The sequence below is a fragment of the Vulpes lagopus genome, chromosome 21, assembly GCF_018345385.1.
Source record: "Vulpes lagopus strain Blue_001 chromosome 21, ASM1834538v1, whole genome shotgun sequence".
Taxonomy (NCBI): Eukaryota; Metazoa; Chordata; class Mammalia; order Carnivora; family Canidae; genus Vulpes; species Vulpes lagopus.
Window position 1 is genome coordinate 6,064,334 of NC_054844.1, and position 72,089 is coordinate 6,136,422.

The 72,089-nt window shown below is 39.5% G+C and overlaps 1 protein-coding gene across 2 annotated transcripts; it reads left to right on the forward strand.

The window, feature by feature from the left end:
- The first annotated feature begins 27,141 nt into the window (after nt 1–27,141).
- Nucleotides 27,142–46,882, forward strand: KCNA1 (potassium voltage-gated channel subfamily A member 1). Of its 2 annotated transcripts, XM_041736860.1 has the most exons (3): nt 27,142–27,339; nt 37,853–38,995; nt 39,361–46,882. In XM_041736860.1, the coding sequence occupies exon 3, from the start codon at nt 39,894–39,896 to the stop codon at nt 41,379–41,381; it is 1,488 nt and encodes a 495-aa protein (XP_041592794.1). In that variant the 5' UTR covers nt 27,142–27,339; nt 37,853–38,995; nt 39,361–39,893; the 3' UTR covers nt 41,382–46,882. The 2 variants fall into 2 exon arrangements, with proteins under 2 accessions (XP_041592794.1, XP_041592795.1); XM_041736861.1 differs by lacking the exon at nt 27,142–27,339 and having other exon boundaries at nt 37,840–38,995.
- The last annotated feature ends 25,207 nt before the right edge of the window (nt 46,883–72,089 follow it).

A 72,089-nucleotide genomic window follows, 5' to 3' on the forward strand; every position in this document is an offset into this window, starting at 1 on the left:
CTCTGTATTTTGACAAATGAAGCTTCAATAGAACAAGTTTTCACCAGAACATATATGAGCCCCATTTAGTTTGGTGAAAGATCTGATGAAGAATACTTCAGGAAAACCTGGAAAAGTAAAAGCTATCCTCAAAACAAATTCCTTGATGATTTCTATGGGAGAGAGGATGCTGCTCTGCTCTCTTGCAATGTACAAGATGCTTTAGCAACTGGCAAAAGAATTCTTAATGTGGATCAATGATTTGCAAAATATCTTTTCCCTTGTGCATCATCTCATGCTATTTCACAAGTAATTAGAGGAACAATGCTATATTTTATTTCCTCTCCTGAAAGAAAAAAAAATGTGTGTATAACAAGTGTAAAAATCCATGGTTTCCATCTCAAGGTGAAAGCTTTATGTTTCAAAGATATGAGTATTTCTTCCTAATTTGTAGTTATCCTTCAAATTCCTTAAGGAAAGTTCTATGGAAAGACAAGGGCTGGGATTATGACAAGACTTTTCTTGAGCAAATACTCATCTTCATAACTCTGAGGATGCAAAGCCACCAGGCACCCCTTGCCTCTTGTTCACAGAGCAACTGGCCACAGCTCCTTCTTCCCGGTTCCACTGACGAAAACTACCCAGAGAAAATCCAAAGAACTTTCTCTTCCTCTCTTTTCCAAGCGTCTGGGGAAATGTGTTCATTCATTTTATAGAAGTACCACATTTTATGGACTAAGTACAAGGATAAAGAATTAAAAATATGATCATAAGGAATGGTCTTTGCTTTCAAAGACAGCATAATTGTGTGTGTGTGTGTGTGTGTGTGTGTGTGTGTGTGTGTATGTGTACACATATGCAGGGGTAGGTGAGTGAGACAGAGAAGTAAACAGATAATTATAACTCAGTGTAAGAACTTTTTTTTTGTTTCATGAGAAAAATCTTTATTTCTCCTTCATAGGCATTCTTTTTCAAAATTTAGATATATCTATACATATTCTTAAATGTTTCACTCCATTCTCTTCTTTCTTCCAAGATTTTTTTTAAAGATTTTATTTATTTATTCATGACAGATGCACAGAGAGAGAGAGAGAGAGAGAGAGAGAGAGAGGCAGAGACACAGGCAGAGGGAGAAGCAGGCTCCATGCAGGGAGCCTGACGTTGGACTTGATCCCGGGTCTCCAGGACCACGCCCTGGGCTGAATGCAGGCGCTAAACCGCTGAGCCACCCGGGGATCCCGATTTCTTTTTTTTTATAAATTTATTTTTTATTGGTGTTCAATTTGCCAACATATAGAATAACACCCAGTGCTCATCCCATCAAGTGCCCCCCTCAGTGCCCGTCACCCAGTCACCCCCACCCCCCACCCACCTCCCCTTCCACCACCCCTAGTTCGTTTCCCAGAGTTAGGAGTCTCTCATGTTCTGTCTCCCTTTCTGATATTTCTCACTCATTTTTCCTCTTTCCCCTTTATTCCCTTTCACTATTTTTTATATTCCCAAAATGAATGAGACCATATAATGTTTGTCCTTCTCCGATTGACTTATGATCATTTGACAAAATACAGCATCCATTCCTGATCAAAACTCTTCAGAGTGTAGGGATAGAGGGAACATTCCTCAACATCTTAAAAGCCATCTATGAAAAGCCCACAGCAAATATAATTCTCAGTGTAAGAACTTTTGACTTAAAAGAGTGAACAAGAACCTTGAAGAACATACTGAAGGGACACTGAGCCCGTATTGTGAATACTGGTCAGAAAGTTTTCTTGGAGGAGGAGAATTGTTAGCCAGGTGAAAATAGAGGGAGAGGTAATTTCACGCAGCTGCTGGGAATGCAGATTGCATGTACACTTGCAGAAGTGAAAGGTAAGAAAGAATAAGCTAATTTCTTCAAGATTTGCTATTATTTTGAAAAACATTTTCAAGTTAAAATATTAAAAAGTCTGTTTCATTAATATCTTAAGTGCTGCTTCAACATCTTAAATTTAAAAAATTATACATGTTTGAATATATTCTCTAATAAGAAAGTAAAAATTCACAAGCTCTGTACCAGTCCTGTTTATGTACCTCCAGCCTCTAATGAACTCCTTGTATCCCTGGACTCTGGCTACTGGCCCTGCTTGCCAGCCAGAAAGACCAGAGTGATGGCTCCCAGCACTCCTGGAGCCATTAAATTCTGATGCAGTCACTTCATCTTCTGACACCACTGGTTGTCTTCATCCCTTCTTCTTCAAAGCCTCTATTGCACTTACCAAAGTGACAGTCATCACCACTCTAGCTACCCAACTGAACTCACAGAGTTTCTACTTCTCTAGAACTTGCTTGGAAAAGCTAGATAACATAATCTGAAGGTTTGGGGAGTTAATGCCTCATAGGATAAGCTTTGACCAGTGAGAGAGAGAGTGAATGGAGCCTGTACACATGTCATTTATCCTTCCTTTCCCCAATAGACACAGTGGTTTCAAATCATTTCTCTGGAGATATTCTGCTTTACTGTGAAATAAAGTGTGCGTGTGAGTGTGAGTGTGTGTGTGTGTGTGTATGTGTGTGTGTGTCTGGCCTGCTTGGTATTATACCACCTTGTGTATTATACCCCTCTATACCCTCCTCTCTTCCCCATTCCCTCCCTTGCGCTTTCCTGGGCTTGCACCCTATCATTAAACATTAGCATGTAAACTACCTCAGACTCTGTTTTTAGGGAATCCCAGGCTATCCAAGTACATAAAGTAAAAAAGTGAAAATTTCTCCTTCACCACTTCCTATCGCACCACTCTTCCCAGAGACAACTCTTGTGAATAGGGTGGTAAGCAAACAGTTCTTTGATCTTTTACTATATGCATTTACTATATGTATTTACACAAAAACACCCTTTTAAAAACATCCTTATAGAGTTTACCTTCACAAGTAACAAAATCTCAGGCTCTTGTCCCTTTTTCTCCTTTCCTGCCTGTATCCATGTCCCACATTGAACCATTTTCAAGGGCTCATAACTGCCACTTGGGAGAACGTTTTGTCCATCACTAATTTCACCATACAGTCAAGGGTGTACATGAATATTTCCTGCTAGAAAACTGGAGGTATGGATGTTGGACTCAGCAATTCTTTTGATAGAGAACTTAGCAGCAGGTTCTGAGTGGACACTTGATTGATTTTTAAAATCATAATACTCAGGAATTCACTGGGATGTAGAGGGTATCTCTCTCCCATCTCTGGCACATTCTATCTCACCTTTGATCAATTTCAATCTCAACTCTATCACTTATGAATTATAAACATTGCACAGGTTACTTAACTCTTTTTTAAAATTGTTTGTTTGTTTTTTTTTTTTTTAAGTAGGCTCCCTGCCCAACATGGGGCTGGAACTCATGAACTCAAGATCAAGAGTCATGTGCTTTGCAAACTGAGTCAGCCAGGTGTCTCATTACTCAACTTTTTGAACTTGAGTTTACTCCTTTGTGAAGCAGAGATAATACCTAAGCATCAAACTAGATAGCACACGTGCGTGGCACATGGATATTTTTCAATGTGTCATAGTTTTCTTCTGATCTCATTCCCTGATTCTTTCTCTTTTTCCTTCTGGGGAAATAGTTTATTGCATATGAAGGAATTTTGTGAATAAATACCACAGAAATGTTACTGATCCTGTTATGTGACATTTATGGTATAATTTCTCCCTTTAACATATGCTTTCTAATATAATATTACATAGAATGATTGTCAAGCTTCCTGAGTCTTAGTTTGCCTGTTTTTAAGATGGGAATCGAGGGGCACCTGGGTGGCTCAGTGGTTGAGCATTTGTCTTTGGCTCAGGTCATGATCCCAGGATCCTGGGATCGAGTCCCACATCGGGCTCCCCATAGGGAGCTTGCTTCTCTCTCTGCTTATGTCTCTGCCTCTCTCTCTGTGTCTCTCATGAATAAATAAATAAAATCTTTAAAAAAGATGACAATAGAAATACATATTAAATGTTATAAACATTCAATAAAGTCACATTTGTTAAACATCACCAGAGTACTTGACACATAGTAGGGACTCAATAAATTATAGCTATTTTTGTTATTTTATAACCAATTATATAATTATGTGCCCTTCACTAGTCATTACTCTCTCTACTTCTTAGTTACCTGTACTCCCTATCCTCCCCACTCCAGTCAAAAATGTGATCAGTAGATGACAAAACCCAGAATATTGTGATGCACTGAAGATAGTTTGGAGTCTTCCTACTGGATTATAACAAAAGGGATGAGAAATTTTCTACAGTTTTATGGTTCAGTACACAAAGTAGACTGTTTATGTAACCACCCACTGATGAGTGGTTCTAATGTTCATAGATGCTGTGCCTTTTCCCCAGTACAACAAAGATGCAAACAAGAAACTGTTGTTCTGTGTCTGCTCCTATTCTGTGAGGCTTATAGCTAAGCCATTAATTTCCTGCCAGTGGAATGCTCTAACATTCATGATCTCGTGTGAATTTATATGAAAACTGGGCAATTTTTATCATTTCCATCTTACAATGAGTCAGCAGGCCTTGTTATCAAAGAATAGGAAAGCTCAGCATTCCCATGCTCAGATGTCAATCAGGGTTCCAGGCTCCGTATGCCAATGATTGGAACACCTGCTCAAAGCACTGCCAGATGTTCTTTCCAGCAGCTGTCTCTACCATCTCTATTTGTAAGTGCGTGTGAAGCTACAAGTGTCAAATCTGAGCACAAAGTGGAAGGAAGAAATGTGCCCACCAACCCTCAGCTTAGAGGTGCTTGGTTTCTTCCCCCCAGTCCTTTGCAGACACCTTGCACAGCAACTGGGCTTCAGTGGATAAACACTGGAACTGGAACTCAGCCATCTGCCAGATAGGATCAACAGCTTCCCATCACATGTCATGGTGAGCACTTTGAGTCTGTGAGATATTAGAGGGAAAGGAGACCCACTAACAAGATATTATTATAGCTTAATTGGAATAAATGACTATTACTACTACACTTTATAACTTGCACCTATTTAGCATCCTTTCTAGGCCATCTTTTGCTTTGCTGCCAGAAGAATCTCCCACAAGTACTTCCTTGTATTTGAGCACATCTGTACTCAAATAGCTTCAGTTGTTCACATGGCTTCTCAAAAAAGCCTAAACTCTGAAACCCAGCATTTAACCATCTGTTGCAAATCCACACATTTAGACGTATCTTGGCTCCTCTTCTTTATGCACTCTTGCACTTCAGCCATACTAAACCACATGCTACTCAGGGTCTTGCATGATAATTTCTCCACCAGCCCAACCATTTGCTTGTGATGTTCCTGTTGCCAACGTTGTCTTTCCACCTCTCCCCAGGGCCCTACATATCTAAGTCATACTCATATGTCACTGTCCAGCCCAGGGGTCACCTATTTCATGAAACCATCCCTGAGCTTCCCAATCAGTGTTTATTCCTCCCTCCTCTAAGCTTCCATAGCATCCCTCATGGCCTGTGTTGGTGTTTTCTCCCAAACTATATGGTAAGCCTTTATTTAAAGAAATTATTTATTTATTTGAGACAGACAGACAGACAGACATGAGTGGGGTGTAGAGGGAGAAGGAGAAGCACACTCCCCACTGAGTGGGGAGCCCAACTCAGGGCTTGATCCCAGGATCCCAAGATCATGACCTAAGCTGACGGTAGACACTTAGCTGACTGAGCCACCCAGGCACCTTACTGTAAGCCTGTGACAGCATAGTTTTATATTCTATCTAGTGCCTAGATTAGTGGTTTACATGGAAACACTATAAATATTAAACCAATGAGTGGGTACTTCCTCTCTATTTTCCATTGGCATCAATATCCACAAGTTTGTATATAAATCAGGCAGTTGTTTTAATCATCTCCACTTTACTATGGGGTGAAACTGAGACTCAGAAGGTTTAAGAGACTTGCCTAACGCTACACAGATGGATAATGATGGAATTAAGAAGACAACCTGAAAAAACTCGTTGGCTGAGTTCTTTTACTCAGCATCAAAATGAAAATTGTGCCACCTGTAATCAAAAATGATAGAGGTCTGCTGGGAATGCAGTGGCCTGAATTGGTAGGAGAAGTAAGCAGGAAAGAGCTTCATAGAAAAGGCTGCTTTTGAGCAATGTTGTAATAGGATGAAAGGAATGGATTAACACAAAGTAAGGAAGTGGGCATTTCAGTCAGGAAACAGTGACAAATGAGCATATTGTAGTACCCAGATGGAAAGTAGAGTTCATTATTGTATCCTTGTGTCCTGGCCCAGGGCTGGCACAAAGTAGGTAGTTAATGTATGTTAACTGGGAGAGGGAAGGGAGGAAGGAAAGTTTGGAGCAGGAAAATTGCATCTAACTGAATGAGAAAGCACAGTGATTGCCAGCTCAGTAGTAGAAATATACCTGGCTGTCATTACATCTTTGCTGCATTGAAGAGTTGTCACTTTTATTTGCAGAAAGGGAGGCATGTGCTCCACTCAGCACTGCAACAGGGGGCACAGTAATCTAGGTTTATTACTATCACTGTTCACATATTCATTCTGTAGTAGGTTAGTAGTGGTAAATGTTGCCTTGAATTTTGTCAGATAAGAGTTCCAGTGAGCAAGCCTAATAGAAATGTACTTTGTTTACTTCTAGGCCACTGTCCTCATCATTTCTTTGATGATTCTGATGGCTTTAAGCATAACACTGTTAATTTTGGTGTGAGAGGAAAAGCATGGCATAGAGGGCAAGAAATTTGAGTTCTTATTCTAGCTGCACCACTGAGACTGTGTGATCTTGCATGAATCATGTTGTTTCCATGTCACTTAGCCTAGCATCCTGGTTGTCAGATAGGGATGATAGCACCATTTCCTTTGACGTGGATAGAACTGGAGAGTATTATGCTAGTGAAATAAGTCAATCGGGGAAGGACAAACATTATATGGTTTAATTCACTCAGGGAATATAAAAAATAGTGAAAAGGATTAAAGGGGAAAGGAGAGAAAATGAGAGGGAAATATCAGAGAGGGAGACAGAACATGAGAGACTCAACTCTGGGAAATGAACGATGGGTAGTGGAAGGGGAGGTGGGTAGGGGGATGGGGAGACTGGATGACAGGCACTGAGGGAGCACTTGATGGGATGAGCACTGGGTGTTATACTATATGTTGGCAAATCAAACTCCAATACAAAAAATACGAAAAATTAATTAATTAATTAATTAAAAGAAAAGATAGTACCTCCTTACTTTATGGAATCTGAAGCTCAAATGAGAGAGGAGATTTGAAGTACTTTAAAATATGAAATGACACATGATGTTGGAAGCAAGGGTGGATCCTTGTCTCAGAAAAAAATAATGAAAAAGCCTCTTCTCCAAGTCTTGCCTTTTGAAAACATCATTATAGAATGAGGAAAACTGGGATTTCATGTTGGTACTTGGAAAGTAAACCACAGCCAATGAGAAGAGTTATGTCCCCAACACACCCCATAAATTTATGATGCCACAGGAAACACCCACAGACTCCCAAAAGCCTATTGGTGAAGTGCTGCCTGGAAGCCACCCACTGAAATCTCTGATTTAGCTCTCCACATAGACCTGGTCTGACTTACCTTGCTTCTCTCTTTAGTTTGTTGGTTTCTCAGGAAGTCACCAAGACTGGGATAACTCAGCTCTTTATCTTTCTACTTCAATTAAACTGCAGTCTGATATATATTTAACTTAGAGTCCATATTGTGACAAGGACCAGAGTAAATAAACTCCACTTGTGCTTGTTCTTTGCTTTTTCTCCTCCACTTACGCCAGCTTCCCAATAAAATGCAGCCCATAAAATTGCTTATTTGCATCAGTTTTCCCATTAATAATCAGTAATATTAGTATACCATTTACCCTAGTGGCTCTCCATCCCTCAGGAACACTCTGGCTGCAGATATAAAAGCATGCACTGCAGTCTGTGAAATTCTTACTCGGCTGTAATTTTGGAGCTCTTGGAAGCAGCGTGCTCAGATGGCTGACAGCGTCAGAATGGGAAATACCTGCTCCAGAGGGGGCCAGCCAAACAATCTTGGTTGGTTTTATTGCTGCCATATCCAGGAATCAGGTGCTTGAAAAAAATATGCTTACGGGATCAGACTGAGGAAGCTGTGATGCCATCTGGGGTCAGGAAGAGATTTTTGTCCAAATGCCAACTGCGGGGGCTGAGGCAGTGTGGTGCTGTGCTGGCATGAGTCTGGAATAACCCAGGAAGTACTGGGGAAAGCAAGGAGAAGAGCCACCCAGAATGTCCTTGGGGGAGAATTAGGAGCTTTGTTGAAGATGAGGAAAACACTGAGGCTTGAACTTTCGGCATTGACATTTTGGAAAATGTTTTATTTTGGAAATTTTCAGACACAAACAAAAGTAGTGACTGACAGTATAATGAATCCCCATATACTCATCACTCAGATTCAATAATTATCAACTCAGATCAATCTGGTTTCATCCATACCTCTATACATGCTTGTCCTCCAACCCCCCAATTCACTGGGTTTTATTGAGCAAATCCTATATACATCATATCACTGCATCCACAAACACTTCAAAAGTATCTTTAAAAAGGGGAGATTCTTTTTTAAAAACTCTACTTTGGAATAATTATTATACCTAAAAATCAGGATCATTCTATTATACCAATAAATATCCAGTATTCAAATTTTTCCCAATTGTCCCCGAATAGCCCTTGATATTTTGATCAGTTTAGACAGAATCAAAGAAAATGAAGAAAAAGAGGGAGTAAGATAAAGAAGAAAAAGAAAGAGGGGAAAATGAATCAACATATATTTGCTGAATATCAGTACACCATGCCCTGTGTTGAGTTCTAGGGCATTGCAACCATATGTTAGGAGATGAAAAATCAAGGGACAGAAGGGTTGTAATTCCAACTCCGGGTCTGCATAATCCAAAGCCTGTCTCTTTGTTTTATACTACATTGTATCTTAAAGAACTAATTTATATACTAGGCACTCTTGGAAAGAAGGAAAAGAAAAGGGGTAGAGAGGAGTAAGATTCTCCTCTCATCAAAAAGTTTTAAAGTGTAGTTGCTTTGGAGTCAGACATTTCTGGATTTGAATCTCAACTCCATAGCTGAGTGAGTGACTGAGAAGAAATTAACTCCTCTGAATTTTGTTTTCTTCATCAGTAAAATGAGATGCGGCAAGAATGAAAGGAAACAATTCAAATACTTAATAGTTTCTGTCATTATTATATCTGAGGAATGGGGATGGGAAAGAGAAGGCGGGAGATGGTAAATATTCACCACATTCTTTTGCAGGCTAGTATTTTTAAGACACTGCTCAGGATGATAACCAAGAATCAGAGATGGCAATTCTGGTTCTGATGAGAGCAGCATTGGGGGTCAGTGCAGGAGGTAAAAAGGAGAGATGGACATGGAAAGGAGGGAGGGATCAGGGAAGTCCTGAATCAGTGCTCATCCCTTTCTAAGAGCAAAGGTGGAAATGAAGGTGAATGTGGTGTGAACAGGGAGAGTGGAAAAACTGACCTGAATGAGTGGTGGGTGAGGAGCCAAGCAGCAGAAGTGGGGAATAAGATTGGATGAATGGAACCTCAAAAAGTTAGAAATAGCCAAGAGATTTTCTTAATTATGCCCAAAAAGACTTTGGGCATCTTGGTGGTTCAGCAGGTTAAGCATCTGTTTTTGGGTCACGTCATGATCTCAGGATCCTCGGATTGAGCCCAGTTGGGTTTCCTGCTCAGTGCGAAGTCTGCTTTTCCCTCTCCTTTTGCCCCTCTTCCCTTCACCTGCTCCTTCTCTCTCTCTCTCTCTCTCTCTCAAATAAATAAATAAATAAAATCTTTAAAATGAAAAGAAAACGACTTGCTCAGAACTTCTTCAGGAATATGAATCTGACAGTGATATGTCAGATTGGATGAAAGAGAATGGGTGGTAGGGACAACAGCATAGCAGATGTTACCAATCCCAAAGAAGATCTCAAGGTCTCAAAGGTGTACATAGATTTCACAGGTTTGTGCAAAATCTTTCAGGCCCAGAGACTTTCCAAGTCTATTTGTAACATTGAAACTGTAACATGTTGGTAGTAAAGCCTTCTGGTCTCCAGGGAAAAGATGTTCCAGGTGTCCAAGAAAACTTTTGCCCTTTTACAACAAGAACCCATTGATCAAAGCCAAAACCCTTCCCACCAACAATAGCAGACCCAAGAAGTGATGGATGAAGAAGACGTTGCCAAAATGAAATGCCAGCAAAAATATGCAAAAGAGACACTATGTTATTATAATAAAATAAACTCAAAGACCCAAGGAGCTCAGAAAATCTCAGAATGTAGGCTGATTTTTACTAATTTTTCAAATAGGCACTTATTTTAAGACTCTTTAAAATGCCATTTTGGTGCAGCAGCTTTAGTGACAATGAAATTTGAGCTTAAGACAATGTCAGGGGTTTCCTCCATTACCAGGAGCTATTAAAAACAACCTCATAGCCTCTTAGGAAGATTTCCTTTTGACCCAAATTGAGGTTTAGCCTTTGATTTCCAAAGAGTTAGATTACTAGAATCATTAAATTGTAATGAAATTCCAGGGGCATTTTGCCCATTCCCATTCTTCCTGCAGGAGAACACTGATTGTGATATACATATTACAATCAGTATATATATATATATATATATATATATATATATATATATATATACTGTACATAGTATATATATATGTATATATATACATATATATGTATAGTATATATACATGTATAGCATATATATATGTATAGTATATAGTATATATACAGTGTATATAATATATATATATATATATATATATATATATATATATATATATATATACTGGGACTCAGTGCTCAATCCCAGCTCCATCAGTTACTAGTTGTGTGACCTTGGACAAACTACCTAACCTTTCTGAGCCTCATATTCCTCATGGGACAAAAATGAGGACAATACCTACCTCACAGGGTTGGTGTGAGGATTAAGTGGAATGTTGTAGGTGAAAACTCCTTGCACAAGGCCAGATAAACACAATGGGCACTCAATAAATGTTAGTTTCCCTTAAAAAATTATATATATATATATATATATATATATATATATATATATATATATTCTCAGGGAGAGAATTATAGAATCATGGAAAAGCTTAACTTCCATCTGTGAAGGAGATTCCACCAAATGTTTGTGTTTTCTGGTTTAAGAATACTCACTTCCAGGAAATTCTTCCATCTATCTTGCCTACAATCCATTGTAATTTAAGTCAATATCTTAGATTTGCAAGGGCATTTAATAAACTTTACAAATATTTAATCAGAGTAACAGGATAGAATCATGATACGATATGGTCCGTTTATTGAGACATGCTGATTCACTTTTGGCATGAAATAATGGTGTAAGGCCACTGGTAATTTTGGTTTTCTATCAGACTTTAAAGTGGGTGATGGGTATCTATTTGTACCTATTTTTTCTTTTTCCTTTGTTCTTTCCTCCCTTTGTTCTTTCCTTTCTGTTCTTCCAGTGACACTTATTAACCACACATATTATAAGGACACATTTAAAATCAGAGACTTTTTCATTTATCTCCTATTCATTTGTTTCCCTTCTCTTTTGAGAGATATCTTCTCTACAACATTGATTTTCAGGAGTAATAATAACCTTTCTGAAGGGACTTTTAAACATTCATTTATTCTGTTCTTTGGACAATAGTGAGAGAAGAGATGGTGATTAATTCCAATTCCTACAGCATGTTAAGTTGTTTGAACCAATTCTTCCATTAAGCAGGATAAAAAAAAATTGGCTACAATTTTAAAAAGTGTCCTTAAAAACCAAAATTGCTGAGAAGATAAATAATCAACACCAGAAAACATCTAAGACAAATTGAGAAACAGAGAGATAAGATGAGCTCGAAAGTTGCTTTGACAGTGTTCTTGATCCTGAGCTTCAGTTTTGGCAGACATAAGGGATAAAGGGGAAATGAGTCAAGAATTTTGTCTTACTCCAGGTGGAATGTCTGTCTAACAGGGAATCCTTCTCTCTTTTTAGCTAAGATCCAATCCAAATGGATACGATGCCAGAGTAAGAGAAACTAGAAGTAAGCTTAATCATAAGTCCAGCTCCAGGGAGAGTGCACAGATGTTAAAGTGGGAAGAGGAACAGAGGTGAGGGAAATAAACATGTCTTTATCTTGTGGGTACAGGATGACTTGGCCAGGTATTTGAGGCTGGTATTGGTGCCATTAATGTGGTCCAGGGAACCAAAGCAGTGAACTTGGTTGAAGTGGATCTAAGATGGTAATGCTTCCATATCCTGGAAAAACAGACAAAAATACTTTTTGCGTGAAGATACTCTTTATCCTAGGCCTCAAAGAATCCCCCCACCCCAACTGCCTTTTGTAAGAATAGTGAGCAATACACAGTAAAACACAGTAAAGCACAAAAAAGGTACAGGGTAATATGAATGAGAATTAGAAGAAAAATGACAGACAACAGGAACTGGCCCATGAAGATTTTAGATATTAGAATTATTAGACACAAATTGTAAAAGAACTATGCCTTATTTTGGCCAAAAAATATAAAAGTATGCAATTGCCTTCCAGTAGCAAAAATCACTTAAAAAGTAATTTAGCAGATTGTAAAGAACTAATAAAATTCCTGGAATCAAAAAACATAATAACTAGAAATAAAACTATTTAGTTTTTATTTAGGTGGGATTCACAGTAGAGGTGTAGGATGTGGGATTTACTCAGGTAAAGGGAGAAAGAGTAAGATACTAATTACTAAGTTACTAAAGTAAGTAACTAAGTACCAAGTTACTAAAATAAAGGGAGAAAATGGATTAAAAATGATTTAAAATGTAACAGAAAGACAAAAAGGTGGAAAATATGGAAAAGAGATTAAGAAATTTAGAGAATAGAGTTCCAGAAGGAGCAGGTGGTGAAAGAGGTAGTAATAGCATCTGAAGAGAAAAAGGCTGATGAAGGACATTAGTCCACATATTCAAAATACCTAATAACTTATATAAAATGAATAAACAAAAATAAATCCACATGTGAGGGAAACTTAAGAAAACTAAAGACAAAATTGTAAATGTACCAAGAGAAAAAAAGACATATTACCTTTACTATTTTCTAGATTTTGTTTATTTCAAATTTTTATTTAAATTCTAGTTAGTTAACATATAGTGTAATATTGGTTTCAGGAGTAGAATTTAGTGATTCACAACTTATGATGAACTCAATGGGTGGTGGGTATTAAGGAGAGCACTTGTTATTATGAAGACATATTACCTTTAAAGGAACAACAATAAGACCAACATAGGATTTCTCAATAAACACAATATATATATATATATATATATATATATATATATATATATATATATATTACAATGGAAAGCCAAAAGAAAATAACTGTTAACCCCAAATACATTCAAGAGTAGGGGTAAAGACATTTTCAAACAAAAACAGTAAGTTCAATGCCAAAAGACCTGTACTAAAGAATGTACTTCAGTAAGAAAAATCACTCTAATGGAAAGTACAAGATGCAAAAAGGAATGAAAAAAAATTAATGAAAGGGAAAAGATACATACATAGAGTGGATTAACAAATGTAAAATTGATTCTTTGAAAAGTCTAACAAACAGACTGACAAATCTGATGGGCAATTGATCAAAAGAGAGAAGGTGATAATATTTAGAATAAAAAAATAGGTGTAATTACAAATTCTGCATAATTAAAAACATGAAGAAGATACCATACACAAATTTGGTTCAACAAATTTGAAAATCTAGATTTCTTAGGGTATATATAGATATTGTGAAACCAATTTAAAAGAAAAAGTCACCTTGATTAATCCTATTACCTTATAATGGTTATCAAATTAATAGTTAATAGTTTAGTTTCCCCTACAGAAAACATCAGGCTTAGTTGATTTTATCAATGCACCACCAAAATTTAATAAAAAATTTCAATATTACAGAAGTATTCATAATATACCCACACAACAGACTAAAGACTCCCTAACTCATCTTATGAGGCTGGCATAACCTTGATACCAAAGACAAGTATGGGAAAGGAAAACTATAAGCCAATCTCATTTATAAAGATAGATTAAAAATTCTAACTAAAATAATAGCACAGCAAAATAAGCATACTTGGATTTATCTGAAGAATGCCAGGGATGTTTAAAGATAATTAGATTCATCAAGTTAATAGATTCAAAGAGGAAAATATTATAATTATCTCAAAAGATGCAAAAATTGATAAATAAAATCCAACCTCCACTCATTGTAGAAATTATTAAGAAAATAATGTTAGAAAACAAGTATGAAGAGTTTCTGCAACCTGAGAAGGAGTAATATACATTTAAAGAGTAATGCATATATGTAACAAAGTATAATCTTTATTTTTATATATATTTATATATACATATACAGATTATATATATAAACATAAATATATAATAAATATACCCTAAAAGATTATAAAATTTTGTACATATATAATCATACATGTATGGGTATTATGCTTTATGAACTAATGTTAAAATAAATCCCAGTCACTACTTCTAGTCAATATACTGGAAACCTACATAGCATGATAAAGCAAGAGAAAGAAATGCTGATGTAAAGATACCACAGAAAGAAACAAAACTTTTTTTTTTAAGATTTTATTTATTTACTCATGAAAGACACAGACAGAGAAAGGCAGAGACGTAGGCAGAAGGAGAAGCAGGCTCCAGGCAAGGAGCCTGATGTGGGACTCGATCCTGAGACCGCGGGTCCGTCCTGAGCCAGGGGCAGGTGCTCAACCTCTGAGCCACCCAGGTGTCCCCAAAACTGTTCTTATTTGCAAATTATGTATTTCCAACCTTGAAAACTTAAATGAGGTATTAGCAAGTTTGCCCAGTACAAATCAACATAAAAAATCAATTGCTTTTCTCTACTCCAGCAAGAGTTAGAAATTGTTTATTTAAAAATTATATTATTTGCAATAACATAAAAATATAAGTGCTAACAAATGAATCTAATAATGTTATTGAGGACTTTTTTTTCTTGTAGTTTTATGGTTTTATCAACACAAATATGACACGCACATAAGCTGTCTATTCATTTTCTTCGCTATGCAGCCTGGCATTGGGATTGGGGACTCTGATGGCCAGCTGGGCTGCTCTTTCCACAAAGGCTTTGCGGTTCTTGGAGGACACCCTGTGAGCAATCTCTGCACAATAAGATTTGCTGCACATCAGCAGCACTTCCAGCGCCTTGAGTTGTGGACTAGGAACTTCCGGAAGCCACTGGGCAGCATGTGCTTTGTTTCCTTGTTGCTCCCGTAACCAATGTTGGGCATCAAGATCTGGCCCTTGAATCTTCTGCTACCCTATTGTCAATGCCTCTGGGTTTCCACCAGTTGCGCTTAATTTTGACATATCGGTCTGACTGGTGCCGGATGAACTTCTTGGGGAAAGGAGAAAAAATGAGTGGGAAATATCAGAAAGGGGGACAGAATATGAGAGACTCCTAACTCTGGGAAACGAACTAGGGATGGTGGAAGGGGAGGTGGGTGGGGGGTGGGGGTGACTGGGTGGCAGGCACTGAGGTGGGCACTTGGTGGGATGAGCACTGGGTGTTATTCTGTATGTTGACAAATTGAACACCAATAAAAAATAAATTTATTAAAAATAATAATAAAATAAAATAAGAATCTGAAAAAATAAACAAATCTATAGTAATTAAATAATATTGGAGAGTTGGCCCAAATATAGAAAAAATAAACCATTAACTGGCACTACAGAAGAAGGAGGCCATAAACCCACATGTATATTTACATTTGGTGCATAACAGAATTTCAAAGTAGAAAATAAGGTCTTTTCAATAAAGATTGCTTGGACAATACAATATCTTTATGCATAAAAATGAGATCGAATCTCTTTCACATCATAAACAAAGTTCATTACAAATAAATCAAAGATTCTGGTATGAAATTTAAAAGTATAAAACTTTTAAGGACAATTTAAGACACTTTAAGACTTCTTGGTTTTTTGAGTCTTGGATAGGAAAGTTTTTTTTTTTTTTAAGATTTTATTTATTTATTCATGAGAGACACAGAGAGAGGCAGAGACATAGGCAGAGAGAGAAGCAGGCTCCATGCAGGAGCCCATGCAGGACTCACTCTCAGAGCTCCAGGATCACTTCCTGAGCTGAAGGCAGATGCTCAGCTGCTGAGCCACCCAGGAAAGTTTTTCTAAACAATTCAGACCTGCAATTTAGTAGTAAGGAAAAATATTCATTAAATCGTATATTTTAGGGATGCCTGGGCAGCTCAGTCAGTTAAGCATCTGCCTTACTCTCAGGTCATGATCCCAGAGTCCCAGGATAGAGTGCCATGTCAGGCTTCCTGCTCCACAGCGAGTCTGCTTCTCCTCCCTCTGCTCCTCCGCTTACTCCTTCTCTCTCTCTCTCTCGCTCACTCTCTCTCTCAAATAAATAAATAAAATCTCTAAAAAGTATATTTAAAATTAAGAATTTCTATTTCTAAAAAATGTAGTATAGAGAAAGTGAAATTAAGCTACAAACTGAGAGATGAAATTTATAGCAATAGGACAGGATTAATATCCAACATATAAAAAGAACTGCAAATCTATATGCATGGTACAGCTGAAACTAAAAATGGGAATAAACTTGCGAGTGTTCACTAAAAGAATGGTAAATGTGAAAAGATTTTCGACTTTATTAAAAGATAAGGAAATAAAAATTAAAATGCAATGAGATATCTCACCTCAAATCCAAAAAATATCTACTATAAAAACAAAACAAAAGAAAACAAAAACAGAAAATAACTGATGTTAGTAAGACTGTGGAAAAATTAGAACCCTTATGTGTTGTTGGTGGGAATGTAAAATGATACAGCCAAATAGTATGTGGTTTATTTAAAAATTAAAAATGGAATTATCATATGATCCAGCAATTCAACTTCTGGGTGTATCCTCAAAAGAATTGAAAACAGGATTCCAAAGAGATATTTATATAGCTATTTGTATTTTTCCTGATTTATTTATTTATTTATTTTAAAATTTAAGCTCAATTAATTAACATGTAGTGTATTATTAGTTTCAGAGGTAGAGTTGAGTGATTCATCAGTTGTATATGATATCCAATGCTCATTACACCCCAGGCCCTCCTTAATACCCATCACCTGGTTACTCTATCCCCCACCTCCCTTCCCTCCAGCAACGTTCAGTTTGTTTCCTATGATTAAGAATCTCTTATGGTTTGTCTCATTCTATGATTTCATTTTGTTTCATTTTTCTTACCCTTCCCTTATGATCCTCTGATTTGTTTCTTACATTCCACATATGGGTGAGATCATATAATAATTGCCTTTCTCTGATTTATTTTGCTTAGCATAATGTCCTCATGTTATAACAGCATTATTCACAATGGCCAAAGAGTGAAAGCAATCCAAGTATCCATCAACAGAAGACTATTAAATAAGCAAGATGTTGTATATACATATGATTGAATTTTATTGAGCCCTTAAAAAGTACATTCTGCATATGCTTCAACATGAATGAACTTTGAGGACATTAAGAAAAGTTAAATCAGCCAGACAAAGAAAGACAAATACTATATAATCTCATTTATATGTGGAATCTAAACAAAACAAACTCATAGAAACAGGAAATCTAAAAAACAAACAAAAGAAAAACCCCACAAAAAACCCCAAACTCATATAAGGATGGTTACCAGGGGTTGGTTTGGGTTAGGGGATTGTTATAAATGAGTAAGTTCTGGGGATGTAATGTACAGCATGGCGACTCTAGTTCACAATATTGTATACTTGATAATTGCTAAGAGAAAAAGTCTTAAAAGTTCTCACCACACACATACACAGGAAGGTAACTGTGTGAGGTGATGCATGTGGTAACTAATCTTACTGTGATGATCATTTTGCAATATATATCAAACTATCACATTGCACACTTTATTTTTAATTTTTTTCTTGTAAATATTCTTTATTAGATTGACGAAGCTCCTATTTATTCCTGTCTTACTATGAGTTTTCTTTATATACATATATATTTTTAACTTAAACAGTGTTATATGTCAATTATATTTCAATAAATCTGGAAAAAGGAGGAAAAAAGACTGAAAACTTTCATATTTTGTGTATCTTGTTCTCTGGTCTTCCTACCCTCTCTTTCCCATGTTGTTGCCCAATTACCTTTTTCTTGCTTCCAAATTTTTAATTACTTCTGACGTGACCTTCTATCCAATCCCTCACCATTGTCTTTTACTTTACAGAGAAAAAAGAATTTACTGGAGAGAAACTCTCACACCTTGCTAATATCCAACAAATAGCTATACCCAGCTACATCTGTGCCTTAAAAAAAAAAAATCTGAGTCCAATGCCTCCATGTGGTCTTTGGGTCCTCTACCCCTTACCTTCTCAGGAAACCAACATGGGTTATGACAAATGACAAGATCTCTTCCTTTTTTATGGCTACATAATATTCTATTGTATGTATCATACATTTTATATATATACGTATATATGTGCATGTATATATATGTGTGTGTATATATATATTTTTTTTTTCTTTATTGATTCATTCATTGATGGATGCTTAGATTATTTCCATGTCTTGTAAGCATGGGGATGCAGATACCTCCTTGAGATAGTGATTTTATTTCCTTTGGATAGATACCAGAAGTGGAATTGCTGGATCATTTGGTAGTTGTATTTTTAATTTTTTGAGGAACTTCCACACTGTTTCCTACAGTGTTTGCATCAATTTACATTCCCACCAACAGTGCACCAGGGCTCTCACCCACATCTTTGCCAGCACTTGCTATGTCTTTGCGCGCGCGCGTGTGTGTGTGTGTTTGTTTGTTAACAGCCATTCTAACAGGTGTGATGTGATGTGATATCTCATTGTGATTTGGATTTGCATCTCTCTGATGATTAGTGATATTGAGCAACTTTTTATACGTACTTGTTGACTATTTGTATATATTCTTTGGAAAAATGTCCATTCATGTCCTTTGCCCATTTAAAAACTGGATTATTTATTTTTCTTGCTATTGACTTGTATGAGTTACTTATGTATTTTGGATTTAACCCCTTATCAGATATATGATTTATAGATCTTTTCTCCCATTCCATAAGCTACCTTTTCATTTTGTTAATTGTTTTCTTTTGCTTTTGTAGCTTTTTAGTTTGACATAGTCCCACTTGTTTATTTTTACTATCATTGGTGCTTTTGGTGCCATATCCATGAAATTATTACCAAGAACAAAGTCAAGGGGCTTTTCCCCTAAGTTTTCTCCTAGGAATTTTATGCTGTTGGGTCTTACATTTAAGTCTTCAATATATTTTGATTTTTTGTGAGTGATGTCAAGTAGAGGTCTCATTTCATTCTTTTCCATGTGGTTATCCAGTTTTTCCAGCACTATTAATAGTAGAGACTGTCTTTTCCCCATTGAATATTTTTCACTCCCTTGTCAAATATTAGTTGACTGTATATGTGTGGCTTTATATCTGGACTCTTGCTTCTGTTCCACTGGTTTGTTTGTCTGTTTTTATGTCAGTATAAAACTGTTTTAATTACTCTAACTCTGTAGTGTAGTTTGAAATCAGAAAATGATTTCAAGCCTCCAAATTTGTTCTTTCTCAAGATTGTTTTAGCAGTTTGGGGTATTTTGTGATTCCATATTAATTTTAGAATTTTTTTCTATTCCTGTAAAAATGCCACTGGAATTGCATTGAACCTATAAGTGGTTTTAGGTATTATGGAAATTTCAACTATATTAATTCTTCCAAATTCATTAATACAGGATATATTTCCAATTGTTTGTGTCCCTTCAGGTGTTTTTTAAATCAATATGTAACTGTTTTCAATATACAAATCTTTCATCTCCTTGGCTTAATTTATTCCTAAGCATTTTATTGTTTTTGATGCTATTATACAAGAGATTATTTTCTTTATTTTTTTTAGATAGTTTGTTGATAATTTGTTTGATAGTATTGTATAGTTTGTTGATAGTACAGAAATACAACAGATTTAGTTCTGTGAAAAAATGGCTAAAATTAAAAAACACAAGAAACAACAAACGTAGGTGAGGATATGGAGAGAAAGGAACCCTCTTGCACTGCTGATGGAAATGTAAATTGGTGAAGCCACTGTAGAAGTCAGTATGGAGGTTTCTCAAAAAGTTAAAAATAGCACTACCCTCTGATTCAGTAATCATACTACTGGGTATTTACCCCCAAAATACAAAAACACTAATTCAAAGGGGTACAGGTCCTCTATGTTTATCACAGCATTATTTACAATAGCCAAGTTATGGAAGAAGCCCAAGTGTCCATTGATAGGCAAGTGGATAAAGAAGATGTGGTATATATGTATAATAGAATATTATCAGCCATAAAAATGAAATCTTGTCATTTGCAATGACATGGATGGAGCTAGAGAGTATAATGATAAGTGAAATAACTCATCAGGGAAAGACAAATACTATATGATTTTGCTCATATGTGCAATACATAAACAAACATAAAACATAATAATACAAAACATAAATGTTTTAATACATAAAACAAACTAGCAAAGGAGAATAAAGAGGAAAAGAGAGAGAGAGAAACCAAGAAACAAACTCTTAACTCTAGAGAACTGATGGTTACCAGAGGAGAGGCTGATAGGGGGATGGGTGAAACAGGTGATAGGGATTAAGGAGCACACTTGTCACAATGAGTAGTGGGTGGTGTATGGAACTGTTGAATCACAATATTATGCCCTGAAAACCAATATAATACTGTATGTAACTATACTGGAATTAAAATTAAAAAATAAATTTTAATTACAAAAAAAAGAAATACAACTGATTTTTGAATGTTGATTTTTACACTGCAAATGTGCTGAATTTGTTTAATAGTTCTAATTTTTTATGTTACTGTCAGGGTTTTTTACGTGTGAGATCATGACATCTGCAAACAGAGATATTTTTACTTCTCCCTTTCTGATTTGGATGCCTTTTATTTCTTTTCCTTGCCTGATTGCTCTAACTTAAGACTTCCAGTGATATGTTGAATAGGAGTGAGAATAGATATAAGGTGGACTGCCTTAACTTTCTGGTAGTTATTCCTGGTCTCTAAAAGTTATCCCCACCTCGCTTTTGGCAGGGCAACTGGGTGGCTCAGTGGTTGAGTGTCTGCCTTTGGCTCAAGTTGTGATCTCAGGGTCCTGGAATCGAGTCCTGCATTGGACTCCTCACAGGGAGCCTGCTTCTCCCTCTGCCTATGTGTCTGCCTCTTTCTAAGTCTCTCACAAAAAAATAAATAATATCCTTAAAAAACAATAAAAAACAACACTTCTGGCATCTGAGTCTGACAGTATCATGGGTCAAAGTATGCAGTGAGGGCTAGAAAATGAACTCTAAAGGATGATGGTATTGGTCAATAAGAATACCTTTGGGATTCTCAACAAGATACTAGCCAATAGGATCCAACAGCACATTAAGAAAATTATTCACCATGACCAAGTAGGATTTATCCCTGGGACACAAGGCTGGTTCAACACTCGTAAAACCATCAATGTGATTCATCATATCAGCAAGAGAAAAACCAAGAACCATATGATACTCTCATTAGATGCAGAGAAAGCATTTGACAAAATACAGCATCCATTCCTGATCAAAACCCTTCAGAGTGTTGGGATAGAGGGAACTTTCCTCGACATCTTAAAAGCCATCTACGAAAAGCCCACAGCAAATATCATTCTCAATGGGGAAGCACTGGGAGCCTTTCCCCTAAGATCAGGAACAAGACAGGGATGTCCACTCTCACCACTGCTGTTCAACATAGTTCTGGAAGTCCTCGCCTCAGCAATCAGACAACAAAAAGACATTAAAGGCATTCAAATTGGCAAAGAAGAAGTCAAACTCTCCCTCTTCGCCGATGACATGATACTCTACATAGAAAACCCAAAAGCCTCCACCCCAAGATTGCTAGAACTCATACAGCAATTTGGTAGCGTGGCAGGATACAAAATCAATGCCCAGAAATCAATGGCATTTCTATACACTAACAATGAGACTGAAGAAAGAGAAATTAAGGAGTCAATCCCATTTACAATTGCACCCAAAAGCATAAGATACCTAGGAATAAACCTAACCAAAGAGGTAAAAGATCTATACCCTAAAAACTATAGAACACTTCTGAAAGAAATTGAGGAAGACACAAAGAGATGGAAAAATATTCCATGCTCATGGATTGGCAGAATTAATATTGTAAAAATGTCAATGTTACCCAGGGCAATTTATACGTTTAATGCAATCCCTATCAAAATACCATGGACTTTCTTCAGAGAGTTAGAACAAATTATTTTAAGATTTGTGTGGAATCAGAAAAGACCCCGAATAGCCAGGGGAATTTTAAAAAAGAAAACCTTAGCTGGGGGCATCACAATGCCAGATTTCAGGTTGTATTACAAAGCTGTGGTCATCAAGACAGTGTGGTACTGGCACAAAAACAGACACATAGATCAATGGAACAGAATAGAGAACCCAGAAGTGGACCCTGAAATGTACGGTCATCTAATATTCGATAAAGGAGGAAAGACTATCCATTGGAAGAAAGACAGTCTCTTCAATAAATGGTGCTGGGAAAATTGGACATCCACATGCAGAAGAATGAAACTGGACCACTCTCTTTCACCACACACAAAGATAAACTCAAAATGGATGAGAGATCTAAATGTGAGACAAAAGTCCATCAAAATCCTAGAGGAGAACACAGGCAACACCCTTTTTGAACTTGGCCACAGTAACTTCTTGCAAGATACATCCACGAAGGCAAAAGAAACAAAAGCAAAAATGAACTATTGGGACTTCATCAAGATAAGAAGCTTTTGCACAGCAAAGGATACAGTCAACAAAACTAAAAGACAACCTACAGAATGGGAGAAGATATTTGCAAATGACATATCAGATAAAGGGCTAGTTTCCAAAATCTATAAAGAACTTATTAAACTCAACACCAAAGAAACAAACAATCCAATCATGAAATGGGCAAAAGACATGAAGAGAAATCTCACAGAGGAAGACATGGACATGGCCAACATGCACATGAGAAAATGCTCTGCATCACTTGCCATCAGGGAAATACAAATCAAAACCACAATGAGATATCACCTCACACCAGTGAGAATGGGGAAAATTAACAAGGCAGGAAACAACAAATGTTGGAGAGGATGCGGAGAAAAGGGAACCCTCTTACACTGTTGGTGGGAATGTGAACTGGTGCAGCCACTCTGGAAAACTGTGTGGAGGTTCCTCAAAGAGTTAAAAATAGACCTGCCCTACGACCCAGCAATTGCACTGTTGGGGATTTACCCCAAAGATTCAGATGCAATGAAACGTCGGGACACCTGCACCCCAATGTTTCTATCAGCAATGGCCACAATAGCCAAACTGTGGAAGGAACCTCGGTGTCCATCGAAAGATGAATGGATAAAGAAGATGTGGTTTATGTATACAATGGAATATTACTCAGCAATTAGAAACGACAAATACCCACCATTTGCTTCAACGTGGATGGAACTGGAGGGTATTATGCTGAGTGAAATAAGTCAATCGGAGAAGGACAAACAGTGTATGTTCTCATTCATTTGGGGAATATGAATAATAGTGAAAGGGAATATAAAGGAAGGGAAAAGAAATGTTGGGAAATATCAGGAAGGGAGACAGAACATAAAGACTCCTAACTCGGGGAAACGAACTAGGGGTGGTGGAAGGGGAGGAGGGCGGGTGTTGGAGGGGAATGGGTGACGGGCACTGAGGTGGACACTTGACGGGATGAGCACTGGGTGTTTTTCTGTATGTTGGTAAATTAAACACCAATAAAAGTTAATTAAAAAAAAAAAAAGAATACCTTTGGGAACTGGGTCATAATCAAATGGGTCATTACTTTGAGGTGGGGGAGTAGTAGCTGGACATTTCTCAGAGAGTAAAGGTAGATGGAAGCATAACAGTTGAGAAAGAACAAACAGATATGACTCAGTTAGCTAATTACTGAAATAGATGAGTTGCATAATCTATCAGGCTGCCAAGAGAAAAGATTCTTCCTAAGAACAACAGGTAAGGCTGCTCCTGACAGTGCTGAGAAGGTGCTAAGATTTTGGAGAAATGCAGGATTATATGAACACCACACTGTGCTCAATTATTTGCAAAATTATTGTGCTCAATGCATAAGCTTCTTTGCAGTGGCTTTGAAGATGGAATTCATTTGTCCAAGCAAAAGTATTTAATTCTGTTGTGCTGCAGCCCATAAAATATTTACATTGTTATTCTACATATACACATTGCTTATCTCCAGCTGCATTTCTCTCTGATGCACTTTAAAGAAGAGATTTGGACTCCTGACAGTGTCATCCAAGCCAACTGTTAGAGGAAAGAATTATGGAATCATCGCAGCTTACAATGCCCCCAGGATGTCAAACAGCCTATCTTTTGTCTTTGGGGCAGGATAGAATCCAAATTATCCCAAAAGGAGAGGCATGTCTCCTAAAGCTGAAAAATCCAGGAAGGCAGAATAAATGACCAATCTTTCCTTTTTAAAAAATTTGAATTTCAATATAGCTAACATATAGTGTTATATTAGTTACAATTGTTCAATACAGTAATTCAACAATTCTGTACATTATTACTCAGTGCTCATCATGGTAGGTGTACTTTTTTCTTTTTCTTTTTTTTATTGGAGTTCAATTTGCCAACATATAGCATAACACCCAGTGCTCATCCCGCCAAGTGACCCCCTCAGTGTCCATCACCCAGTCACCCCAACCCCCCACCCACCTCCCCTTCCACTACCCCTTGTTCATTTCCCAGAGTTAGGTATCTCTCATGTTTTGTCACTCTCACTGATATGTTCACTCATTTTCTCTCCTTTCTCTTTATTCCCTTTCACTATTTTTTATATTCCCCAAATGAATGAGACCATATAATGTTTGTCCTTTTCTGATTGACTTATTTCACTCCGCATAATACCCTCCAGGTCCATCCACGTCGAAGCAAATGGTGGGTATTTGTCGTTTCTAACGGCTGAGAAATATTCCGTTGTATACATAGACCACATCTTCTTTATCCGTTCATCTTTCGATGGACACCTGCACCCCGATATTTATGGCAGCAAAGTCCACAATAGCTAAACTGTGGAAGGAGCCTTTTAAGTGTACTTTTAATCCCCTTCACCTATTTCACCTATCCCTCCCACTTACCTCCTGTCTGGTAATATTCAGTTTGTTCTCTAGAGTTGAGACTCTATTTTTTGGTTTGCCTCTAAAGATGTTTGTCTTTTTCCCACCTTTGCTCATTTTCTTTGTTCTTTAAATTCCATATATGAGTGAAATCATCTGATTTTGGTCTTTCTCTGACTTATTTCACTTAACATTATACCCACTAGATCCATCCATGTTGATGCAAATGGCAAGATTTAATTATTTTTTATGTCTGAATAATATTCCATTGCATATATGCCACATCTTTATCCATTCATCTATTGTTGGACACTTGGACTGCTTCCATAATTTGGCTATTACAAATAATGCTGCAATAAATACAGGGGTGTGTGTATTCCTTTGAATTAGTATCTTCATATTCTTTGGGTAAATACTCAGTAGTGTAATTACTGGATCCTATGTTAGTTCTATTTTTAATTTTTATAGGAAACTCAATACTATCTTCCACAAACTGGTAGTTGCACCTGTTTGCATTTTTAACAACAGTGTTCAAGTGTTCAAGTGTTCCTTTGTTTCCACGTCCTTGCCAACACTTGCTGTTTCCTGAGTTTTTGATTTTAGCCATCCTAACAGTTTGAGGTGATCTTTCCTTGTAGTTTTGATTTGCATTTCCCTGATGATGAGTGATGTTGAGCATCTTTTCATGTCTGTTGGCCATCTGAATGTCTTCTTTGGAGAAATGTCCATTCATATGACCAATCTTTCTTAATTATCATATATTTCCTTCAAAATCAGAAAGTTCTGAATAAACCATTCTCCTCCCATAATTAGTGTATTTCTTAGATGTCGTAGTCAATGACAATGGACTCTGAGCTCAAAATGTATGAAAGTGAATTAGCAACAATTTAATACAGCATGGTGCAATGAGAAAATAATTAAGCTTGGAGTTTGAGCTGTGTTTGCCTCTTTGGTCCACCATTGCCCATATAAATAAACATGGGTGAGTCAAGGCCATATGAATTTTTCCTACTCCGTGTTTTTATAATATTAAGATAATAAATACCTGCCTTCCCTACATCCAAAAATTTGTCTGAGGATTAAAAATATGCATAAGAATGAATTTTGAAAAATATACAGTACAAACATGAAGATTTAAAACAGTTCAGGGGGAATCCCTGGGTGGCTCAGTGGTTTAGCTCCTGCCTTCAGCCCAGGGCATAATCCTGGAGTCCCGAGGTCAAGTCCCACATCGGGCTGCTCCTCCCTCTGCCTGTGTCTCTACCTCTCTCTCTCTCTCTCTCTCTCTCTCTCTCTGTGTGTGTTTCTCATGGATAAGTAAATTTAAAAATCTTAAAAAAAAATAAAACAGTTCAGTAGAGCAGCCTGGGTGGTTCAGCGGTTTAGCGCTGCCTTCAGCCCAGGGTGTGATCTTGGAGACCCAGGATCGAGTCCCGCGTCGGGCTCCCTGCATGGAGCCTGCTTCTCCCTCTGCCTGTCTCTCTGCCTCTCTCTCTCTCTCTCTCTCTTGTGTCTCTCATGAATAAATAAATAAAATCTTTAAAAAAAAAAAACGAAAGAACAGTTCAGTACTATGTTGTGAATGATAAATGCTGTAATGAACCTATCTTCTTTTACTATATCACTGAAAACTGCAAATTGGCTTTTATTTTCCTTCTGAGGCTAAAAACAATTGATGTAGTATTGATTAAATTTGGTTGTTCAAGGGTGAATTATTGAGTGTGTTGGATTTTCGCAGTCCCCTCTTTGGTCTTTCACCCTCCTCCTGCCTATTTGGTGATTCCACTGCTCATTAGCATCTCCACTTGAGTGTGCTTTCACCAGACTGACCTGTCCACTGTCCCCTGAAACAAGACATTCCCATGTTTGCATCTTTGCTTTGGCCTTCCCAATGTTGTGAATTGCACCCTTCTCTTCTGCTTTGCAGATCCTTTGACGACCATGGCTCCTCAAAACTGCCCAGCTGGCTGTCCTGATGCAACATGTTAGATTGCACCGCTTACTTGACTGCCTTTAGAGGCTGTCATTTTACATTTATATAAGTTTCGTCTTTAACAAAGAAGATTATACATATGTTGAGAGTATGCACGACACATTTTTTGGTGCCTCTCCACAGTAAAAAGACATACAGCTAGTAAGTATTCAGTACTGAAAAGAATTAATTGATATGAGGAATAAAAGGAAGAAAAGTGCAATCCATTCAGAGTTTTTTTTTCTTATGAGAAGGAGCAAAATTTGTTTGGAAAATCTGAATTCAATAATTTTATGACATCCCTATCTCTATGCTGGTTAATTAAAGGTACTTATTTGTGCCTTAATGCAGCATGTGGATAAAATGTATATCACTTAATCAGTGAGAGAATTGAGAGTAGCATGTTAGAAGTTTCCATTGTATGAAGTCAGAGCAACAGTATTTTTCTTGTATATCATTGTATTTTCTTTTAAAAAACTGTATAATATTCATAAAAACACATTGCATTCACACTGGAAATCATTACAATTGCCACAATACAGGCCAGATCTTTGTTCTGTCTATACTACCAGCAACAGCTACATATCAATAGGACACGTGTTCAGAAATCTAATACTCTGATATAGGTTTAAAATTTGTCATATGACACTGAAATCTCAGTTATGACTGATCTGTTATGTACAGCAAAGTAGTGGTTTAGGCCATTGTGCAGAGGTGGGTGAGAAAGATACCAGAAACAATGAGTTAGGGTGCTTAAGGAGCTAAATTTAAGAGACTGTGTTTTTACTAATGTTCTCAACCCAAGGACATATATCTGAATTGTAAATGAAAGATAACCCCATGCATGTATATATATATATATATATATATATATATATATATATATATACACATGCATATAATGTATCTATCTACTTCTATGTTATTTCCATGGCAGGAAGGATTTAGGTAGTTTAAAAAGTAAAGCAACTCAGAGGTATAACGTAAGTTGTGAAGGGAAATGAAGGCAGACTCAGTGTCCATCGAAAGATGAAGGGATAAAGAAGATGTGGTTTATGTATACAATGGAATATTCCTCAGCCATTAGAAACGACAAATACCCACCATTTGCTTCAACGTGGATGGAACTGGAGGGTATTATGCTGAGTGAAGTAAGTCAATCGGAGAAGGACAAACATTATATGTTCTCATTCATTTGGGGAATATAAATAATAGTGAAACGGAATAGAAGGGAAGGGAGATGAAATGGGTAGGAAATGTCAGAAAGAGAGACAGAACATAAAGACTCCTAACTCTGGGAAACGAACTAGGGGTGGTGGAAGGGGAGGAGGGCGGGGGGTGGGGGTGAATGAGTGACGGGCACTGAGGGAAGCACTTGACGGGATGAGCACTGGGTGTTATTCTGTATGTTGGCAAGCTGAACACCAATAAAAAATAAATTTATTATTAAAAAAATTAAAAAAGGAAATGAAGGCAGAACACACACACGCGTACAGACACACATGGACACACATACACATACAGGAGTCCTATTTGGTTGCTGAAAGAAGGCTACAAATATGGCTCTAAGTTTGCTAGAGACAATAAGGCAAAAGAATCAGCTTTAAGAATCACAATGCAATGTTTAAGAGTCATTCATAAGTCTGATGCTGAAAATAAGATTTCTTCAGAGGCTCTTATAAAAGAAGACACCATATAATATGGTGGATGATACCCTTCACAAGGTTCTCACATAGCTACCACCATGACTTTATAGGTGGTAAAACAGTTTATAGGTTGTTTCTGAGGATGTTCCTCATTGTAAGCTAAAGGCATAAAAGCAATTGTACGAGGTACACAAACCATGCTGCCCTCCTGGACACTAGGCCTAGGCTACCCTAGACTTCCCTTATAGAGACTAGGCCTAAAGCAACATCGACCAACAGAACTCTGGGCAATGGAAGAAATGTTCTGTATCTGCATTGTCCAGTATGGCAATCACCAGTCACATGTGGCTATTCAGCACTGAACATGTGGCCAGTGGACTGAAGAACTGAATTTTAACTCTTATTTTAATTCATTTAATTGTAGAAGCCACATGTGGCTGGTGGCTATCAGGTTGGACAGTGAGGCTCAGGAAAAAAATGTCCATATTTTATGTCTTTCCAACAATCTTTCATGAATATTATGTTTTGTGACTGCAATTTGGTAAGTTATAGGGTTAAAGGAATGTTTAGAGCAGGGGAAATTTTACCTCTGAAAACATTTTTGGGTCTGCCACAACATGGTGAAAATGGGACAATAGAGGCCTTCAAGCACTATACCATCAGGCAAGTGCACTCTTACCACAGAATGTTTTTTTTTTTTTTTTTTTTTTTTTTTACCACAGAATGTTTTGAGAAGTAAACATTCCCGGTATACATATTTTTGTTTAGAAATTATAATCTGTGTTCTGATGTTCTAATCTATTTGTATCTCATCATGTCATTTTAACAACTTCTTCTTCTCCTCCTCCTCCTCCTCCTCCTCCTCCTCCTCCTCCTCCTCCTCCTTCTTCTTCTTCTTCTTCTTCTTCTTCTTCTTCTTCTTTCTTCTTCTTTTCTTCTTCTTCTTCTTTGTAACATCAATACTGCCAATCTCCTTTTCTATTTAACATTTGAGATGCTGAAGCTTTTTTTGGGAGAAAACCTACACAAACACACAAATTGGCATTTCTGCAAATTCCTGGTTTCTGACCTCAGCTGGGCCTTGATGCTTTCTTGCGACCCAGCTATAGGTGCTCTTGCTGTCCCTTTACCCTTTCCCATCCCATCTCTGGGGATAGGAGGCCTTTTCCAAAACAGCACATTTGGTTCACTATGGGAGATGATCAACATTAGCAAGAGAGAAGTTGGCTTTTCTTGAGGTGCTCCTTTCTGAGGTCATCCCATTGCCCTGCTGGGATACATATAAGCATGGGTCTCTAGAGGCTCAGACACAAGAGACGAAATAGAAGAAAGGCAAGATGGAGCAGGGTCCTGAAAGGAGGGCAGAGGGGTGAACAAGAAGAACAGGGACAACTGGGGGAAAAATGAATTCTGATATTAAAACTTAGGTGGAGTCTGACTGTACTGGAAAGTGATCTAATGGACAACGGTTAAGAAATATATTATCCCAGTCATTAGCTTCTGATTATATTTATGATTGACCATAAAAAGATTGGGTCTTTATGGTCATAGACTGTTGCACCTTCTAGATGACATGTGACAAAATGGGAAGGTTCCATATGTTTTCCAAACCCACTCGTCTTTGAGACTATCTTCTATCTTTCATGGACTCCCTTTGTATGTCCATTAGTAGGTAACATTTTCTACTTCACTAAGAAACTAGAAAACCGCAGATGGAATCTCCCTGCGTTTCCTGAATTTACTTCCCTGTTACAGATGCAGTAATGCATTTCCATCAGTTTTCCCCTCTTTTCACTCTATCACAATGAAAAACAAATCCCTTTCTCTTCCTTAAGACTACTTCTTCTAGCTGTACTCTGCATTGCTCTATTCATCATTCCTAGGGATCTTGTTCCATTAATTACCCCATTTCTAGCCTACATATTCAATTTTACCCTTCCTTATAGTTTTTTTCAATTGTCATCTTTAGCATTTAAGAATTTTCAAATCTCTCCTAAGTTAAAGACAAAAAAGTTTCCTCATTCTTGCCATCCCGTTTAGCTGTTACCTCTATTTCTCTCTTGCCTTCTACTTCTAAGATTCTTCAAAGAATGCTTAGTCGTCCTAACATCACTTGCCCACTCCATTCATTCTTTGACTACTACAATCTGGCATCTGTTTCCACTACTCCCTGGAAACAACTTTTTTAAGACAACCAATGACCTACATCTCATTCTATCGCTTGTATTAACCGACCTTCCTGAAGTGCTCCCTTCTCTTTCTGATGTGCATTTCTCTCCCAGATGCCCAAATCAGAGACCAGGGAGCCACTCTTAACTCTCTCTATCACCTCCCGCCCTGTCTCCCTAATGTACAGTTCTCTCTTATCCTTTTCACTAGCACTCAGGAATTTTCCACCACATAGTTTGGGTGAGATTAACCACATCCTATCTCCAGGGGAAAGCCCTGATTTCTTTAATCCAGTCAGCACATCCCAATTTCCAAGTTGCAGTGATTGGCTCAAAGATGAGTAACAACACATCTTTGTAACAACACAACACAGTCAGGACAATCAGGGTCACTAAGACTTAGTTCCAAAGCTCTCAGAGCCGTCAGAGAATTGGATTTATTTCCTACAAGACACAAAATATACAGTCTCTGGAGTGCCTGGCAGCCATGCTTGAGAGTAGAGTTTGCATTCATAAAGGGAAATGGAGAAAGAAAAATAAATAGATCCTGGCCATAAACTCTGCATGCTAGATATAGCCTTTTCTTAAGTTTCAGATCTGTTCCCAACATGCTTGGTTTTCTTAGCCAGTAAATCATCTTTTTAAATTTAAACCATTTGGGTTTAAGTTTCCACTTCAATTATCAGAAATAGTTGTGACTGACATGAACTCCTTCATCTAAACCATTTCTCCAAATTTATCCATAATATTTTGCAAGTTTCTCTAAAATTCTTAATTAAGAGCACTGGGTGGCTCAGTGGTTGAGCATCTGCCTTTGGCTCAGGTTGTGATCCTGGGGTCTTGGGATTGAGTCCTGCATCACGGGTCCCCAGAGGGAGTCTGCTTCTTCCTCTGCCTATGTCTCTGACTCTGTGTCTCTCATGAATAAATAAATAAAATCTTAAAAAAATAAAATAAAATCCTTAATGAGAAATTCTTTAATTATATTTAATGAACAAGCTCAACTCAAACTAACTTGACAATAAGAAAAATTTGAATTTTGTAACAGAAAATTCCATAGCAGAAAGGCTTCATGGCTGATTGATTCAGCAGCTCAATGATGTCACCAGGATCTGGATTCTTTTTCTCCTTCTGCAATGAAATCTTCAGTGTTGGCTTAATCCTTTGGGCTAGTAACAAGATGGATATAGTAATGATTTGTCCAGAAATGACATCAAGAAGATGAAAAGAAAGTCTTTCTACAGCTGTTTCTTATCTCTGAGGAAGTCTTTCCCTGAAGCCCTCCAATGGACTTCCCCCTCATATCTCTTTGGCTAGGATTAGATCATGGGCCAATTTCTCATGAGAGAGCCTGGAACAGTTGGCTTCTCTTCAGGCACATGACTATGTGTAAGATAATTCCACTGAGGAGAATGAAGAGGACTGGAGGCTCAAAAGGAAACCAGAGGACTAGAGGCTCAAAAGGAAACCAGTGGGCTCAACTACAGTGACTACCAAGGAGCTTCATGACCTGGCTCCTGTCAACTTCTCTGGCTTCATATTTTGCCACCCACCTCATTAAACTTGATCTTCCCTGCAGATTTCTGGTGCTTTTTCTCTGTGTAACTACTTCCTTTTCAGCAATTTGCCTTATAGCTTTCAGCTCAGCCTCACTAGACTGCAGTCTCTGTCTCCTCAACTCAGGGAGTTCATCAGGCTCAAGTGGACTCAATTTCTCAGTGCTGCATCCTGTATTTTACATAGTTTTCTTTTTTACATAGTTTTCTAGTTGCTTATTGTGGTAGGAAATGTCTAGCGCTAGCTATTCTGCTTTGGTTTAACACTAAAGTTGGCTGTAAGGATTCTGAATGATAGGTGTTAAATTTGTTCTTTTCTCTTATTCTTGAATTTTCTAGGGGCTGCTCTGCTCTCAGTGAATATTTATTAAAGATATGTCTAACACAATGATTCTTGACCTTTCTGGCCACTTTTTCTTGAAGTTGGCATTTCATTGTACTTTAACTCAATGCCAGACACTATTGATCAGTACTCGATTTGTATTTTCCCTCACAGCAGCCTATGATATAGACACTACATTTTACAAATAAGGAGATAAAAATGTAAAATAAAAAAAGTAAAATGATTGGAGTGACTTGTCTAAGATCTGAGTGATTGAATTAAAACTGATCTCTGATTTAAAAACTGAGGCTTTCAACTGTTCCAGTGTAATCTCCTTTTGAGATTTTGACAAAAAAGAGGACCCATACCATTTATTGTCACCTTAAACCCTTGGTGAACTTCTGAACTTTGCTTCCTGTCTGCTAGTTGTTCTATATTACTGTTTACCTTTATATTTCATACCGTGAAGACCACCATTCTTCTGCTTGTGACACTGGCCTCAGCAGAATCTAAGGTGAGTTCACATGGCATATCTTTGCCTGGTAAGGCCACTTCTCATATCATGTCTTACCTTACCACTACCTAGCACTTAAGAGACCAATCCTAAGAAGGAGGCTATATTTAGAACTAATTTGACATTTTCCTATAAAAGATCATTAAAACCAATTCTATTATGACTAACTTCCAAGTTTATGCCAAATACTCAGGGACTGATCACTGAAATGCATAGTGCCTCACTACAAGGGAGCCCATGATATTGCCAGGCAATCCTTTTACATTTCCTAATCCTTTCACTTTCCTATTCTCTTGGGTGGTTATTTCACATTCCCTGTTCCTCCCTCATATTTCAAGACCTCCTTTCCATCCTCACTTTTAGTTGATCTTGTTTCCCTTTCACTGAGAAAATTGCTTCTGATTCCATAAGTGAAAGTCCACCAATTCTCACAACCACATCTACTAAATTCCTTGTGTCTGAACTCTGCTTTCTCTCTCTCATTTCTATAGACTAACTGTCCTTCTCCAAAGCCAATCCCTTCTTTCGGATCTTCGATCCCTTTCTCCTTTTGCCTTCTCAAGAACATCGCTTTAATTTTTCTCTTTCTACTGCATCAATAAATTTTCCTTTTCTACTGAATCATTCCCATCAGCATACAAATATATTGCAATAGCTCTCAATCTTTAAAAAAGTCTTGCCACACTTTATCTTCCTTCAGCTTCTACTCCATTTTTCTTTTTCCCCATCGATCCCCAAATTTCAAGAGTTGATTTTACCCACTATTATTAGTTCTTCTCTCTCAAACTCTTACCAATTCAAAATTTCTAAATCCAATAGTCAATGGTAAGTTCCTCATTCTATTCACTCGATCAGCAGTATTTAACAAAATTGATCTGTAGCCCCTGAAAATACTACCCATTTGCTTCTTTTTAAATATGGAAAACTGATTTATTTTTATTTTTTTATTGAAGTTTGGTTTGCCAACTTATAGTATAACACCCAGTGCTCATCCCATCAAGTCATTTGCTTTGACAGATCCTACCTACACTATCCTGGTTTGCTTACTTTACCAGTCATTCTTTATTAGCTTCCCTTATGTTTTTAGGTCTTAAGATTAGGATATCCTGAAGTGCAATCCCTGAACGTTTCCTCTTTTCTTTCTACCTTCATGTCCAAGTGCTCTAGTCTAGTGCTCTAGCTTTAACTATCATTCACCCCAATAGTTCCTAGTAGGGGTGATTTTGCCTCTCGGGGGACATTTGGCAATGTCTAGAGACATTTTTGGTTGTCATAACTGGGACCAAGTGATACTAGTAGTTAGTGAGTAGAGGCCAGGGATGCTGCCAAACATCTTAAAATTCAAAGGACAATAAAACAAAAATGTCCTCTACAACCAAAAAGTATCCAGCCCAAATATCAACATGTTGATCCCTGGTCTACCCAGACCTTCTCTCTGAACTCTATACTCACATGCTTAGCTTCCTACTCAACATCTTCATTTGGATATTTAACAGATAGCTCAAACTTAACTTGTCTCAAACTGAAGTTTGGATTCGTTTCTGCCTCAGTTCAGGTTTCCTAGAAAACAGAACCCAAGACAAGACTTATGTTTCAATGGAAGGTATGATCCCCATGCAATGAGAGTAAGGAAAATGGGAAGTGAGATGGGGAAGATAGGTTATAAATACAAGGTGGTAAGTTACCAAGCTTGCAACTGCTTCATGAGCCACAAAGAGATGCAGCCCTGTCACTAGACTATGTTATTGTTTGTCTCTGAAAATATTAAAAGAGAAGGCATTTATCTACAGGCTTCATCATATCTCATATCTCCTACTGGGCAAGTTCCCACTGGTCCATTGAGTTAATGCTTCCAAATGGCTGTGTTATTCACCTGAACCTTTTTCCAGTCCTGAGAAATCCAAATCCTTGCAGTGTAGTCAACTTCAGGAGGCAGAGTTTTGCTGCCCATGCACAGCTGGCTGTTCCAGCAGCAGTTGAGGCAGGGCAAGTGGCTACAGGGCAAGAAGAATTGCAATGTGGAGAGAATCTGAGGAGAGGCTTCAGCTGTCCAATACAGTAATAACCAAGGCACACAAGGCCCAAGACTGTTGTAGTTCACATTCTGGTGAGACAGAAGCTGTCCAATCCACTCCTCCAGTCAATGACATCACCATCCACCTGATTACTAAGGCTAAAAACCTAGGAGATGTTCTTGAAATGTTTCTTTCCCCACATCCCAAATCCTGCTATCCCTATTTTCAAACTTTAATTCTATTCCAACCACTCCTCACAAGCCTACCAGTACCTTGCTTGTTTCAGTCATTGTTGCCTGTGCTACCTAATAACCTCCGATCTCACACCTTGTTTCCAGTAGCCAGAATAACCTTTAAAAATGACAAATCATATTATATTACTAAATGAAATATTCTTACAGTGTCCTAAAAGACTCTACATGATTTGGTCTCTGACTACTTTTCTGACCTACCATCTATGACACCCTTCTTTGGCTACTTTTTTCTAGCCATACTGGTACTCATTTGTTTCCCAAATATGCTAAGCTTGCCCTTGCCTTGGGATCTTTGCATTTGCTCTTACATCTCTGTTTCTGTTTTTCCTACTCCTTGTTCTCCCTCTTCTTGAATTTCTTTGTTCAAATGTTACTTCTGCAAAGGCCCTTCCTATCCATACAGATCTATATCTGTCACTCCATAGGCCCCTTTCTTTATTTTTCTTGCCTAACGTTGTAATGTGTGGTTTATTTTTTTATTGTCTGTCTCTCCCACCATAACGTTAGCTCCATGAGTTCTGGGACCTCACATGTCATAGTTACTACTATATCTATAGTGCTGCAACAGGAGTGACACAAAGCCAGAACTGAGGCAAATATTTGAGTGAATACATTTCTTTAGATCCCTACCAATGGTGGGTTTGCATCAAGAATGATGAGTTTCAGGGTGCCTGGATAGCTCAGTCAGTTAAGCGGCTGACTCTTGATTTTGGCTCAGGTCAGGATCTCAGGATTGTGAAATTGAGCCCCCTTTGGGCTCTGGAGTCTGTTTAAGATTCTCTCCCTCTTCCTCTGCCCCTCCCCTAAAAAAAGAAATGAATGATGAGTCTCTAGCTCAATAATGTTCTTCTCATTCCTTGGAGGTCCAGTCCTGCTGTAAACACATCTGCTAGGAAAGGTGTAAACCTCTGGATAAAAAACCTCTTAATAAAACCCTGAGTTTAGGAACCTGGGATCCCATGCAGTCTGCAAGCCTCTTCTAGTTAGACAATTTCTAAATGTTGAATTGGGACAAGCGGAATCCACATGATGCTAGGGAGATAACAGTCTTAGAGACTGTTTAAAAAGAGGAAGGGGGCTACCAGCAGAGGGAGGTACAGAAGCCGGGTAGGGAAGCCAAATACGGCTGGGACGTGGTCAGAAAATGTTCATCCCATCTAGCAGCACCATGTCCCATGGGGCTGTAACAGCCGCAGCAGGAACAGCAGAAACAGGGAACTTGACAGCATTTCAGTGGATAGCTCCTTCCTTCCTTCCTTCCTTCCTTCCTTCCTTCCTTCCTTCCTTCCTCCCTCCCTCCCTCCGTCCCTCCCTCCCTCCTTCCCTCCCTCCTTCCATCCCTCCCTCCCTGTAATAAAACAGTAGTGCAGAAAGGCAGGGAACCCTGGAGTTAGTAGGATGCAGGAATATTGTGTGTGGAAGGTGGGGAAAGGGCAGCGTTTAACATGGGACGGAAGAATTTAGGAGAACTCACTGTTCGTAAAAGAAAAGCTGAGGATATGGATCTGGAGGAGTGGAGCGAACAAGTACTTTTCTTTTTCTGAAAGGAATGCTAGAGTCTGAATCTGGAGGAGGGATTTAACTAGTTCCGTACCCAGGATCCTTGCAGTGCCGGCGCAGCCCCGCACAGGCCCCTGCTTTCCACTAGCCACAATAGAGTGGGGAGGATACAATCCTTGGCTTTGATTAAAGTGGTGGCTGGTGTAGGCGGGAAGCAATGCGATCCGCGGTGGTGGGAAGGGTGGTCCCGATGCAGCAGGGGAACCAATCAGAGGCGACTCCGGATTCTTGCATCCTCCTTGGAGACTCCGTAGCAGAAGTACCAGAGCTGCTGGCTGCCTTCTGGCGCGCTGCGGGCGCCAACGCGCAGCGCCTCTGGGGGAGCAGCTGCAGCCGCACTCCGAGTGCACGGCGCACGCCCCCGGCTCCTGCTGCCCTGCGCCTCTGTACCGACCCTTTCCTGAAGAAGTTGCAAGCCTCGCAAGTGGCTCTGTGGAGGCCCTAGGCCGAGAAAAAGGGCCCGCGGGAGGAGGGACGTAGGTGGGAGGTGGGCAGGCGACTCGCTTCTCAGATTCGTCCCAATTAGCACCAAGTTGGCAGACAACCCCACAAACCCACGAAGCCTTTGGTTGCCCACAAATCGCATTCTCCGTATTTCAAAATAATCTGACCGTAAGAAAACTTCCAACTCCCATCCTAGGTCAAGGAGGGACAGAGTCCTAGCACCACCGTCTTGCCGTAACAGTACATAGAACAAACGCGGGTGATCCTAAACTGCAGAGCTCTCCCCAAAGTACACATCTCTCCCAGAACGGCGGAGACAAGCTAGGTCACCCCTGCAGAGAGACCCCTGCGGGAGGGGCAGGATGGCACGCAGAGCACGGCGGCAGAAGCCTATTACCGTGGGACTGCACAAACGCAAACCCATCCGAGGAGTTTTGCCAGGAACACCGCCGCCTGCATTGCGTCGGACCTGACCATTTCCAGTGTGCAATTCCCGGGGAAGGTCGCGGCCAGGGAGCGTGCGTGTGCGGGTCTGTGCACCATAAGGCAAGTAGATCGGTGGTCGACTTTTCTGGCAGGAGAAGGAAAAAGCTGTGTTGGCAAGGGTGGGAACTGAATGACAACCCCCCTGTGCCGAGCCACCCCCTCATATTTTCCATCTACCTCCTCGCTCCTGCCCTCCCCCGCCCTCCCCAACCCACGCCCGAGTGGGCCAATCGCTGCTCCGCATTCCAGGCGCTTTCTCAGGTTTCTGCTGATCTTGCAGCGCCCAGAAATGGACCGAGCGGACCCGCTGCCGCACGCACCCTGCCCCACTCGGAGCTCCTAACGGCTCCCGGCGCGCCACGCAGCCTCGGCGAGGTCCACGCTGGGGTGCGGGGAGCGGAGGGGATCCGAGAGCCATGTCGATCCAGGCTCTCGCTCGCCCGCCTCCTTCAGGATCGAATCAAGGGCTCCCACGGTGTTAGGAGGGGGCGAGAGTGCTGTTTCTCGTCATTTGCTTCCGAGCCTCCGGAGAGGGTGGCATTTTGCTTTTCCGCCCCGCATCCTCCGGAACTGCCTGCACCAGCGAGAGGACGGCGTCTCCAGGTTGCTGCCAACCGGTGAGAATGGGGGTAGGGAGCGGACATTTCCTCCGTAGCGCCTCGCTCGGCCGCCTGTCCCACTGATCGCGCGCAGGACGAGGAGGCGAGGGCTGCGACTTTGCCCCGGCGCCTCTCGGATGCTGCCGCGGCTGGGGCTGCCGCTCCCGCCCCGGTACCGCAAAGGCGACCTGCCGCATTCGGACTCGCGCGCTCCCCGGACTCAGCGCCGCCCCTGCGCCAAGCCGGCCGGCCAGGTAGGGGGCTCCCCAGTCCGGGGCTGCAGTGGTGGGGGTAGGGGTGCGGGGTGGGGAGGCCGGGGCTGTGGGGATACTGCCTGGGACCTGGAACTCCCCCGGCGTCTCTCGGCGCTTTCCCGATCTTTAGTTTAACGAAGTTGTAAACAGATCGGCTGCTGGGCACTGGGGAAAGTGGGATGGAAGAGCCCAAACTTGGATTTCCGGGTGTCTCTGTGTGTCTGTCTGCGTGTATGTGCTACCCCTCGCAAAAGTCCAGTGCTTTCTAAAAAAGCTAGAGGTCTGTGCTCTTCGGTGTCTGTAGGTCCGTCCCATCTGAATGCTTCTGATTCTCTACCCCCGTATCACTTTCTATTTCTCTGCAGCGTCCATCGATCGCCCTGGTGGGAGCTTAGAAGGCGGCAGGCGAAGAGGGGTAGGAGGGGGGAGAGCCGAGGAGGAGCAGAGGGGTGACAGGCGAGGGGATCTGCTGCGCTGGCTCTGCACCCGGTCCTAGGAGGGCTCACGGAGGGGAGGGGAGGCCAGGGTGACCCCCGAAGCGATGGCCCGGTCCGCTAGAACGGCACTGCGTTAAGGCACCTCCGGGCAGGAAGAAATACCAACCAACCGTCCCCCCCCACACACACACACCCCACCCCTTGGCAAAAAAGCTGCACCCGGGGCCTCAGGCGAGGGGGATTCCAAACTGAGTAAAAGGCAGGGTGGAGGGGAAGGTAAGGAGAGGCGAAGTCACAGATCGCTCCACCTGCTGGCTCTGAAGCCCCTCCCCCTGAGCGGGGGGGAGCTGCGCACTCCGGTGGGGGGGGCGCTTGGGTCCCCCCCACCCCCACCCCTCCTCTGCTGCTGCTTCCCACCCCCGGCCCTCTCCTGATCACTCACCCCGCGCCCTGCTTCCACCATGACGGTGATGTCTGGAGAGAACGTGGATGAGGCTTCGGCCGCCCCGGGCCACCCCCAGGATGGCAGCTACGCCCGGCCGGCCGAGCACGACGACCACGAGTGCTGCGAGCGCGTGGTGATCAACATCTCGGGGCTGCGCTTCGAAACGCAGCTCAAGACCCTGGCGCAGTTCCCCAACACGCTGCTGGGCAACCCTAAGAAGCGCATGCGCTACTTCGACCCCCTGAGGAACGAGTACTTCTTCGACCGCAACCGGCCCAGCTTCGACGCCATCCTCTACTACTACCAGTCCGGGGGCCGCCTGCGCAGGCCGGTCAACGTGCCCCTGGACATGTTCTCCGAGGAGATCAAATTTTACGAGCTGGGCGAGGAGGCCATGGAGAAGTTCCGGGAGGACGAGGGCTTCATCAAGGAGGAGGAGCGCCCCCTGCCCGAGAAGGAGTACCAGCGCCAGGTGTGGCTGCTCTTCGAGTACCCGGAGAGCTCCGGGCCAGCCCGGGTCATCGCCATCGTCTCCGTCATGGTCATCCTCATCTCCATCGTCATCTTTTGCCTGGAGACTCTGCCTGAGCTGAAGGATGACAAGGACTTCACAGGCACCGTGCACCGCATCGACAACACCACGGTTATCTACAATTCCAACATCTTCACGGACCCCTTCTTCATCGTGGAGACCCTGTGCATCATCTGGTTCTCCTTTGAGCTGGTGGTGCGCTTCTTCGCCTGCCCCAGCAAGACAGACTTCTTCAAAAACATCATGAACTTCATCGACATTGTGGCCATCATCCCCTATTTCATCACCCTAGGCACCGAGATAGCCGAGCAGGAGGGGAACCAGAAGGGTGAGCAGGCCACTTCGCTGGCCATCCTCAGGGTCATCCGGTTGGTAAGGGTTTTTAGAATCTTCAAACTCTCCCGCCACTCTAAGGGCCTCCAGATCCTGGGCCAGACCCTTAAGGCTAGTATGAGAGAGCTAGGGCTGCTTATCTTTTTCCTCTTCATTGGGGTCATACTGTTTTCTAGCGCAGTGTACTTTGCCGAGGCGGAAGAAGCTGAGTCGCACTTCTCCAGTATCCCCGATGCTTTCTGGTGGGCGGTGGTGTCCATGACCACTGTAGGATACGGTGACATGTACCCTGTGACAATTGGAGGCAAGATCGTGGGCTCCTTGTGTGCCATCGCTGGTGTGCTGACAATTGCCCTGCCCGTACCTGTCATTGTGTCCAATTTCAACTATTTCTACCACCGAGAAACTGAGGGGGAAGAGCAGGCTCAGTTGCTCCACGTTAGCTCCCCTAACTTAGCCTCTGACAGTGACCTCAGTCGGCGCAGTTCCTCTACTATCAGCAAATCTGAGTACATGGAGATCGAAGAGGATATGAATAATAGCATAGCCCATTACAGACAGGCCAATATCAGAACTGGCAATTGCACCACAGCTAACCAAAACTGCGTTAATAAGAGCAAGCTACTGACCGATGTTTAAAAAGCCAAGCAAACTAACAAAAAAAGGCCCACTTAGCAGCTTGAAAGACTTAAAACAAAAACAAAAACAAAAAAACAAAACAAAAACAAAAGAACAAAAACCCTAGTGACCCACGTCGCTGTTTGTAGATACTTTACTAAATAGTCTCTGTATGTTCTATTTAACTGTCAATGCATTGTTGCATTGCGGATTTTGGAGATGGGGAACCAGAAGCTTTCAAGATTCAGGAAAAAAAGAAACTATTTTCATTTTATTAAAAAATGAGAAAAGAAAGTGTATTTTCTAAACCTGGTTTAAAACAATTCAGTCCATGAGCTAGTCTAGGTAAAATTAGATTCATATGCTTCCTTATACTGAGAGATTTTTAATCCTTTGGCTTCTTTAACTTTTTTCTTTGAACTAAAAACCAGATGATCACTTAGAAATATAAAATTTAAATTTGCATGGGACTCCATTATAAAACTTTTGCAAAATGCACAGCACTTTTAAAATAGTGCATCTCATGTATTATATGTAACATGACATATCAGCCAAAATGGGCAATGAACAAATGTTGTTTTTATTTTGATCAACTGAACTGTATATTACAAGGTGAACACACACACACACACACACACACACACACACACACACACACACACACATGCAAAATTATTTAAGACTGGTTCATAAAGCACCTTATAAATCTGATATTGGTCCTGGTCTGTAGGGATTTTCCCTCTGCCCCATTCCCCTTCTAATCCAAACTATTCAAACTATTCTCTAAGAAATAGAGGTTTCTCTATTAAAAGATAACTGAATTATATTAATTGATTCATCTGCAGTGCTGCTAAGTTTTCAACTGCAGGTGAGCCAAACACAGGTCTTTTCTCACCAGTCCTGAACCCTGACCCCTGGCCTCCAGAACTGGATGTAAAACCTTTGCTTCCTTATTGCAAGAGAGCACAAGTGGAGCTAAATGTAAGCATGTTTGAATCTGATCATATTTATTTTATAATCGCATGCCAAGAACGTTAACTCAGACAATAGAGGATAAGCTTACGTTGGAATCAACTCTTCTAGAAATAGATCCTTTTTCATTTGCATTCACCAAAAGTGCACTCCTTCATTTATTAACTATTTTATTAGTAAATAAAGTACTGTATTTAAGTGCATATGTTAGTCAGATGGGAACAATAACTTTTTGGAGCTCAAAGCATGTTCTCTTATTCAGCATTATGGCCTATTTGATTAAAGTGTACCTTGAATTAATTAATGCATGATTTCAGTAAAAAAGAAAATTTAAAATCATAAAAATTACAAGTTTGTGGGATGAAGGGCCCAAAGAAATAGTGGGGGGTGGGGGGTGGGGGGACACTCAGTTGATTTTCCTGCCTTTGCTCAGGGAAATGTCAGGTTTCTGTGCAGGTGTAGGCAGAGAGAGGACCAATATGCCCATCCCTTAAAGGGAAGCTATGTGGAAACCTAAGTAAGTCATCAAGGTATATATAGCAACACCTAAGAACAAATATTCTTTCTAACTAAAAATAAACACAAGCAAAACAAACAAAAAAGGTGCAATACTGCATGTTTTTTGGTGCATTCTTAGGATGTAAATGAACATGTTTATCTCTTGTATGCATCCAAAGCAGAGCTGATTTCTTTTGCAGTCATGATTTGAAGTCTGTAGAGACTTCAGCCCTCCCCTTGAGGCTCCCTGAAGAAACTCAACCAATTGATTTAATAGTTGCTTAGTGCCTTTATCCTGTACCCACAGTGAACTGTAGAAAGTGCCTCCATTAATACAGCTGAGAAGTTACGTAACAAAAGGGAGGAAGAGTTGAGGCACAGATATTTTGCTTTTGCTTTTTCCACCCTCCCTGTCTCACTTCACCACTGTGAGAAGACCACACCATCCTAAACGCGGGAAAGGAGAGATCCAGGAGGGTGCTGTCTCTCTGGCCATCCACTGGACTTGGTCCCTTTGGCAGCCTGATCTGGGACCTGAGACCCATCTTCGAAGTGGACATGAACCAGGAACTTGTTTTCTCCCTCTCCTCCACCAGAAGGCAATATAAAGTTTTTGGGAATTTGTTTCCTGTGGAGGGCCTCTCTGGACATGCAAGGCTTCCTCAGGTCCAGTGTAGCATTCCTTGCAAAGTTCCTTATTTCTCCTCTGTTAGCAACAGGACTCTGCAAATCTCTGATTGTCTGATCTTTTCAGGCATCAGTGTGGATGTGGGAACGCTGAATTCCTAATAACCTTTTCTGGGTCTTCCCTCCTGACCCATTCCCTTCAGATATTTTCTGTGATGCTCCTATGATCTTCCTACCTGGCAGTCACTTCACAGGCTGAGCATCTAACTTCTGCTGCCCTAGGCACCCAACCCAGAGAATGGTGGGGACCCTGGGTCTAGCTGAAACAGAGCCACATAACATAGGCCCCTGGGGCCCAGCAGCTGTCCACCAATGGAGAGGCACTCACAGCCTTTTTAAGGACACCGAGGTGGGGAATCTTCATTCTGCACTTAGCATGTGGCTACCTGCTGCTGCCCACCTTACATTCCTGTCCTGCTTCTTCTGGAAATCTTCCCTGTTACTTCCATCCCTTCCCCCACCTTATCCTAGAACTAGCAGTGAGGCAATAAATCAAGAAGCTAGAGTAACACCCAGGCTGGCTGACTCAGTTGAAAGAAAGAACATGGATATTTTATTTTCCTGTGTGGTTTGTGAATCTGTAATACTGATGTAACATCATGGAAGACATGGGGCCAAGGATTGAACAGCATCTGACCACAGGGCATTAAACCCTCCCCTGTGATGTTTCCTTCTCTTTTGAACCTTGACTCATCCTGGCCATTCCTCTCCTACCTACCTGCTTTAAAGTCTCCAGTTGGGAAAAAAAGCCAACCTCCCCTAAATTTCTGGGGATATCTTGATATTTTATTTAGACTTTGAGGTCTAGGACACACAGAACTTGAAACGCTGCACTCCGTCAACAGCAATAATCCACTCAGTACTATGGGATGGATGGGTCAGAGGATGAGAAAATGGGACCAAGACTGTTAAGACTGGCTTTGGCTACCTGGTATACCTCTCGTAGATTTGCTGGACTGGGATTCTTCTGCATGTGTTACAGGAAAAAGTGTTGCATACATGAGCCTGTCAGCCTGGGATCAGGGATGAGTTGTTATGAATTTGGGTGGTAGGGGGGAAATGAATGCTGCTTTTCCATCTGTAGCTCATTGAAACCAAGTCAGTAGGAATGGAGTACAGGGACTATCTGTGTAGCATAGGCATGCGAAGTTTGACAAAGCTCTTACCCTTTGCACTGTAATGTGCTGAAATGTTTTTGTAGACCTGAGGGTGCACTTAAACAAAACTGCCTATTAAGGAATGACTATCTTTTGGTTTACTTCCTTTTATTTATTTTACTGGGCTTTTTACCTTTGGATCCCCTTCCTTGATTCTGAGCTTTAATGGCTCATGTCCTGAATACTTGTTTTCTCCAGAAGGAGAGACTTCTGACTTCTGACATGCTAATATCCATAGCTCAGCTCTTCCAGTGTTTCAGGGCCCTAGTTCAATAGGGTGGCAAGTGGAAGGGTTGGGTCCCACCAGGGCTGTGAGCCATCCCAGCGTCTCTGAAGTGGTTAACTCACCTCAAGTGATCTGAATTTGAGAGACCAAAGACATTAATTCCCTCTGTCCTCAGATTTAGAGAAGACAGATTGTAGCCAGGAAAGCTTTTTGTTTTTGCATCTCCCCTTCCCCATCTGTGCACAGCCCTCCCTCGCTCCACCCTTGAGAATTGAGTACTGATTACCAGTTAAAGCAGTTCATGGGGAGTGTGTTAGTGAGTTAGCCTAGCAAAATCAAAAGAACCGATGGCATATTCTTTTGGAATATATCTGATAGTCATTTCTCTAAAATGAAATTGTACAACAGGTTTAGATTCCACTGTGGTAGAACCAAAGCACAGGTGACATAATCTTGAGATTATTAATCTTTAAATCTCACTTGAGAATTAAAAAAACAAAGAGACCAACATGTAAATGGTGAGTGAGCAGATTTCTTTAATTAGAAATTTGGTTTAGTCCACAAAAGGTCTTCTTTATGTTGTGTAGAGTTACAGATTTTTCAAATTAGTTAACATCTGAAGAGTCAGTAAAAATAGTTTCTTGACCCTCCCATTTAGTATAGGAGACCTCAAAACGCATACTTTTTAACAATTTTACAATTGAATTCCTTGTTTGGTAGATTGCCTTGAACAAAAAGGAAGAAGAGCACATCAGCAGAAGGCAGTTCCCCATTTTCTTCCAGGGACGACTCATTCCTGGGAGAGGTGAGAATTGGTGGGTGGTAACCATCCATAGTATAGAATTGTTAGAAAGAATATAAACTGCCAAACAGCCATTTTACCTCCCCGTTTTGTCAAGAAAAGATGAAGTCTTTCCATGTTTATGTTCATTTCAAGAAGACAAACAAATAAAAATTTTTAAACCAGACACAACCCAAGTTGAATTGCAATCTCAGGAGGTGGCCTCTTATTCACCATGCGGCATATTAATACTTGTATTTATATCATGGAATTTCAGGGTATACGCGAACATGTTCAGCATGACTCAGGTAAACTTCAGAAGAATGTACACTATTTATCATTTTTGTAAGAAGCGGACAGGAGCTGAATTGTTAACCAAAACTGTTCCATTACCTTGGGTCACTGTGCTAACTCATTCAGGGTATAGTTGTAAGTCTCAGAAGTCTTGGGATCAAATGCCAGTCTCTTTGCTCAGGCAAAATGACTACGGGCTTTCTTGGGAAATCCAATGTGTATGTAAGGGGTAAGGCCCTGCAGACCTCAGGACTATTAGCTTTAAGGAGATTAGCCCTAGTCCTAGTGATTTTTATGTAGGAGTTAACTAAGAGTTTACTTTTTATGACATGAGACTTCACAGAGTATAGAAGAGTTTTGTACCATAATCAGAGAAGAAGAAGAAATGGTGTGAGGAAGGAAAAGAAAACAAAACACAAAAGACCCCTTGCAAAATATTTCAGGTCAAAAGTTGTCTCCTCTCCAAAACCTGTAGAAACACCTTTCTTCTCTTCAGTGCACTGTCTGGGAGCTGTTTAGGCAGCAGCCATAAGCCAACAGCATGGACTGTATATGACATACCTCTAACATTAAAGATACGGTATTACCAAGGTTAAAAACTAAAAATTGAGTAGTATTAATTTAAAGTGCACCATCAGGACAACAAACCATTGAAGCTGAAAAAGCACTACTTTATTTCTTGAGTTTGCCAGTTGCTTACACCTTGAGTTAAGGATGTGTCTCATTTTCACCTGCTGTGCATTTCCCCTGCCCTAACTGTTTAATATGTCAGGTAGAGGACATTGAATGTTATGAATTGAGAACCTAACTGAAGCGCATAGTTTTCATCTATGCAATTTTACTTGCTTCTGTCACTTTATGATCTGTTCATATTGGCATCAATTAAAGATAATTTTTAAGGATCTTATCAAGGAATATCTTGACTGGTTATTTGTCTCTTGTTTAACTGGTCTTTAGGGAGGTTTTTCCTGTGGGATATCTTTAAATAGCATAACAAATACAAGATAAAATTATGAAGAATCTGGTTTTCTGTGAAATTCATGTACTATTTCTTCTGTGCAAGGAAATGCACTGGGGTTGAATTTTGATAATGAATTCACAGTTTGGTCTCAGGTAGGATCCCAAGGAGAGGCCTTTGGAATTTGGCTTATGAAAGCAGTGGGGAATTAAGCTTTGAAAAGGGGGGGGGGGAAGAAATGAGGCCCCAGGGAGTAAAGTAATTGATTATATTCGCTTAAATTGTTTTTGATTTGAAACTGTATTTTTCATTCACAGTCTAAGCCTCTTAGAAAGGATAGTGTGTACGAGTGTGTGTGTGTGTGTGTGTGTGTGTGTGTGTGTGACAGTGTTGTGGTCTGGCATCAACTAACTTGATAGTTATAATATGGTGTTAGAAGTGATTTTCATATGAAAAGACAAAGCAATTCTTAGTTGTTCTTTACAAAGACTTTCCCACATAGTTCTACATGTGGTTAACATTTCTTTCTTTCTTTCTTTCTTTCTTTCTTTCTTTCTTTCTTTCTTTCTTTCTTTCTTTCTTTCTTTCTTTCTTTCTTTCTTTCTTTCTTTCTTTCTTTCTTTCTTTCTTTCTTTCTTTCTTTCTCTTTCTTCTTTTTTATGACTTACTGGTGCATTTCCTTTGGATTCTTCCTGAGATTCAGAGGTTCTCTTTTCTTTACTTTAAATATCTTATTTTATACAAGCTTTTTATGTCAGACCAAACAGGGTTACATGCTTTATGACAGGGGTGTGTTATATGACAAATGCATGGGGTGGCATAGAATTGTATTGCATTGTGATGGGTCCAGATTGTAAGATTTGCAGATGACTCTTTCTTTTGCTATAGAAATTGCTACTGAAAGTAGATCATGAGGTGAGGTAGGCTTCCTGTGATTTTTCTGTTGTGATCAGAAGAGGGGTAGGGTGAACTTTGACAAAGAAGGATGAGAAAGAGCTAGAACCACATCAATGGTGGGCAAAGGAGCCATGATATTCACAACTCTGAGTGTGTTTCTTAGAACTCAGCTTTGGAATGTTGTTCTTGAAGCAGAGACAGACAGACAGGGCTATAATGGAAGCTTTGCACTGCACAAAACTTCAAAAAGAAGGCAAGTCAGTTTTAAGGGAGGACAATTAGAGGACTCAAGAACAGGGAGCTGATGTGATTTGATCCCAGCCACTGCCACTGGATAGGAAAACTGGCTGCTACTTCCTGCAGTTAATCTAGATTTGTAAAAACCCACTGGACTGGAGTGTGGAGGGAAGGTTAACCCTGAGGCTGAATAGAGTGTGTCCATTGAAAGTCCTATGCAGGTAAGACAGAATGGTTACTCTGCATGACTGGAAAGCACCCCTTTGAACAGGCTTCAAAACAGGTCATTGAAAATATCCTATACTAATTAACTGATTTTAATGTACCATCAATTTTAAGATGCACTGTTATTTGACATATTTGTAATAAAGACAGCTATAGACAGTTATGATATGCCACTGTATTGATTCATTCCAACTGTAGAGATGTAAAAATGTAAAAAAAAAAGAAAACGAATCTTAGAATTGATGAACCACCATGAATCAAACATATGTCCCCTTTTATTTCCTGGTGTGGTATTAGCTTTGAATAGTAAATACTAAATTTGGCAGTTCCTTCAGATCTGAACCATCTCTAAAACCTTTAGGTCTTCTCTTCACTACCTTTTAATCCTATGGTGTTTCTGCTCAACTCTGCTGTTAACTTCGGCTTTGTGCAGATGTACTTCAGAGCCCCCGTCCTCATGCCGTTTTAGCATCTAGAGATCATTCACCCAATGGAGAACTTAGGTTTCATCATGTCTGGAAGGAGGTTTGCTCTTGCTGATCCTCCTTCCCTTGTCCCTTAATAGATCTATTATCAGACAGGTAGAACCTTCTGTAGCCCTTTACTTTTATCAAGTTGAAGGCAACCTGACACCCTCATTTCCAGGAAGGTGCAAATAGCAACACCTCCAGTTTGTTTAGCTCTCTTTGGAGTTTTCAAATCACTTCCACATTAATTATATTGCTTTATTCTACTTGGAGAATTAGGTAGGGATGATATTGCTACCCTTGTCTTAGATGCCAAGGGATCTGCCCAACATCTCTGGGCGGAGGCAGCAACCCTAAATTCATTGATGATTCCATGTCCCATTGCTGGCACATGATAGGGACTCTAGTGTTTATTGAACTGATGGAATGCTGAAAGTGTAATGTCACATGATAAAGAGAGACCGGGAACTTTGCTTGGCAGTGTAGGCTCTCTCAGTCTTTAAACTGCTCATTTCTAAAATGGAAACATAATAGCACATAGGATTGTGTAGATTAAATGAGATGATATAGGTTAACATGTTTGGTAAATGCTAATGTGTCCTATCAATGTAAGATATGAATAGATACATTATTCATTATAATGAGGAACAGAGGAGCAAGTAGAGGAGGCTGCTGCATAATCTATCCCCAGAGGAGGAGTTATCCTTTAAAAAAAGACTCCATGGGGATCAGATGCTCAATTAAAAAAATAATGGTATTATGGTAGAGTTTGAAGACTTGAGGGCAGAGACATTTTCAGTAGGGATCTTTAGTACATCCTGTATGTAGCAGCAGTCATGTTGCAGCCCCATGGAACACTGAGCCTCTATTTCTGGTTCTGTTCCTCCCTTGCCCTGTGACATAATGTTATTTTACATCTTCAGACCTCAATTATCAAGGGAAAACTTTATTGTATTATAAGAGGAGGAACCATAAGCTATCTTCAGTAATTTGCATTGCTTCTTATTGCCTCATTTGTCTCATGTACCAAATACTGTGTGGTTTAATTTTTTCTTTCCACCTGTGAATATCGAGAAATAAAGCAAGATGTTGTTTCCAAAGTTTTCTCATATGCTTTGTCTGAGAGATATTATATAAATATAAAAAATATTCGTAATGTCTCTTGTTAAAAATAAAATAACCAGGGGATCCCTGGGTGGCTCAGCGGTTTGGCGCCTGCCTTTGGCCTAGGGCATGATCCTGGAGACCCAGGATCCAGTCTCACATCAGGCTCCCTGCATGGAGCCTGCTTCTCTCTCTGCCTGTGTCTCTGCATCTCTCTCTCTCTCTCTCTTTGTGTCTCTCATGAATAAATAAATAAAATCTTTAAAAAAATTAAAAAATAAAATAACCCTCACAAGAACACATGAGTCAATATAGCCTTTTCTTGAATAGCACAATGCTACAAAGATGTTTCTAAGAATGTATAAGTTATCTCTACAGTGATCCAACCCTTCCTTTTTAAAAAATGGATAAAGTAGCTGTGATTTAAATGACAGTGAAACTTTATTTGGTGTTCTTAAGCAGTTTCAATGTAATTAAGTAAAGAGTTGAGTATCTGTTAGAATCTTTGGTTTATGCGACATTTTTCTAGAGAAAAGCAGTCAGGGGCTACATTCTCTAACCTATTAATAATTAAAAAAATACAATTTACATGGCATGCTCATGCTTGCTGAAACAGATACTTCCATGTTGTTTCAAGTGCTGAGTAATATATGCATTTTAGGAATGTTTCTAGAGAAACTAATTCCAGTTGAAATGTATTTTTTCAGAATTGAAATCAGAGGATGATCAATGAGTAAGGGCTTAAGCTTGGGATAATTAAGTTTTGAGCTCAGGGCCAAATCCAACTTTTACTAAACATGCTCATTATGCTATGTATTGAGTTAAGAATGTTTGGAAATCCAAGGTACTTTAATTATCTCTACAATGATGATTGCTTGTTTTTCCCATTCCATACAATAACATTATTTCACTGTTTCAGAAAGGAGGTGATTTTGTTTTATGTGAATTTTAAAGGAAATCTCTCTGAGACACAGATTTGCCCCATCAAATATTCTCTCTTCATTAACAAGCAAAACATTTTTTAATTTTAGAGAAAGCTGTGTGTATGTCAGTCCTAAAAGATGGGATGCCCAGCTCAGTTTTTGAAAGATCACAGGATATTGAGTAATTGCTAAAGGACGTTTCTAGTTAAGATAGAATGGTTTTCTCTGAAGTTTCCAGAGGATGAAGATCATTTGTTGACATTTTAAAAAATAGTGTTTATTCTTAATGAATAAAGGTGAGTATATTAGTACTCTAAACATTATTTAATCACATGTTTGGTAATTTAAAAAGTAGAATAATTTATAGCATACAAAATTAGCATGTTGGAATAAAAGTATTTGTCCTCTGCTACAATTTCCAGGGGGTGCATTAGAGCAGTGTTTCAAGCCAAGGCACCCACTGGATGCACAAAAGGAGGTCATTTAGCATGAAAAATTAAAATCCATGTTTTTAATTCTAATTCTTAAGAGTTTGTAGCAAGAGTACGATGGGTGAATGAGAACAATATTTTCCCTTTCTGAAGGCAGACAGTTTGGCTGGGTTAACTTTCAGATTTTTAGTTTTAAGATGGATGGTTGAGAAATGGGCTCACACTAGGGAGATTTGAGACCTGGCTCATCTGTTGTGCCAGATATAGTGTATTAAGTCACTCATTAATTACTCATGGTTATTATGGTGACTAAAATAAAGCTTCCGTCAATTAATGCTGTTTAATGTTAAGTGATGGACTATTATGCTGTTTCTAAAAAGCCATATAAATCGTGTTATGAAAAAAAATTGTGTTATGGGTCAATTTAATGCACTTAGTGGTCAGTCAAGTTGTGACTTGGGTTGTTAAACTCAGGACTAAATTATCCAAGAAGTTTGCTGGTGTTCAGTAAGATAGACTTTTTTGTATCATAGATTATATAGACAGAATCTTACAAAGAAGAAGAGGAATTAGTCAGATCTTAGGGTATGACCTTGGGAAGCCTTAGAATTCTAATGTTCAAAACTAAAGAACAATATTTTCATAGGTCCTAAGTCTCCTGACCTAAAGAGAAAATGATTAAAGATGATTTCTAACAAAGTCTTGGAAAGTGAAGGAGGATAACCATGTTTCATTTAAATATATTTCATTTATTTCTGATGGTTTTATATTAGCTGCAATTTCCACTCTCCACATAAATGATACAATTGCTCTGTGAATGAAAATTCTGAATTTCTTGCCTGTCACAGCAATTCCCAATTTCTCTGGCTAGCTGACATTTAACCCCCATTGTAGTTCAATTTCTCAGTTCAGTAAACATGGTAGTTAAGATTTTCCACAAAAACTATTGTTCTTGGTGTTGTCTCCTTTGGGAAGGAGCCTTTTTGTAGTTTATTTTGACAGCAAGTAGCTTTAACCATTGAGAGTTCATTGATAATTGAGTTCTTTCCCAAGACCCAATGACTGAACACTTCCAGAATATACATTTCCTCATCCTTCTTGTTTGAGACTGGATTGGTACATTTTTCACATACATTTCTGCTTCCTTTAGAGGTCAGATGTTGGTAATTCATTTTTCTTGAAAGCTGTTATTCATATTCTTAGCTTACCTGGGGTATGATTTGTTAGAGCATCTCTTTTAGATTGGTGGTTGTAGATATCCTAATATTTTTTTGAGAGTCTTAAAAATTGTCTTACTGGTACATCAGTGCTATGTACTTCTCAGGAGCAAAAGTGGGAATGGGTCGGGGCACTTGAAGATGGAGAAATAGAAATTTATCTCTTCCTTATTATCCCTTATTTCCGATGTGCTATTAAGTGCCCATAAATCACTTATGTTGGGTCCCTGATGTCTGTATTGCCAGGAACATGCCTGTCCTCATCCCCAGCTCATATATTTGCATACACACACACACACACACACACACACACACTTATATACTCCGACTTCTCCTCATGAACCTATAGGTATGTTAGCCCAAATGTGGTAGCACTTTTAATTGATATTAAAGATTTGTCACCACTCCTTTTTTTTTTAATTAACTTTTATTGGTGTTTAATTTACCAACATACAGAAAAACACCCAGTGCTCATCCCGTCAAGTGTCCACCTCAGTGCCCGTCACCCATTCCCCTCCAACACCCGCCCTCCTCCCCTTCCACCACCCCTAGTTCGTTTCCCCGAGTTAGGAGTCTTTATGTTCTGTCTCCCTTCCTGATATTTCCCAACATTTCTTTTCCCTTCCTTTATATTCCACTCCTTTTTAATTAAGCAGCATGCATACATAGACACACACAAATATATCATGATAAAGTTTTCCATTTTTGCAGTTAAAGAAACTGCAATTCAAATGGAAAGGAAAAAAGCAAGGACCAAACAGTAGAAATTGGGGACCCTGGGATATTTTCCACTGGACTCTGGATGCTTCCCACAGTGAGTATGGTGACAGTGTTATCTGATTCTTTCTTGAATGGGTTTATGCTCCATTGTTCCTTGGACAGCTCAGGTGCATAGTGACAGGGAGTGGCCTGGGGTGGACAATATATATGTGGATCATCTCTCATTGGTCTCTTCCTGCCTGGGCCAGTTCTTTCCACTTTGTTAAATGCAAGAATTATATATTTTCTGTTGTGTGGTCTGCTGAGGAAGTGACATTCCGAAATGAAGCACTAAGCTGGAAACTTTCCTTGGATTTGTAGAATTTGGAGCTCTGTGCCCATGTCATGTTTTTTTTTTACTCCTCTAAGACTTTGTTTGCTGCTTTGTAAATTTAAGTGATAACAAGAGTACCTGCCTTAGCAATATTATGCGCCTGAGTCACAAAATACCAAACTATTTTGATACTTTTTGGAAAAAGGTTATTGACCTCCTAAAACCCGGCAACACTCCTCAAATTTGGATGAATCGAAGACTTGTCATAAATAAATACAAATTTAAGTGATATAACGTACTAAAGGTACATAGTTTTTGTATTGTTTAAATCCACTGCTCAGTAAACTTGGACCACCAGCTTTATTTAGACTCTAAACTTGCAGACCACAGAAAAGGTGCACTTTTGTTTTCTATATGTACAAATACCGCATAATTTAATGGTGTCTTATTTAAAAGGGGAGTTTAATAAGTGTTTCTCCTTTATCCTTTGCAATTTATAAGAAAATTTCACACACATGATCTTATTTGACACCTACAGTGGCTGCTTGAGGCGGAAGGTAAGATATAGCTATTTCTTTCCAGCTGGAGACTGAGCCCTCCAGGGAAATAGACTAGGAGGTGGAGATGCCATGCCGGAAGACTGTTAGAAAGTGCTGTTGGGATTATACCTGAGAGAGGAGAGAAGGTGGGGCTGAACAGAGAGGGGTGCAGGGTGGCAGTGCAGTCATAGCAGAGGCCCAGTAGGGAGCACTGAGGCTAGGATGGTCCTTCCAAGTTGTCCTGTGTTGGGACAAGGGGTTAGGCCTTTGTTTGTTCTTTCTGATTCACCTTTGGATGAAGCTACCCTGAGAAGGAACTTGTCCTTGGATGAGGTGACTGTCTTTGTCAGAGGCAATTTCCAAGGAAGGCTCATAGCTCAGGGCACTCCTGGCAGCTGGGGGAAGAGTTATTCACTCATGAAGGGGGCTTGAGTAGTGCATCAGAGCACCAACTACAAAGGACATAATATACCTGTAATGTACCTATACATAATAGACCTGTATGTGGCTAGAGGCTAGGTACCAAGTGCAAGAAAGATAAACAATAAAGCAGAGGAACATTCAGCAGTGCAGTCATCAGTTTCTAATAATCAGGAGTTTACTATAGTTCATAGATTGACTTGTTAAATGGACAGAGTGCTCTGAGGCCCCTGGAGGTGCTCCTTTCTAATGCATGCTAGAAGGCATCTTCCAGACTAGCCTGAGCTTTCCTGTATGGATTGAGTTCAATTATTAATCAGGAGTGATGGGCAATGCTGGCTAATGCTGCCTAATGGCACAGACTGGGTAATTGCACTCCTCTGTAATGCATATGCAGAGCACAGGTTCAGATGGTATTGATGCGGTCTGCTCCTTGCTTCATCTGGGTACCTCTGTGGTGTAATGCTTTAAGGTCCCAGTAAAATGCACCAAACCACTCGTGTGACTTAATGCATCTGGGTAACATTAGCACTTCCTTTTAATGTGTCACATGGATGACAAAGAAGTGCCAGGAAAGGAGTGGGTGGGAAGGGGGCTTTTAAAAGCAAACTTAGCCCATGTGGCATATCACCATGCCACTAAGGGTTTTTGTGGCCAATTTAGATTTATTCAGCATGGAGTCCATACACCTGCATCCTCCTCAGGAGAGTAAGCTTTGAATTTAGTCCAGAAATGACAGGATTACTTGGATCTTCCATTTGAAAACAGATCGCAGAGGAACTAATTGTTTGGACAACTTTGCATTTGGATCTGAAAAAATTTCTAGGGTATGGTGATTCATGATAATTCTGATTATTCTTGTATCTTTAACCTGCTAGGAGGAAATCTGCATTTGCTAAAAAATCCAGTTTGTCTCACCAGAAGCAGATCTGATCCAAAGAAGATTTGAAACTTTTCAGAGAACAAATATGATTCCCTAAACATCTGTCATTCTGTAGTATCAAATCACAGTTGTATTGAAAATCTAGATTTTACATTTTGAATCCCAAACCATAGCATTCTGATACTTAAAGTGTCGAATAAAATGTCAGCTTCTTTTGGCTTAGGTAGTAAATCACAGAAGCCCATGGATTCTTGCAGTTTATAAACTAACCATTTAAAGAATAAAAATGGATTAATCATAGTTAAGGCAAGCGAGTTTCAGAGGTGTGAAAGACCCTATAATATTTAGATTTCTCTAGAATCACTAGGGCCTGAAGCTTAATGGTCTTTGAGCAAAAGAGGGAAGATAAAGAAGTTATCACTTCAGAGGTCTGGCTCTCTTACCTCCCATTGGAAATACTGTCTCTATATGTATGTTTGTCCTTGTGCAGTATTTTTGCTTCTTTATTTACTTTTCTTTCTTATTCTAAGTTTTCTAACAACCAGTGAAACAACAGCTAAATATGAATGACCTTGTTTCAGACCAGACTCCTCTAGAAAAGTGACTTATGGGAAAAGCTGAGTTGGAACAGAGAAGTACTTTTCTTTCTGGCACTCTAGAAACATCATCACTGTCATTCGATTCTTCTAGAAAAATGAGCCAGTCTCCCAAATGAATTCCTTTCTTTAAGGGATAACAAAATTGAAAAGGCTCTAAATGAATGAGATAATTAGCATCTCCAGTGAAGGAAAGGGTTATTTCTTTAAAGATTTTTATTTTTTATTTACTTGAGAGAGATAGAGTGAGAGACAGAGCACAAGCAGGGGAGAGGGAAAAGCAGGCTTCCTACAGAGCAGGGAGCCTGATGCAGCGCTTGATCCCAGGACCACAGAATCATGACCTGAGGTGAAGGCAGATGCTTAACCAACTGAGTCACCCAGGTACCCTGGAAAGAGTTATTTCTATGGGGTAAATTGAATAGACATAAGGACCTATGGGGATAGATTAGATTTTGCAAATAAAGAATATTTGCTTCTACCTAACACTCCATTGACCCACTTTCAAAAAGATATTTGCAAGGATGTAAGGGCAAATCAAAGCAAAACCCACCCTTCTGACAGCACCAGTACCTCGGTGATGTTACCCCTGGATTAACACTCTTGGAAACATTGCCCAAGATAGTACCAAGAAGCCACTGGCTGCCATCACCCTGTGGCTGCAAAGAGAAAGAGAGAAAACTCAATGGCAAGGATAAGCTTCCTTATCTTCCCTCTTAAGTAGCTAACACCCAAGACATTTTCATTTCACAGCAACTAAAAATATTCCAGGTCTTGGATGTTATCTAGATTTTTTAGTCTGTTACAGCTCTGGACTAGAGCTTATGCTTATCAAACTGCCTAGGTCAGTATGGATCTCCATATATCCCACTGTCACACACAATTTCCCAGCCAAATGTAACTGGTGCAAACGTACATCCTCTGTAATGTTCAAAATCTGTAATGGTAGCTTGTGTGCAAGATTCCAGTTTTTCTGTGATCTGATTATCTATCTATCTATCTATCTATCTATCTATCTATCTATCTATCTATCTATCATCTATCTATGCAATCATGTATATAATAGCCCCTTGTTATTCCATCTTTAACTGTGGATGAGTAGAAATTCTCATCCAACTCCAAATAGAAGTTGTGCTATTTAAAATAGTCATCTCAGATGAGCAGGGCTTGGAAATTATGAAATCCAGGGTAGAGTTTTCTCCCTTCATTAATCTGTACATTTTGCATGAAGGAAAATGATCATGCACTATGCCTCTAAAGCTCCCTTATGTATATATGGTGTTACTCACAAGGGAATTCAGTAAAAAGGCAGGTAGCTGGGAACCTCACATTCATGCAAATATCTTTCTGAGGATAATGCCTCAATACTCAAGGTCATAACGCTGAGTAGTAGAAGAGATGGAGGTCAGAAATTCTGATTCTTTAGCTAGGATTTAGCCACATAATCTTTTACTACTATGAAGATAAGTGATCCAATGCAAGCTTGAGAAAATGTTGTAAATAGTAATTAATATATTTTATTCTTATGCCCATTTTAAGTCATTCTACCTGGACACAGTGGTGGTTTAGCATGATGTGTGGAACATTCATCTAAGGCAAATGCAAAATGCATTTGTTTTTTTATGAACAGATACATATATACATGTATATATGTATATAATTTATTTTAAAATTCCAATTTTTCATAAATTTGTTGAGGTCTCCCTAGTACATGGTGTGCATGATTGTATTTTTTACCAGTGCTGTGTACTGTAATATGAAACCTTTTTTTTTTTTAGTTTATTACACCATATTTTATCAGCCAAAGCTTTTAGCCAAAAAAGAAATAAAATCAGGTTTTGGCTAAATAAGAATTTTAGCAAACAAAGAGGATTAGTCAACTTTTTTAGGTATTTGGAATCATTATTCTCTTCTTTAAAAATATTAATTCTTTCCCACCCTATAGAGGATAAAGTTCACATTCCTTAGTGTAGTAACCTAGGACATTAGCCATCCAATCCAGGAAACCTCCCCAAGAAAGGGATGCACTTCTTTTCTCTCTTAAGTAGCTACCACTCAAGAAACTTTTATTACGTAGTATCATCTTATGCCAATTTAATTTGTGTACCCTTTACTCCCACATCACAGAACTACTCACCATTTCCTGAAATTTCTTTTCCTTTTTAAAAGATTTTATTTATTTATTCATGAAACACACACACACACAGAGAGAGAGAGAGAGAGAGAGAGAGAGAGAGAGAGGCAGAGACACAGGCAGAGGGAGAAGCAGGCTCCATGCAGGGAGCCTGACATGGGACTCCATTAGGATCCCAGGTCCCAAGGATCACACCCTGGGCTAAAGGCGGCGCTAAACCGCTGAGCCACCAGGCTGCCCGCTCTTTCTTTCTTTCTTTCTTTCTTTCTTTCTTTCTTTCTTTCTTTCTTTCTTTCTTTCTTTCTTTCTTCTTTCCTTCTTTCTTTCGTCTTCTTTCCTCTTTTTTTTTCATTTCCTGAAATTTCTACTCACCATTTATAAAAATGACATTAATGATATATTTATGTTACCATATTTTTGTATGCATTGTCCTTTGATTGATATTGCTTTGTTTTCCTACTTTTATTTTTATCAGACAACTATTCAATACATAAAAAAACCCATCTCAGTCATCACCACCACTATATCCCAATAACAACTTGAAAAATATATTTAAATAAATATATTTAAATAAATAAAATATATTTAAATAAATTCTTATTTTTACCTGTTACTCCTATTATCCTGCACTATTCAGGGGTAGGAATCATGTTTGGTACACAGTAGGTGAGCAATAAATGCTGAATGAATAAGGAAAGAAATAATATTTTGCTATGTTGGATGCTGTGGGGAGAACTCACGAGAGTTTTGCAAGCAGGTAAGATTTTAAGTGCTTATAATATATTTTTTATGCAACAGCTTTCTTTGAGGAGCTTAATGTTCTAAAGTCTTTAGCCTTATTTTATCCTCCAGATTTACCATTTGACTTTTGAAAATAGGGTAAATAGTACTCTGTCTGTTATTGCTGTCTTTCACATGGCCCATACAGGTCTTCCTTATGAACTCCTTGTCTATACATCAAATTAAAAATTACATAATGGGGCTGATCACTATACTTCTATAAGCATCTATCTCTAAGAGAGGGAAGGAGATAGGGAGAAAAGATAGTGAAACAAGCCCAGAAAAGGAAGAGAATCTTCTAAAAATGACACTAAATTAATGGCAGATCTAAGAGTAGAAGCCAGAAAGCCCAACAGGGTTGAAATATTTTCTCTCTCTTAAAAGTCAGACTATTACTATTCATAGTGCAGTGGGGACTGCTTTTTGTCTTCTGTTCTCACTCAAGCCTAGGAGTTGTGTGTGGTTTTCCACTTAGGCTTTTGATTTCTATGGCTCACAACAGCAGGTCAACTCTTTTAATGCTTCTAGAATTAAACCAGCCCAAGGCTTCCTACTCCTCCCTACCAAAGCATCATATTATAGAAACATTGAGGTTATACAATTTGTCCTAAGTAAATGACCCCAGGGAAAAGCTATGCCATAGGCTTTATTTGTTGAGGATCATGTGGTCTCTCCTGGGTCCCCTTTGTCACCCAGTTGAGTCCTGTCCTCTCCTTTGCTGATATTGTCTCTACCATCCCCATCTTGTCCAATTTCTTTGTCCTCTGTGGTGTTTGCAACACCTCCCAATTTAGCATCCTCCTGCCTTTAATGAACGTGCTGTTAGTGTTTTCCCCTCCTACTTCATCATTAATAAAGATGTTAAGGGAAACTGGGCCCATCACCAATCCATGGAACACCCCGCTAAACACCTCCCACCCACTTGCAACATAACCATTTATCATTACCCTTTGTTTACAATCCTTTCAACTGTTCCTCATCAATGTGGCAGTGCTTATATCCCAGCCAGCTTGCAGTTCTTCCACCAGGGCAACAGAGAATCCTGCAGTTTTCAGCTGCATTGTAATCAGCAAGAGAGCCTTTGTTCAGTGGCAGTGAAATTTGGTGAGAAGTAAGGGATTTGATGAAGAACAAATACAAATGCTTGAGGTCTGATATATACATATTTTTTTAGCAATTATTTCCAGAGAAGGAGTAGACAGCACATAGAGGGTTGACTTAGGAGTCAGATGCCAAGAAAATGACAAGTGTAGCCAGTTAATCTGCCAAAGAGATGCTAGCAGTTTTGTCAACCCAGAATGTATGTAGAGACACTCACAGAAGCACATACACTCACTCACTTTCTTGTGACTTAAAATAGGTTTACAGCCACCCTTGACTCCCAAATGTTAGATGAGGAGCAAGTTCTCTTGGTCTTTTCTTAAGACTGCATTTTATTTAACTTTGATATACAAGATTCTGAGAATTGAAGAACAAGTAAGAAGAGCTCTCTGTTCACAAGGAGCTCAGTGTGGGGGAGGGACAGACTCTAGCATTGGCAGTATGATGGAGTAAGCTCACTACCAGCAGGACAAGAGGGAGCTAATATTTCTGACAGGAGGGTCCTGAGAGCTGCTGGGAAGGGGAGACATTTACACTGAGCCTGAAGCAACCTTACTTTGGGGGAAAGCAGGGGGCTTACGATAACAGGAATGTATTCTCTCACAATTCTGGAGGCCAGCAGTCTGACACCAAGGTGCCACAAAGGCTGTATTCTCTCTCTTTCTCTGAAGGGTGAGAATTCTTCCTGGGTGAGGATTCTTCCTACTGGGTGAGGATTCTTCCTACTGACTTCTAGCTTCCAGTGGTTGCAGGCGATCCTTGGTACTCCTTGGTTTGTATGCACATCACTCCAATCTGTCTTCATGAGACTGTCTTCCCTTTGTGTATCTGTGTCTAATTTCCCTTATCTTATGAGGATATGAGTCATTGGATTAGGGCCAACAACTAATCCAGTAAGCATCATTACATATATCATTACAGATCATCCTTTTTCCTACCTGTGTTCATTGATCTAATTTTAGTGTGTCTGTCCACATTCTGCTCTCTTGAGTTACAGTTACTCAAACTGCATACTGTATTCAGTCATGGATATGCCATAAAAGGTGAAGAAGAATTTTTTGTTCCTTCTTTATAATGCCTGTTTGGTCCAAGAAAATCTTCAGCTTAATTTCAGCCAGCTATCTTTTCTCAATTCTCTGAACTTCCAAAGCATGATATTTACCTCTTTTATGGTACCTCACACTTAAGGATGATTTGTATGTCTTTCTCCCCCATAAAGTTTGTATTGGAAGGAGCCACATTGTGCATTTGTGTGTGGCCCCCCACAAAACTGATAGCTTTCCTTACCTGGGTCAAGTTGCTTAATACATGCATGAATAGATGCACACATAAATGGAGGAAGGAAGGAAGGAAGGAAGGAAGGAAGGAAGGAAGGAAGGAAGGAAGGAGTGGTTGTCCTAATATTCTCCCAACTAAAAACAAAACCAAAGAATGATTTTCCCTTCTGAGAACTTCCCTCTCACATTTCTACTTTAAAATTACAGCAGATAAATTCAATCAAGAGGTGACACAGAAAAAAAAAAAAAAAAACCATGATCAATCAGTGGCACTTAAAAAAAATAGAATGTGTTTTTTCTGCCTACCTTACATTTTTCTGCTGACCTGACTTCTCCGTACTTCCTTTTCATCAGTCTCAGTTCTCCTGCAGGCTGCCAGCTCCTGCACTACCCATGGGAGATGCCAGCAGGTGGGATTTTGGTCTACCTTTTCCTCTAGACTATACGGTTATTAAAACACTCATCTAAAACTTGAAAGGAAAAGACATTTTAAATTTACATACACCTTTTAAATTTTTCTTCAAATCACCCTGTATTCTGATTCTCTCCATTTCTCCCAGTGATTCTTACATCTTAGCATTTGCATGTCACTTGCATCCTATAATAGCTGTTTAAATCCCATTTTGATTTTTTAAACTGAGAATAATGGTTGACAAGGGTGCAAATATGAATATGATTCCACCTCTTCTTTTTGCTTAGGAATGAAACTAGCAGGGAAAAGGCAGAAAATTACATGCATAAGTGTGATAGTTGAGAAGTGAACACATTCAGTAGAATAAAATCAGGTGGGATTCTGCACATCTGGGTTTTGGTACTGGCTTTGCCATGGGCAGGTGGTGTGATCCTGCTTTAGTTACTTCCTCTCTCTGGGCCTCAATTTCTCATTCCTTTGCAGTTTGGATATCTAGGTCCTTTCCAGTTCTGTAGCATAAAACAAAGCTGAGCAACATCATTCTTGGGCAGAGTCTCAGCATATCATGTGATCTCAAAGCATAACTGGCTTTGTATTGTCAGGGGCTGGTTTTTCACCTTGTGATTATTCAGACCTCTTGCTTCTTTATGATTGAGGGAGAGAAATAGGGCAATTGAATCAAATGTTACTTCTAGGCACTTCTTGTAATGTTTGGGAGAACAGGATTTTTTTTTTAAAGTAAACCTATTAGTTCTTTGTGAATTTGATTTTAGTTTTATACCCATTTTCCCATTATTCTGGAAAGTAAAAAGCTTCTTTTTTAACGGGGATGATATGGACATTTAGTGGTGTTTAATAGAATGAGTTTCACTGGTACTTACAATGACATAGTGATGATGTAGGAGCAAGCTGACTAAGCTGAACTTAGGAAGCCACATTTATTCATTTATTAATTATTCATACTTGGGTTTCTTCCAGAAATAGTATGGAGGGGTACACAACAAAAATTACACTTGTAATAGGACTTAAAGCCATGGTGAAAAAAAAACGTGTAGTAAAGGGAGGAGAGATAATTGTACAAGAAAGCCAGAGTTAAAGGTTTTAATTTCAATTGAGCACAGACTTTATCTTTGAGATTCCTGACAGCCAAGGAGAGAAAGAAAACATAATGAGTCACATGGTTCTCATCATCTAGTAAAATAAGCATGTTATGCCTTGAGGTAATGCTATGCCTTGATCTAATTTTTTTCTAGCACTGAAACTCTAACAGCAATTGAATAGATAACTTTTATGCCAATAGGCATTTTTTCATTAGTGCTTTTACAACAGCTGTAGAATTTTTTATTTTATAAAACTGTATTTTATACAGACCTTCAAATAAAATTGAAAGCATGTTACACTGTAATTATGAAATCATTTCTAATGAGATAAAATAAAGCAGTACATAGATTTTTGTTTTTGTTTTGCGATTTTGATAGTTCAACTGGATTCAAAGATAGACCATAAAGAATCAGAAGATCACATTGTTATGTTCCTAATTTAATGTGTCTCAAACATGAATTGTCTCCTGCATGCTTTTTTTTTTTTTTTTTTTACAGGATCTGGAAGTTTACTGTTTGAGGGAAAAACATAAGAAATCCACTTTTTTTTTTTTTTTTTTGTAGAAAAGATAACCATAAGCTTTAGCTACAGAGCAGATTGGTGGCAAAGTCAACATTTTGCTGTGCAATTAAAACTTTCCCTTGTAGGGGAACCTGGGTGGCTCAGTTGGTTAAGGCAGCCAACGCTTGATTTCAGCTCAAGTCATGACCTCAGGGTCCTGGGATTGAGCCCCACATGGAATTCTGTGCTCAGAGGGGAGTCTGCGCAAGGATTCTCTTTCCTTGCTCTGTCCCGCCCCCTGCTCTCTCTGGCTTTCTCTCTCAAATAAGTTAGCAAATCTTTTTTAAAAAGTTTCCCTTCGTCGTATGTGAATCCATTTTATGTGAAAAGGAGGTGGGCTGCTGATTATTTCAGAAAGGTTTAAATTTTGACATTTAAAGTAAGGACAACTATAAATGTAGATAAATCCTCTTTGATGTAGCTTTCCCATTGGGATGTAGTCTTGAATAGAAAAGTTAATTCTTTTTTTGTTTTTAAAGATTTTATTTATTTATGAGAGACGCAGAGAGAGAGGCAGAAACATAGACAGAAGGAGAAGCAGGCTCTCACAGGGAGCTGGATGTGGGACTCAATCCTGGGACCGGAATCACGTCCTGAGCCAAAGGCAGACGCTCAACCGCTGAGCCACCCAGGTGTCCCAGAAGAGTTAATTCTTGAAGCCCATGGAGATAATAACTATGATGTGGTATTCCCCAAATACATTGAACTATGAAATTATTTTACTTAACAGCATAATAATAGAAATTCAACAGGAGCTTATGAAATATAATGTGTGTTGAAGATGTGAAATCACAGAAGAATTAATCATTGTAAAAATGATCAAACTTGATTCATATGTTTAATATATAATAAACATTGACTAATGTCATAAAGATATGTGAAAATAATAAGATATGATGCATAACATGGACCAACATTCTTCAAAGAGATGATGCACTAATTTGATGCTGGTTTGTAGTTATTCAAGCCAAGGTCTGAGTTTCCAACCCTTTGCTTTTTTAGAGTGCTTTTGGTGGGTAAGGTATGAATACAAAACACTGAGCTAGATAGGGATCACAATATCAGCTTATTACTTGACGTACTGCCAAATTATATTAGAGGGCGTCATTTAGACTTGAAGTATCCTTGAAGAGAATGGAGTATCCTCCTCTTTTGCATTCAGAGAGCTGAACCTGCCCACCCAGGCTTACTAAGAGAAGCAGAGGAGTAATGAGATGTCCTTTCATCTCCACACACACCCTGCCCAGTAGTTTGCTTGAACCTAGGGAAGTCAACTCAAGAGAGCCAATTGTTAAATGTTTAGGAATTTTGCAAACCTATTGTAAAATATAGCCATTATAAGAAAATAAATATTATAAACTTGAAATTAAGGAAATTATATTAAAAACAGTGGCAATATTCACAACTCATCGCTTTTTGGCTATTTACTACGGTTTATTATTATCAGTGCTCTCAAAATTATACATATCTCATATATCCATATAATGAAAAAACTCCATAGCTGATGATGTCTAGTTGGTAACTTGAAATTGGCCATGGTAGGAGTATTTACACCATAAAAATTGGCTAATACTATAAGTCCTTTTATATTTTTTGAAAAGCTTGTTGTTAGGCATTTACCAGCACTACTGTGTGCAGCCCTAGCCATAACATTATTATTGTGTCTATTTTGCTAAGAGGAAATTGAGGCAAATAAAACTTAAATAATTGTCCCAAGGTCACAGAGCTGGTTACCCAGGCAGACTGGCTCACGTCTTCCACTCTGATAGTTTGCTGGACTGTCTTGTTACATAATGAGAGTAATGTTTCTACACATGAGATAGCTGCTTCCTGTGTGAATAGGATATTAGGTGGTGGTAGACTATAGTAATTGGCTAATGGAGGTACCAAAATAATTAACAAATTTATTTTAAAATGCTGAGCAATCTTTCGTGCCAGATCCTGATTGTGAAGCTCCTTGCTGCTAAGGAGATGATAGCGGGAGGAAGACAAAGACAAGTCTTCACAGGGTTTTATTACAGCATGGCAAGTGCTGGAGTGGGGTAAATATAAGGTCCTTTAACAGTATATAGTGGAGGGACCTCCCTAAGACTTCAGATCCAAGAAGTCTTCCTGAAAAGAGTAATTTCTAAACTGAGAACTGAAGGACATATAAGCCTTAGATAGACAAAGATCATGGAAAGACTCTTCAAACAGTAAGAATAGCATATGCTGAGGTTCCCCAGAGTGAGGGAGTGCTGAGGAGTTCAGGAACTACAGATTCACTGTACAGGAGTACAGGAACTACAGGTTCATTGTGGACACCAAACAGAGAGCAAGAGGCAGGTCATGGCAGGATCATGGCAAGTTTTGCCAGCCAAACCTCAGATACTACATTTTTTATCCCAAAGGCAATGGGGTAAGATTTTAAATAGGAAAGTGGTAGAGTTCCTCTAATTGTTGTTTGAAAACAGACTGGAGGGACCCAAGACTAACAGTCAAGAATCTTTTAGGTCTCTGGAAGATGGGAATCCAGACAAAGATGACATTTTGTAGGATGAAGAGTCAGCCTCTTCCAGTGAGTTTTTCACCTGGGGCAACACCGTTGAGAGCAATGCCAGTAGAGTGGCTGGGAAGCCTGGTAGCAGTGGGCTGGGGATTGGATAGGAGGCAAGAAGTGTTGAGAGTGTTCAGAAAATCTTGGGGATTGGTGTATAGGGAAAGCATGGAGGTCACATGAAACTAGAGAAAAGCTTCCATCCACTGGAAGTGGCTTTGTTTTTTGACTTCTTTCTTATGATCTTTCTTATATCCTCAATGTTCCAATTTCAGGAGGATATACACACCTTACTTGTTGCAAACAACCTCAGCATTTCCCCCAACAAGTCCAACCTAGGTTCTGGAATGTCTTCTTCCCCTGGCTTCCTCTGACAAAATGCTGATTTTCTCAACTTTCAGTTTTATTCATTCTTGGCTGTCTGAGGACAGAGTCCATGTCCTATTCATCAGCATATCCCCAAGATTTGGTTCCTGTTTGACTCTAAATCTTTGTGGAATGACTGGTTGACTGATTAAATTGGATGACAGTGACTTTGAGGCATCAAATTCCTTTGGACGGTATTTTCAAATTAAGTGGTGTTTGTTAGCTCAAAGAATTCCTAACTTGAGAATGTGAGGAGAAGAGCTACTTAGAGAATGAAGTATACAGTATTTTCTCCATGCTTGCTCACTCAAGTCCAGTCTTTCTAGTTTTTCCAGAGTCAGATTGAGGTGGGAAGGAGACATTACTTAACACCTCTTTCTACAGGCCCCTGTTTCAAAATGGAGTTCAGAGCGTAACTCACCTCTTGTCCTGAAGACATGTTCTTCTTCCATTTCTGAAGTGGCGGTCACCAGACTCCTAAACTAAAGCTTCAGAGTGCGGTCCTCAGCAACTTCTTTCCTGCTGCACCCACCTCAACATGGGTTCTTGCCAAGTGGAGCTTCTCATGCTGGCCCAGACTCCACCTCTTGCATAATCTACTCTTGCTACACAGGCACTGCCTTTGCCCAGAATGCCCTTCTTGGACAATTCAAAGCTGTCTTTCAAGACCCTGCTCAAATGTCACTTCCTTGATGAAAGCTTTTGACTTATGTAGGCAGACTTAGTTGCTTCCCATATTTCTGCAATAACTCTTACCACGTTGTGGAGTAATTTATCTGTTTATAGGCTTGTCTCTTCTAAATCATGAGCTATCTTTGTATAGACTCATCACAGTTTCCATCACATAAAATATGTTAAATAATATCTACAGAATGATAAATGAATACATGAATGAAGATCCACTTCCTAGTGGGTCCCTGGAAAATGTCTCTGTATGTTAGGAAGACATTCTGCTCCCTCTCCTCTCAATTTAGTGATGCTCATTTGAAATCCAACTGTCTCTTGCATATCCTCTAATATCTCTAGTCTGCTGTATAAGTTTGAATACCTCTCTGGAGGGCACACGTGAATGCCATTTCAACATGAAACTGCTTTTGTTATACTTTTCTATAATTAGACTCTCTATATAATGGGACTTGCTAAATTGGGAAGAGTTAGAGCATGTGTGGGGGCAGGAAATAAAACTGATAGATTATATTCAGCTCAAACTTTCAATCACTCAAGAGATTTGTTACAGACATGGCAGATGGTGAAATATTCTAAAAAGACTTGTAGAAAAGGATCCACATAATGCTTTGGAACCAAAGCAAAACACAATCAAATATGAAATGCAGTGGTCAGACATGAAAATGAGAAGACATTCATTCAGTCCACCAATATATATCTCCTCTGTGGTTGTTCTAAATGTCTGGGATACTGCAGTAAATGGTAAAGACAAAGAAGTATCTGCTTTCAGAGAGTTTATAGGCTAGTGGGAAGATATAGATAGTAGTAAATAAGTAAAACATATAGATATAGTACTAAATGGTTGGAGAAAAATAAGGCAGAGAAAGACAAAAAGGAATGTCACAGGATATTAACTTGAAATAGAGAATCCATAAAAAGCAACACACTGAGATGGTGATATTTATATGGAGACCTGACAATAAGGGTAAGCCATGCAGATATCTGGGGATTGAGCATTCCAGGCAAAGGAAACAGCAAGTGCAAAGGGCCTGAGGTGGATGTGTGTCTTGCTTGTTCAGACAACGGCAAAAAAGCCAGTTTAATAGTAGTAGTCCAGATGATGTTGGGTTTGTAGATCATTTTAGGGACTTTGGCTTTTGCTTTAAGGCAGAAAGGCACTGAAAGGTTATGCGCCAAGAAGTAACATCTGACTTTGTTTTACAAAGACAGAATGGATCTACTCTGGCAGCATTTTGAAATGGATTTCCTAGGTGAAAACAAAGCTAAGCAAAACACTAATACACAGATTCTATGTTAATTCTCTTTCCACAATACCTGTGTACTACCTTCTCTTTTTAATTTAACAAATATTTAAGAACCTTTTTAGTTCTTTGAGGATGCAGTGATGAGCAAGATGGATAGAGTCCTCACTTTTACAGAATTTGCAGTATAATGGGAAGATAGATGTGAAACATAGTATGTACACTAATTTGGTCTGGGGGCACAAAGGAATATCTCCAGAGGAAGGGGCATTTAAACTGAAATCTGATGGCTGAGTAGAGGCAGCTGAGTGAGGGTATGGAGGAGAGCATATCAGGCTGAAGAAACTGCATGTTTCTGTGGTTGGAGCAAGCCCTGTGTGTTCTTGACTCTCAACATATGGTAAGAGGCCAGTATGGCTAGAGTATATGAGTTTGGGCAATGGGGGCAGACACAGTGGTATGGAATGAAGCTGGAGAGGTGGAAGAGATGGATCATGAGGGGCCATAGAAGGATTTATTCTGAAGGCAATAGGGAGACACCAGATAATGGCATGATAAGATTTATATTTTGAAAATGTTGTTCATTTTATTTATTTTTAAAGATTTTATTTACTTATTTATTCATGAGACAGAGAGAGAGAGAGAAAGAGAGAGAGAGAAGGAGAGACACAGGCAGAGGGAGAAGCATGCTCTTTCGGGCATGCAGGGAGCCCGATGTGGGACTCGAACCCAGGTCTCCAGGATCAGGCCCTGGCCTGAAGGCGGTGCTAAACTGCTGAGCCACCTGGGCTGTCTAATGTTGTTCATTTTAGCTGCAATGTGATGGATGGATTTCCCACTGGAGACTAGCAAGTATACTGTTGTGGCAAGAAGTAAAGACAAACCATGTGGCAGGGATGTGAAGAGAACTGGGTGGATTTGGGACATGTCAGAAAGGGAAATGAATAAAATATGATGATTGATTGAATATGGCAATGGTAGGGGATTGGGGGAATATCAACAATGACTCTCACATTTCTGGCTTGAGAAATTGGAAGGTAACAGCACTGAATTCTGACATAGAATGCAGGGGGATTAACAGGTTTGGTAAGGAGAAGTAGGAGCTGAATTTTGGTAGCTGGGAAGCATCTATGAACATGTAGAACAATGTGTAGTTAGAGTGATATGTACCAGAGATACAAATTTGGAAATCCTTAGCACATGCATGGTACTTGAAGCCTTGGGAATGATGTGTGACCACTAAGGAGAGAGGCAAGTGAAAAGGGCTTGGGGTGCTTTGAGGGAAGTCACATGTAATGACTGGAATGAGTTTGAGGCTCACAGTAGTCTAAGGAATGAGCGTGAGGCTCACAATAGTCAAGAGAATGTAGTGCCACTGAAATCCAGTGTAGAAAGAGGTGGCTTTGACTCACTGCAGTTGTTTTCAGCTCTGGGTCCTCTGTTTATGATGTTGCTGAGACTACTACATCAACTAAATCTGTCAAATTGTCCCCTCTTCAAGTCCAGGAAAAAAGCATGTGCTGCCTCATTATTGAGACAAGCTTTGTTGTCTACTTCTCTTTTGCCTTAAAATTAGACTGACTTTAGTCCTGTCTTCTCAAGTGTATACAGTATAGACAAGGTCTCTCTGATCCACTTATGATACCAAAGAGAATAAAGTGTAGAATTTATGGTTTTTCTTTAAACCATAAAGTGACGTATTCAGGTTCTAAGAGTATTTCTTGGGTCATCCTTGGGCCTCCTCTGGTCATCTACATTGAAACCTCATTCTATAAATATGAAGACTGAAGCTCAGAGATGTATTTTTCAAGGACTAACAGTAAGCAAGGGTCAGTCAGGACTTGAACTCCCAGCCCAGTGCTGGCACTTTGCTTACACACACCTACACAAAGCACACCCCAGACACACTCACTTATAGTTTGGAGCTCCTACTTATTCAGCCATCAGTGGAAGAGGTTAGAGAAACACAACCTTTTTCAAAGACAGTTTTGGAGAGACCATTAGATGCTGTTTGTCCACACTTGCCTTTCATGTCCTGGTTCTCTTTGATGGCTTTGTAAAAATATAAAGACAGACAGGATGTTGACACTGAGTTGCTGAAGTCAACTGGAGAACTCCACAGAACCGATAAACCAATACCTTGCTAAAATTGCACTTTATTTTCAAAATCCAAAGGGTTGAAACCTATGACAACTGGCTTCCAAAACATCATTGCTTTTGTTATCATAGAAGTAATAAGAAGCAGGCTGGATTATGGGGAAAGACTAAGACTAAACGATGACTTTCTGTTCAGTGAAAGGCACCAGAGACTAGTAATAGATCACACACATAGGGATGGTATTTTCAACATTTAAAATTAGTAATAAAATTGATCCAGGAAAGGGTAAGAAGTCAGTAGAAAGAAGCAGAAAGTATAAAACTGGTGAATGACTAACGAATATTTGAAAGAATGCCCTGTCTCGTTAGTAATAAAAGAAAGCTAATTAAAAATGAAATATTGTTCTAAACCTATTTATTGACAAAATTTTAAAAATAGGATAATAGTGTTTCTGAGGATATAGGGGAACAAGAACCCTTAGGCTCCTTTGGTGAAAGTGAAAATTAGCACAGCCCATTTGCAGCAGGAATTTAAATATGCACCCATGACATAGTAGTCCCCACTCCTGTGTACCGACTTTAGAACAGCTCTTGCACAGGTCTGGAGAAATGTGTGAGGGTGTCCATCACAGCATTGTTTGTGATAACTGGCTAATGAATACAGCCCAGGTATCATCTCCATAGAAAGGACAAGTTGCATGTGGTGTGTACACAATTGTGGAATGCTTTATATCAAGTGAGAGGTGGATCTTAAAACAATAGACTGAGTTAAGGTTGAGTCCTAGAATACATATTTATTAATGTAAGTAAAAACACACACATGAGTTAGAGTACTGTCTATTCCTCAGGGACACTTATTTATTCAAAGACACATAGCCATCACATTGGAGTGGGTACTTGTCAGGGAACTAAGAAAGGGAACAAGGGGGTCAAGATCAGGGATGAAGGGGGAAAATAGCACAAAAAAGTTTCTTGCAATGATTCTCAGGACCTGAGATCCAAAAACAAAGGAAAAGACAAGGCATAGGATTTGGAGTCATAAAGTTGACATTTTCCATTTGAATGTGGTCCCTGATCCTTATGCACATGACTTAAATATCCAGTCTCAGCTTTCTCATCTGTAAAATTAGAATAATCAATAACCTCCCTGATAGGATGTGGTTGGTAGCAATTGAGAAGATGAAAGCATCTTATTTGGCACAGAGTAGATATACAGCCAACGTTAAAGTCCTTCCTCCTGTCCACCAGTATCTCTTGGGGGAGATACAGGGGTTTATCCTTCAGATCTTTCTCCTTGGCTGGGTCTTTAACAGTTGCTCATCTGTGACCATTCCCTCCAGTGGGTACTGCTGCTCAACACACAGAGTCAGACTGTTGAAAGGACACAAGATGTCCTGGGGCCAGAAACACAGAAGAGCCCTCCTTGCAAGATCAATCTTCTGTGACCAATTCTGATCAATCTTTCAGCTCAGGGTGAGCAAAGCAATGCTGGTTTTTCCAGGTTGTTCCTCAGAAACAAACTGGCTTCTCTGCAACCTGAGATTCTGGGTTTCTGTGCCCTTGTTCCCACTTTAGTGAAAGGCTGGGCTGTTCCTCTCAGAGACCTTAGTTACTTCTCACTTAGTTTATCCAGCCAGCCTGGAATTACTCCCAAACCCACATGGATTTTCAAAGGAGGTTTTGTTTTATCTTCTTTGATTATATCTAGTCTAACAGAAAGGCCTTCTCCCTCTCTCACCACAAGTAAGTAAAAACCCTTCAATAGTTCCTCATAGTCCTTGGGATAAATTCCAAATTCCTTGTGACAGGCTCATCTGCCCTCACTTTACCTGTTTGAATAGGTTCATCTCTTTTGACTCCCTTAAGTCTTTAAATTGTTTGCTTCAGTCAC

What these genes read in the sequence shown, in the direction of transcription:
- KCNA1 (XM_041736860.1), top strand. Translation starts at nt 39,894, where the DNA reads ATGACGGTGATGTCTGGAGAGAACGTGGATGAGGCTTCGGCCGCCCCG.